The sequence below is a fragment of the Phyllostomus discolor genome, chromosome 8 (genome assembly GCF_004126475.2).
Source record: "Phyllostomus discolor isolate MPI-MPIP mPhyDis1 chromosome 8, mPhyDis1.pri.v3, whole genome shotgun sequence".
Taxonomy (NCBI): domain Eukaryota; kingdom Metazoa; phylum Chordata; class Mammalia; order Chiroptera; family Phyllostomidae; genus Phyllostomus; species Phyllostomus discolor.
The window spans coordinates 46,743,990-46,813,733 of NC_040910.2; the positions used below are offsets into that span (position 1 = coordinate 46,743,990).

The 69,744-nt window shown below is 47.7% G+C and overlaps 5 protein-coding genes and 1 long non-coding RNA gene across 7 annotated transcripts in view; 3 read left to right on the plus strand and 3 right to left on the minus strand.

The window, feature by feature from the left end:
- The first annotated feature begins 5,398 nt into the window (after positions 1-5,398).
- On the plus strand, positions 5,399-12,071 carry CASP14 (caspase 14). Its single transcript, XM_028519091.2, has 7 exons — positions 5,399-5,570; positions 7,112-7,183; positions 8,509-8,658; positions 8,753-8,978; positions 9,137-9,253; positions 9,430-9,533; positions 9,996-12,071. Exons 2-7 carry the CDS (start codon positions 7,157-7,159, stop codon positions 10,098-10,100), a joined length of 729 nt encoding a protein of 242 aa, XP_028374892.1. The 5' UTR covers positions 5,399-5,570; positions 7,112-7,156; the 3' UTR covers positions 10,101-12,071.
- A 19,911-nt stretch (positions 12,072-31,982) lies between these two features.
- Positions 31,983-34,443, plus strand: LOC114503717 (olfactory receptor 1I1). Its single transcript, XM_028521353.2, is given in 1 exon segment — positions 31,983-34,443. A coding segment is annotated over 1 exon segment (942 nt). The 5' UTR covers positions 31,983-31,992; the 3' UTR covers positions 32,935-34,443.
- Positions 34,444-41,435: 6,992 nt separating this feature from the next.
- Positions 41,436-48,378, plus strand: SYDE1 (synapse defective Rho GTPase homolog 1). Its single transcript, XM_028519309.2, has 8 exons — positions 41,436-41,599; positions 43,087-43,428; positions 43,542-44,186; positions 44,351-44,565; positions 45,220-45,346; positions 45,571-45,731; positions 46,464-46,689; positions 47,024-48,378. The coding sequence occupies exons 1-8, from the start codon at positions 41,512-41,514 to the stop codon at positions 47,425-47,427; spliced, it is 2,208 nt and encodes a 735-aa protein (XP_028375110.1). The 5' UTR covers positions 41,436-41,511; the 3' UTR covers positions 47,428-48,378.
- LOC118502013 lies at positions 44,823-46,630 on the minus strand. The gene is made up of 3 exons (XR_004904690.1): positions 46,542-46,630; positions 45,901-45,985; positions 44,823-45,839 (listed from the first exon to the last, which is right to left on the minus strand). It is a non-coding gene; the product is annotated as an uncharacterized LOC118502013 (long non-coding RNA).
- A 2-nt stretch (positions 48,379-48,380) lies between the features above and the next one.
- Positions 48,381-60,412, minus strand: ILVBL (ilvB acetolactate synthase like). 2 transcript variants are annotated; one of them, XM_036032462.1, is made up of 17 exons: positions 60,218-60,268; positions 60,047-60,118; positions 59,578-59,722; positions 57,923-58,124; positions 57,672-57,799; positions 57,443-57,581; positions 57,242-57,353; positions 52,732-52,831; positions 52,499-52,596; positions 52,247-52,383; positions 51,141-51,275; positions 49,758-49,872; positions 49,500-49,669; positions 49,354-49,424; positions 49,203-49,274; positions 48,932-49,037; positions 48,381-48,815 (listed from the first exon to the last, which is right to left on the minus strand). In XM_036032462.1, the coding sequence occupies exons 3-17, from the start codon at positions 59,710-59,712 to the stop codon at positions 48,637-48,639; spliced, it is 1,899 nt and encodes a 632-aa protein (XP_035888355.1). In that variant the 5' UTR covers positions 59,713-59,722; positions 60,047-60,118; positions 60,218-60,268; the 3' UTR covers positions 48,381-48,636. The 2 variants fall into 2 exon arrangements, with proteins under 2 accessions (XP_035888355.1, XP_028375114.1); XM_028519313.2 differs by having other exon boundaries at positions 60,047-60,412.
- A 9,173-nt stretch (positions 60,413-69,585) lies between these two features.
- Positions 69,586-69,744, minus strand: part of LOC114503718 (olfactory receptor 10T2-like) — a gene marked incomplete at its 5' end in the record, with an annotated part of 1,557 nt that continues 1,398 nt past the window's right edge. Inside the window, one exon of the mRNA XM_028521354.2 lies at positions 69,586-69,744. This exon is cut by the window's right edge and continues 1,398 nt beyond it.

Genomic DNA, 69,744 nt, shown 5'->3' on the forward strand with positions numbered 1-69,744 from the left:
TTTTCCTGGTACTTCTTTGAGTTTTTAGCACTGAAACCCCACATCCCAGAAAATCCGTAAGTCCTGGACATACCAGGATGGCTGATCTCCCTACAACCCAACCATACTCAAACTCCCTAGTGGCTTCAAGCCCCTTCATGATCCCACCCCTTCATGGACTCACATCTCACCACCACCATCCCTATGAACCAAAAAGTCACCAGTTCAATTCTTGGTCAGGGAACATATCTGGATTGTATGTGCCTTGACCAGGATGATTCCATTACTCCCAGAGAGGAGTGTGCAAGAGGCAACCAATCAATGTTTCTCTCACACATTGATGTTTCTGTCCCTCTCTTTCTACCCCCCTTCCCCTCTCTTTAAAACTAAATAAATAAAATCTTTTTTAAAAAAATGCCAGCTCCTCTTGGAAGCCAATCTGCCACCTTATAATCTCTGGCATACATTCATCCATGGAGTCTTCTCCCCCAGTTGTCTTTCTCCAGTGCACTAATTATCAGATAACTCTTATTAATATAATTAATCAATTTAACTAGTTAGTCCAGCCAGGAATAACACATCCTCCTCTCACACACTGTGTAAATACATGTCTCGTTAAAGGAGCCAGGACCTTCTGAAGTCTTGTCTGAAGAGAAACTGATAGAGTCACCTTTGCCACATTCCATTTCAGGAGATGATTAGACATCCCAACTCATTCATCTGCTCAGCTCTTCCTTCCTGCACGCCTACTATGTGCCTGACTCTAAAGAAATACTCAAACATGACCTCCACCCCCAGGGACTGGGCTGCCTGGACCCCCTTGCTTTCCTGAAGAAAGAATGCCTCAGGAAATACTTTCCTGAATCCTGGGCACATGAGGCTGGGCCCTCCTCTCACAGACTCCCTGTGAGACACTCAGTGGTATGCTGCAGCCAGCTCTTCCCAACTCCGCATTCAGTGGCACTGTGCTGGTAACTTGAAATCAGCCAGAAAAGTACTTACACCATGGAAATTGGCAAACACTACAAATCAGGACTTTTTGTTTGTTTGTTCAGAGAAAGCCACTTGTTAAACATTTTCCAGCACACCATTGCGAACACCCATATTCCCAATACCTTCCTCTCAGATTCAGTTGTCTTAGCTGACCAGACACTGTGAGAGTATGAAATTTCAAGAAGGAAGAATGTGGCAGAAGCATAGTTTAGCTGAAGTGTTGGGCATCGTAGGACTGAGTGTTGGGTCCAATTGAATTAGGTCTTTCTCTGTTTTTTTCTCTTTCAGTGGACAATGTGTGCTTTTCACACCATCACAGAACCAAGCAACATCATGTCTCCCAAACTCGGTAGATGATTCCAATGCTCCAACAGTTGTGCTGTTCTGTCATCTCCTGGAATAGCCAGACCTTACCTGGGTCATTGAGAAGAAACATGAGAGGGAATGGTTTCCTACATCTTTGCATACCAAACCCAACAGCCCCCAAAGCCCACCTGTGCACAGAAGATTCATGGGTGGGACATGATCTGTAATTAACACTTGTTACAGTGCTAGAGTTAATGAGGCACTTTGCAAGATCTGTGAGTGCTGTTGGTGACAGCAGAGAGGGAGGAGAAGGAAGAGAACGAGGAGATGACGTGAGTTTGTAATCTTCACAAATACCAAGGCTACCTCAGGTTTATTCAGCAATGTTGACCTAGCAACAGACACAGTGCTCAATAAATATTTGTTTAATAAAGTGATTGAAGGAGAAGAAAAACTAGAAAGAGGAAGAGAGATGGAAAAGAAGAAAATAAAACATTCTTTTATATGCCAAGAAGTGGCATTGCTGGGTGCTTTATGTACAGGATGCCTCTCTGAATCTCCCCAGCAGCCCTAATAGGTCTTCATTTCTCATGTGAGGAAACTGATGCTTCATGGAAATATCTTGTATTATTGATGATGCAGAGATACCAGATACTCTCTCATATATTGTTTGAAATGGAAAGCAAATTGCTAAAGGCTTGTGGCAATTAGTTGGCAAGTCAGAATTTACCAAAATTTTTTACGCCTGTCATTTGAACCAATAATTCTACTCCTAAAAGCCTCTCCTCTGAAAAAAGGCTCAATCTTGTGCCTAAAGAGAAACATACAAGGTTGCCTATAGCAGCAATACTTTTCATGGCAGAAAAACTGAAAACACGTGAAATGCCCATCAGCAGGGACATGACTGTGTATCCATTCTATGGAATATTTCAGCTCCTAAGACTAATGATAGAGCATTGGAATGGTTAAAATGAAAAAGATGGAAAATACCAAATGTCTGCATAGATTTGGTGTCCCCCTGCACTGCTGGTGGGAGGGTAAAAGTGGCAAAAACCCCTTTGGAAAATGGTTTGGCAATAGCTACTAAAGCTATACATATGCATTCCCGACTACCCAGCAATTCCCAACAGAATATGTGTGCCCAACAGAAATGTGTACATATATCAATCAAAAGGTATGTACTAGAATATGTATATTTCTGTGGCTAGAAAAAAAAACTAGAAACAACCCAAATGCCCATCAGTGATAGATTGGATAAATAAGTTGTGCTATATTCACACAATGGAATGCTACAAAGCATGTGTCCTCAAGGGGAGCAATATTTTACCTCCATGTGGGGCAGAAATTGGTTTTGGGGAGTAAAAACTATACATATATACCTATAATAAGTAGATGAAGTAGATACCAATGAATGGGTGGATGACTGATAGATAGATAGATAGATAGATAGATAGATAGATAGATAGACAGACAGACAGGTAGATGAGACCATGGATAGATGTAGTCTCACAGCATATCTGTGGTATTAAATTTCACAATGGATAATTAAAATGGCTTCTTAGAGGTGATAATGAAAAAATGATTAAGAGACACTGTTCTTAATAAGATGAAATACCTACAGACACATGCAAAAAATTGAATCTCACAAACATAATGTTGAATGAACAAAGCAAGATAAAAAAAGAACTATTGTGCGATTTCATTTATATGAAGTACCAAAATCAAGAAAAGTTAATCTATAGTATTGTATATCAACACTGTGTGGGGAAGGCAGGGGTGGGGTAGTGACAGCAAAGGGAGCAGGAGAGGAAATCCAGGGGCAGGGACTGGGTCACATTCTTTCCTCATCAGGTTCTGGTTGCATGGGTGTGTTAAGTCTGTGGAAATTCATCAAGCTTCATACTTATGAATTGTGGGGTTTTTCCTGCATGTAGTTATTCTTTGATAAAAAGCTTTTTGAGAAAATAAAAATGAGTTTGTTCCATATATACCAACATAGGTCACTCAGACATATAATTAAGTGAACAATGCAAGTGACAGAAAAACTCAGTAGAATGAGCCAACATACATAACAAACAGCTACAAATGTGTAAGTTAATGCAGAGATGGGTGCCTGAGCCATCCTGAAACAGAAGAAAAACTTGGGAGAATGAGAATGTCAGATTTTTTTTTAAATGTTTGTTATTGTGGTAAAATAGACATAACATAAAATTAACCATTTTGCTGAATCCATTTCAGTATTGTTTGAATATTTCCTTCCTATATATAAGCCCAAGAAAAATTAAAACATACATTCACATAGAGATGTGTGTACTTAACGGAAGTGTCCAACCCGTGGCCTGTAGGCCACATGTGGCCCAAGATGGCTATGAATGCAGCTCAACACAAAATCGTAAATTTACTTAAAACTTTTTTTTTGCTCATCTGTTTTTGTTAGTGTTTGTATATTTAATGTGTGGCCCAGGACAGCTCTTCTTCCAGTGTTGTCCAGAGTCGGCAAAAGGTGGGACACCTCTGGATAGCAACATCATTCATAATAGCCAAATTTGGAAACAATCCAAATATCTACTTATGGATGGATGAATAAACAAAATTAGGTATGCCTATACAGTGGAATGTTATTCAACCATAAAGAAATGGCATACTGCCCTGGCTGGCGTAGCTCAGTGGATTGAGCGCAGGCTGCAAACCAAAGCATCACAGGTTCGATTCCCAGTCAGGGCACATGCCTGGGTTGCAGGCCATGACCCCCAGCAACAGCACATTGAGGCTTCTCTCTCTCTCTCTCTCTCTCTCTCTCTTTCTCCCTCTCTTCCCTCTCTAAAAATAAATAAATAAAATCTTTAAAAAAATAAATGGCATACTGATATAGGCTACAACATGCATGAACCTTAAAAACATTATACTTAATGAAGCCAAACACTTAATACCACAATTATACGATTCCATTCATGTGAAATGTCTATAAAAGGGAAACCTATAGAAATAGAATACAGATTAGTGGTTACCAGGTGCTAAGAGATTTGGAGGGGTTTGGGGGGCAATAACTAGAGAGCATGGGTTTCTTTTGGGGGGTGTTGTTTTGGAGGGGGGGTTGGGTTTTTTTTTTTCAAACACCTACCCTAACTAAAGTGTCAGTAAGGGGGAAGCCTTAAAGATTCGATGTTTTAAATGTTTTTTTATTTATTTATTTTTAGAGAGAGGGAAAGGGAGGGAGAAAAACATTGATGTGTGAGAGAATGAGAGAAACATCAGGCAGTTGCCTCTTGCATTCCCCCAACCGGTGATCCAGCCCTGCAACCCAGGCATGTACCCTGATGGGGAATAGAACCAGTGACTGTTTGATTCACAGGCCAGTGCTCAATCCTCTGAGCCACACCAGCCAGTGCAGAGTGTTTTTGAAGTGATGACAGTTTCTAAAATTGTAGGGATGGTTACACAATTATGAACATAGTAAAAACCATTGAATTGTGCACCTGAAATAGGTGGGTTGTATGACATGTGAATTATATCTCTTTGAAGTTGTTACAACAAAATGAAGTGAAGTGCAAAAAGACTGACAAAGGCTAGAGGAGGAAAGTCTTCAGGAAGAGAAGAGAGGAGCTGAATCAGCTGTGAGGCATCAGTTGAGGCAGCCGGACAGGGCTCTCTGGGGCTTAGCCCTCCTGGGTCTGAAAGCCAACTGTGCCAATTGCTGGTTGAGTGACCTTGGGCAGTCATTTTACCTCTATGAGTCTCGGTTTTCTTTTCTGAAAAATGAGAGCAAACAGTGATGATCTCTTGGGGATGTTGAATACTCAATGAGATAATAAACAAGTGAAGTTGGCATTATCTGCACAGTTGAACATGGAAGAGATGGAGGTGGGTGTAATGATGGAATAATGGATTGATGATGGCCAGCCCAGCTGGGCCTGGGGATGCTTCATGTGGAGCTGGTGCAAAAGCTCTAGTTGGTGGGGATACTCTGCTTCATCCTCCTCAGCCAGGGAGTGTTGGCTAAGCTTTGCCATCACCCATTCCGTGGGTGTTTGGCTTCATTTCTTCATCAAGGGTGTGTCCTCCTGTCATGAGGCTTCTTGAGTGACTGGAGATTTAGGGGCAATAAAGGCCCAGACAGCTGTGCTGCCCAGTTCATACAGGACCCTAGGGGAAAACCTGGGAAGATTCTGCACTGCCAGCCACTTCTCCGAGGTCATCCTGTGAGCCAGACTCCTCTTTGGTGCCCAGCTCTGTTGGCAGCTAGGAGAGTTGGAAGTCGGCCTGGCTTTAAGGAGCAGCTACTTCTACAGAGAGTAAGTGATTTGACACATGCTGCTCTCGCTCTCTCTCTCTCTCTCTCTCTCTCTCTCTCTCCCTCTCACTGAATGAATGCATATTCTGGCCAGTTTTACACCCATCCTTTCTTTTATTTGTTTACTTGTTTGCTCAACAAATTCTCACCAACACCTCCTCTGTACCTATTTGCACACTGGTGACTCTGACAGAGACAGAGATAAAGGATTTAGTCTTTAAGTTCTAAAGAACTAAGCTTCCAGCTCAGCCACAAGAATAAGAATCAAAAGCACTGCTGTAATGCAAGCCTAAACAGGCAGAGCTGTGGGAATCTGGGGAAGGGAGAGGCAACTTCCAGGGGGCCTAACAGGGATCATTATACCTAACTTGCTTGCTGTGGCTGTAAAGCATTAGTGCTCTTTCAAACCTCTTTCAGATGGGAAAGTTGAGTCTCAGAGAGGAGAATGAGATGCTTAAGGTCCCACAGCTGGGAAGAAGCCAAGGCAGGACTTGGTTCTGGTTCATCTGGCTCCCGAATCCATGTTCCTTCTATCTGCCTACTTTCTCTCTCTCACACTATTTGGCTTCGCTTTCCTTCCAGCACTGACTCCAGCATGTGTGTGTGTGCACATGCACGTGTTTGTGTATATGTGTAAGACAGAAAGAGTGAAAGAGATTTCATGTTCATTTCTGTCATACACTAGAGCTACCTGAGGGCCACGAGCATGTCTGTCTTATATAGCTATTCTCAGCATGTAGCTCATAACAGACACTCAGAAGGTATTTGCTGGAGAGATAGATATATGGGTGATTGGTTGGATAAGTAGATGGATGGATGGATGGATGGAAGGATGTATGGATGGATCAATTGATGGATGAATCAGTGGATGGATTGATGAGTGGATAGATAAATAGAGAGATCAGTGGGTGGTGGGGAAAGGCATAGAAGACACAATGCCACCCAAATTGGCAGAAAGAGGTCTTGACTGGTAAAGAAGTGTAAGAAAAGGCAACAAGGTGGGAAAACACCAAGAATACAGCAAAAGTCATTCTGTTCAGCCAGAGAGTAGAACAGGACTCAGATAAGAATGAAGAGCTTAAAGGTTCAGGCTCAAAGCAGAAGGGGGAGTGTTTCAAAACAGTATTCTCCACTTGGATGATCTTCTCATTTTAAACCCAACCCTGAAGCATCTCTTTGTTGATGCCTCTTCAACCAGTCAGCTCCTGGGTGGGAAAGGGGAATACCTGGGGCTGCTCACCCTGCTTATCAGTCCAGTAATGAGTTCAGTCTGTCACAGGCTGGCGAGTGGGAAAGGGAGAGGGAAGTTTCCAGATGGGTGGCCCTGTGGGGATGGGCTAGCAAGAGTTCTGGAGAATCCAGGGGTGGAAAACATCACTGGAGTGTCACACTAGAGAGGACATACTTCATGGACTGTCATCTGTTGACCATGCAATAAGTTCTCACCACTGAGGTCCCATTCAGTCTCAAAAATCCAGATGTACAAGCTAGTCTGTACCCTGAGACAGAAGAGCTTCAATCTCTCTTCTCTTGAACCCTCAGGGTCAGCCAAGGCTGTGGAGAACTGGACCCAGAATCAGAGGAGCCATGAGCAACCCTCAGCCTTTGGAGGAGGTGGGCTGGGTGCAGGTTGGGGGAGAGGTGTGGGAGCCTCTGACAGGAGGGAGCCTCTGAGGAGTGGGAGCCTCTGAGGGGAGGGAAAGTGAGGAGCTTAATGTTTCAGAGACAGAGGAGGGGATTAAAAAAATATGACCTGCCCCAGCTGGCATAGCTCAGTGGATTGAGCGCGGGCTGTGAACCAAAGTGTCACAGGTTCAATTCCCAGTCAGGGTACATGCCTGGGTTGCAGGCCACAACCCCCAGCAACCACACATTGATGTTTCTCTCTCTATCTCCCTCCCTTCCCTCTCCAACAATAAATAAATAAAATATTAAAATATATATATATGACCTGAATTCAGAGCTAGAAGGCACTTTGATCATTCAAATGGAGAAAAAAGACTCAGATAGAACCTGAGTCCAGGGTAAGGAGCTGAACTCTATCTCTCTCAAAGTATCCGGCTTCTCTTCTGAAAAGAAATTTTGACCCAAACATCCTTCTTCCTCAGATGGGATAAGGTGGGATCTCAGCATTAGCTTCAGAAATTCTGGGACCTCTGCAAGTGAGAAAGTCATACTTAGAATACTCATGGGAAGGATGGAAAGACAAAGCCACCAAGTATAACAACTGAAGGGGACCTTCAAAGATTGTATTTATTTATTTTTTTAGAGAGAGCAGAAGACAGGGAGAAAGACAGGAAGAGAAACATCAATGTGTGGTTGTCTCTCATGTGTCCCCTACTGGGGACCTGGCCCAAAACCCAGGCATGTGCCCTGACTGGAATCAAACCTGTAACCCTTTGGTTCACAGCCCAGCACTCAGTCCAATGAGCCACACCAGCCATGGCTGGAGGGGACCTTCAAAATTTTGTACACACACACTTACTGCCTATATTTGGAAACTGAGGCTCAGATAGGAGGAGTGACTTGCCCAAGTTCATACAGGACTAAAACAGAGCTGGACCCCTGGAAGGAAACTAAATTTGTGGTGGTGAGCACACAATATAGTACACAGATACAGAATTATAATGTTGTACACCTGAAATTTTATCATGTTATTAACAAATGTTACCTCAATATGTTTAATAAAAAATAAAGGCTCCCCAGTCAAATTAGAATTTCACATCAATAAAAAAATAACCTTATAGCATAAATATATCCCATGCAATCTTTGGGACATACTTATACTAAAAATGTTATTTATTCACCTCAAACTTGAGTATAACTAGGTATCCAGTGTTTTACCCAGAAACCCTAAGCCCAGGCCTCTTTGGACCACATCTCCTGCTTCTCCTTGACCTCCCTACCCCTTTGATGATTTTTGTCATCTCCTGGTCCAGGAGGAATATGACATGTCTGGCGCCCGCCTAGCCTTGACACTGTGTGTCACCAAAGCCCGTGAAGGTTCAGAAGAAGACCTAGTCGCCCTGGAACGCATGTTCCAGCAGCTGGGATTTGAGAGTACCATAAAGAGAGACCCCACTGCCCAGGTATGGTGCAGCCACTCAGGCTAACAGAGGAAGGGCTGGATCAGAAGATGGGCTCCAGGGATGCACCTGAGTCCGGCTATTCCTCTTGCTCTAGCAATTCCAGGAAGAAATGGAAAAATTCCAGCAGGCCATTGATGCCCGGAAAGACTTTGTCAGCTGTGCTTTCGTGGTGCTTATGGCACATGGGCGAGAAGGTTACCTCAAAGGGATGGATGAGCAGATGGTCGAGCTGGAGGATCTCTTTGAGGTTCTGAATAACAAGAATTGCCAGGCCCTGCGAGCCAAGCCTAAGGTGTACATCATGCAGGCCTGTCGAGGAGGTGGGCACAGAGCCAAGAACACAGAGCTGTGGTCCTGCTCCAGCCCTATCCCAAAGCTAGAACCCCAGCTGAGTCTTGGGTTGCTACTCTGTCTTATGACCTCCTCCTTTCCCCAGCTTTCTCTCTGACTTCAACTTTATCTCTTCTTGGTGTTTCAGAACGAAGAGACTCCGGTGAAACAGTAGGTGGAGACAATATTGAGATGATCACAAAAGACAGTCTCCAAACCATCCCAACATATACAGACACCCTTCATGTCTACTCCACAGTGGAGGGTATGAGCTCCCATCTGAACCAGGGTGGCCTCTGTTCACTCCCCTTACCCACAGCTTCTGATCCCTGAGATGTTCCTCCAGGACCCACCCTCTTCCAGGCCCTCTTGCACTCCACACACCCCCTCCTTCCCACCTCCATTGGAGCTCCCTTGAGCCCATTTCTCTGCAATCCCCAGGGTACATTTCCTACAGACATGACGAAGAAGGCTCCTACTTCATCCAGACACTGGTTGATGTGTTCACGAATAGGAAAGGACCCATCCTGGAGCTTCTGACAGAGGTAAGCTGGGACAAGGTACCTGGAACCCCCACCCAGACAGAGCAGGGAGCAAGCAGAGCTAGCTGAGTCTCTTTCAGACTTTCTGCATTTCCCCCTTCCCTGCTCCCAGCCCAAAATCCAACCCAGGGTCCAACACTAGGAACCCATCTCCTAGCAATGACTTTCCCTTTGCAGAGAACTCCAAAGCCCACAATATGTGAGATAATTTAGATAAAATAGAGATAAATTCCTGTAAATAAAACAAAACTTTCTGTATGTTTTTATGGTGGATTAGAAAAAACACCTAACAAGAATGTCACCAATGATTCCATAGAGATGATGGCATGAGAATGACATGATAAAGGTCACCCATCTGAGGATAGGGATACCCACCTGCTTTCTTCTCTAAACTTCCCCCCATAAGCCCATTACACCAATTCCCCCAGGGGCCAAGCCCCAAGCTGACCACACCTGTTGCTGCAGGTAACCCGGCGGATGGCTGAAGCAGAGCTGGTTCAGGAAGGGAGAGCGAGGAAAGTGAACCCCCAAGTTGAAAGCACCCTTCGGAAACGGCTCTATCTGCAGTAGAAGTAGAAAGGGCAGAGAGGGGCTTCCTTTCAGGCGCTCTCTCTGCCCCTCCGATATTTAAAGGCAGCTCTCCCTACTCCCTCAAAATCTTCCCTTCCCAAAACTGAACGGTACTCAGTCCTTCTTTCATCACATATCTTATACAGTCCTCCTTCCAGCTATCCCTGTCCTGCATAAAGCAATCCAGCTAAAACTGAGCACAAGGCACGATGGTAGCAATAACATCACCTCGCTCAGGCTGGACTCTTTACCTCTACTAATGCAAACTAAGGAGGTAACTTATCCCACTTTCTGCTCCTATGCTTATCAGAAACCCTCTTCTATCTTTTATGCATCACGCCCATACAAATGTAACTAGATAAAGCTCAAGATTTTTCACTAATAAACCACTCACCACCTCCCATCTCTATCAAACCTTTGCTGGCTCCTAAATCACACCCAGACTTATAATGTCTTCCTGAACCCACAACCATTCCTATCTCCCAGAGATTCCCTCCTAATTCCTAAAAATTCAGTAAGGTAAGAATCATCCTCTCTCTAAGACCCTTCTTCCTTGGCTAGTAAGATGGTGCCTTGACACTGTTCATCTCCTAGTTCATGGGTTCTCTCTGGCTAATTGAGATGCCACCTCTTCTTCGGGATCTCTCCCTCCTAATCAACACTGCCCCCACCACCACCACCAGGCCCTGGACTCTGCCCTCTCTCCAGAAACTCCACCTATTCCTCCATCATTCTACGGTTTCAACTTTCACCACTCTGAATCAGACCATGTTGGAACTATGGAAGATACCCTAGTGTCACCCTGTTGTTTTGTAGACAACATGATAGAGGCTCAGAGAGGTTATATGGCTTGTCAAATGCCACACAGTAAGTCAAGGGCAAGATCAAGGTCTAGCTTCCAACCCAGCCCCCTTCCCAGTGCCTTGATCCATCAGAACATTTTTCTAATTAGAGTGACCACCTGATAAAAAGTCCTCCTACCTTGGAGATGGGTGCTCCCTAGAAGACTTCTAGAAATCCTTGAGGAGCTGGTGGGGAGTGCCGGAGGGGAAATGCAGACAACTGTAATTGAGCAATGAAATAATTTAAAAAAAAAAAAGAGGTCCTTGATAACCAGCATTCAAGGTTACTTCCATGGAATTCCAGCACTGGGTTGGAAGCCAGATCAAACCCACTGCCTTCCAAGTCTGAGATGCATGTCTCTGTATCTGCAGCATGTCTCTGTATCTGGACCTTTCTCATGGAAACAACCCATAGCCATATCTGCCATCACTGAAAACTCATGATTAAAGATGAGTCTCTTCCTCCTGGTCCATCCTCCAACTGTTTCCTGTCACCCTCAACCTTAAACCCCAGATTCAGACATCTGCCATTTTCTTTAACACCCTTCTTCTTGCAACCTTCCTACGCCACCATGCCCAGCCCAGCCTGACTTTGAAACAGTTCTCATATCTGTCTTCTCTTCCCCAACATGTCACTCCTTAGGTGCAGGTACCACCCTCACATGTTTGCACCTTTGCACCAGCTTCCTTCATTGCCTCATCACTTGACCATCTCCCCCCTCCTCTGCCTCCATACCATATACAATTCTTGAACTTCCTGGAATGCCCAAGAAGACACAATGGCACCCCATTATTTAGAGAACAAGGCTAAGATCCACATCCTGATTTCTCACACTTTCATAATTCCACCTCCAGCCAGCAATCAGCTCAATTCATCCCTCACCTCCCCCGTCATGAATTCACTCTTCCAACAAGACTAACATCCTCTTACTCATCCCTCCCTCTAAGCCTTTGCTATCACCATTTCCCCAAACTGGCATACCCCCTCTCTCGCTTCATCTTCTTTCTGCTACCTCCCATCCATACTTACTCCAGAAAGTCATTCCTGGTAGTTGGTTCTACTATCTTACCTAGGATGAGACACTGACAATTACAATTTCTTGAGGGCAGGGAACAAACTTTGATTATCATAATGTGCTTTCAATAAACAGTTGTCAAGCTAAAAGTATGTGTTGGAATCTTTGCTGTAAATTTAAACCATGAAGCTAATGTGAAATAGGATTTGGTTTCTTTCTCCCAATGCCCAGCTGCCTCCCAGGTGTGCCTATCATGAACAGAGAATCAGGACCTCATCCTGTCTCTCTCATAAAAGCAGATGTGTTAGGAATTTGTAAAGTTACAAGTCACACTTGCATACCAAGTAGCTATATTTTACAAGATCATCCCATCCCCAGAATATTCCCAAGGAGGTACCCATATACAGTACTGTTGCTTTTCAGAACCATAAGGGACCTGAGAGATCAGCTAGTTTCAGGATCACCTCTCTCTATCCAGGTGCCCATTGCAGGCACAACTAATCAATGACACCTTCTTTCCTATTTAACTGGGGTGTAGCTTCAAAGTCTTTCTCCTCACAGCACCCCAGGAAGCATAGGTCACAGATACATCATCCCTGATTCCATTGAACCCCATCATGAGGGAGCCACTTGTCTAGAGTCACCAAGTTCTTAAGGAATAGACCCAGGGCTCCTCACCTATGGTGCAGTAATAACCATAACAGCAGTCGGAACTTTATCTATAGGAACAGAAGAGCAAGTGGCCAAGGAGGGGTGAGCACACAGGACCAAGTAGATCTGGGGTGATACATATTCTGAGCACTGTAGACCCACCCATGTACAAACCTGTGCTTCCAAAACCCATCAATTTTAGAGTGTCCAAATGCAGGAGTCAGCATATTATGACCCACTCACCCAACACAGCCTCAGCCTGTTTTCATAAATAAAGCTTTATTGGCCCACACACTCATTTATTTACATATTGTCAATGGCTTCTTATATTCTACAACAGACAACATATGGCCCGGAAAGCTGAAAATAGACTATCTTGCCTTTTACAGAAAAATGTACCAACTCCTGCCCTAATATTTTTCCAACAAATGTTCATTTTGTTTAAGTCAGCCAGAGTATCTCACCACCAAGAGCCATATCCAATTCAACAGGCAACACAGTACTGAAATCCATGACTAAATTCTTCAAGACTCCTCAGTAAGGGCTTCTCTTAATCATTTAGTAAGGATTTAAAATTTTATCCTGAAAGTTCATTTTTAGGTATCAGGGGCACATCCAGAACCAGTATGATTGATGCAGAAGTACTTCCTTAAGAAAATACACTCACAACTGTCAACAATTGAACCAAAAAAAAAAATAAACAAACAACTAGAACAGGAACAGAATCACAGAAATGGAGATCACATGGAGGGTTATAAGCATGGAGCGGGCAGGGGGAGCATCAGGAAAAAGGTACAGGGAACAAGAAGCATAATTGATACATACAAAATAGACAGGGGGAGGTTAAGAGTAGTATAGGAAATGGAGAAGCCAAAGAACTTATATGTACAAATCATGGACATCAACTGGGGGATGAGGGGAATACTGGAGGGAGGAGTGGTACAGGGTGGAGGGGAATAAAGGGGAGAAAAAATGGAACAACTGTAATAGCATAATCAATAAAATATACTTTTAAAAAAGAGAAAGAAAAATACAAAAAGGCCAGCATAGAGTCAGTGCGGCACCATGAGCACATTGCCAGGTCTCTCCTGAGACCTTGGAGAGGCCCAGGAATGGGGGCCCTGCAGTTCACAGTGTTCACTTCATAGCATCTGTTCTCCAAGTCATTCTCCAACTACAGCAGGTGTTATTTTGAAATGAAAATCTGGCCCTGGCTGGTGTAGCTCAGTGAATTGAGTGCTGGCCTGCAAACCAAGAGGTCACTGGTTCGACTCCCAGTCAGGGCATATGCCTGGGTTGAGGGCCAGGTCCCCGGTGGGGTGCATGCAGGAAGCATGCATGCTTCCCCCCTCTCTTTAAAAATAAACGAATAAAATCTTTTTAAAATTTTAAAATATTAAATAAATACAAGGAAAATTTGGAGTCTTCTGGCCAAGATGGAGATGTAGATAAACATGCTTTGCCTCTACATAAAACTACAACAAAAATTACAACTAAACTACAAAACAAATTCCACCCACGATTTGTCAAAAAACTAAGCTGTATGGAAGTCCAACAACCAAGGATTTAAAGAAGTTGCATTCGTCCAGACAGGTAGGAAGGGCAGAGATGCAGAGGCACAGAGAGGCACAGAAAGGTGCAGAGAAGTGGTGAAACATGCTAGTCCCACATTCAAGTGTGGTGGATAAAAATTGGAAGGGATACTTCAGAAACTAACAACCCCAGCCCCAGACCAGATCACCTAGTCCAGGGTTCCAGCATCAGGAAGATAAGTACCCATAACTTCTGGCTGCAAAACCATTGGGGGTTGGGATGGTAGAAGAAATTGCAGGATTCTCAAGGGACTTCTCTCACAGGGCCCACAATAGACGTAGAACTCATGCAGATCCACCCCCTCTGGGATTCAGCACCAAGGCAATAGCTGGAAGGGCACAAGTGGTATACAGGGAGAAGGTGGAGTGATTGTCAGAGGGGCAAGTGCCAGGGAGACAGCTTCCTCTCAGGCAGTCTCCAGAGGCTGTTTCCAGAGGCCAAGCAGAGTCATGGTTCACTCTGTGAACCCTCCCCCACACAGAACCACAAAGTGCTGAAACAGGTTGCCCCACCCTGGCAATGACCTAAGGCTCCACCCTACACAATTTACAAGTACACTTTTCTACAACAGGCCACACTACTAAGACAAGGAGTCAAAGCAGCTCCACCTAATACACAGAAACAAACACAGCGAGGCTACCAAATTGAGAAGACAAAGAAAGATGGCCCAAATGAGAGAACAGAACAAAACTCCAGGGAAACTAAATTAAATAGAGATAAACAACTAATCAGATGAAGAGTTCAAAACACTGGTTATCAGGATGCTCAAAGAAATCATTGAGTTCTGGCTGGTGTGGCTCAGTGGATTGAGTGCCAGCCTTGGAACCAAGGGGTCACTGGTTCAATTCCCAGTCAGGGCACATGCCTGGGTTTTGGGGCAGGTCCACAGTTGGGAATGTGTTAGAGGCAACCACACACTGGTGTTTCTCTCCCTCTCTTTCTCTCTCCTTTCCCATTTCTCTAAAAATAAATAAAAACTTAAAAAAAAGAATGAAAGAAAGAATCGGGTGCTGCAACAATGTAAATAACACCCAGGCAGAAATAAAGGCTACATTAAGTGAAATAAAGAAAAATCCATAGGAAACCAACAGTGGAGGGAATGAAGCTGAGATTCAAATTAACTATTTGAACCATAGGGAGAAAAAAAGCATTCAATCATAACAGCAAGAAGAAAAAGAATTTTAAAAAAAAGAGAATAGAATAAGGAGCCTCTGGGACATCTCCAAACATACCAACATCTAAATCATAGAGGTGCCAGAAGGAGAAGAGGAAGAGCAAGAAATTGAAAACTTATTTGAAAAAAAATCATGAAAGAAAACTTCTCTAATTTGGTGAAGGAAATAGACATACAAGTCCAGGAAGCACAACAGAGAGTCCTGAACAAGTTGTACCCAAAGACGACCACACCAAGACACATCATAATCAAAATGCCAAAGGTTAAAGATAAAGAGAGAATATTAAAAGCAGCAAGAGGAAAGCAAAGAGTTACCTACAAAGGAGTCCACATAAGACTATTAGCTGATTTCTCAAAAGATACTTTACAGGCTAGAAGGGACTGGCAAGAATTATTCAAAGTGGTAAAAAGCAAGGATCTACATCCTAGAGTACTCTATCCAGCAAAACTATCATTTATAATTGAAGGGCAGATAAAGTGCTTCCCAAATAAGGTAAAATTGAAGGAGTTCATCATCACCAAGCCATTATCATATAAAATGTTAAAGAAAACTATATAAGAAAAAGAAAATCAAAATTGTGAACATTAAAATGGCAACAAATGCACAACTATCAACTACTGAACCTAAAAAACTAAGCAAGCAAACAAAACAGGAAAAGAATCATAGATATGGAGGCCATTGGAGGGTTATCAATTGGGAGGGGGAGAACGGAGAAAAGGTACAGGGAATACAAAGCATAAATGATGGGCACAAAATAGACCAGGGGGTGTTAGAACAGTATAGGAAATAAAGAAGCCAAAGAACTACCATGAGAAGCTATGTACGACCCATGGACATGAATGAAGGGAGAGGACTGCTGGAGGGAATGGGGGTACCAGGTGGAGGGGAGCAAAGGGGGGCAAACTGGGGCAACTATAACAGTATAATCAATAAAATATATTAAACAATAAAAATAAAATAAAATAAAATAAAAGTGTGGGCCTAGACAGGTGGCTTAGTTGGTTGGAGCATCATCCTGTGCACCAGAAGTTTGCTGGTACAGGATGCAGCCAATCTTTTTTTCTCTCTCACATCAATGTCTCTCTCTCTCGCTCTCTCTCTCACTCTCTCTCCCCCTCTCTCCCTTTGTCGTTCTCTAAAATCAATAAGCATATCCTTGGAACAGGATTTTTTTAAGTGATAAAATGAAAGTCTGACCTGCTGCATATCTTAAAATCTTTCACTGTTCCTTAGATAAGAAAAAAAAGTCTTAACTTGGCCTCAGCCCCCACATTCTCATCTCTACCCTGTCACCCTTATAGATGAAAATGTCTTAGAAATAGATGGTGATCTTGGTGCAAATCGCAAATATCATTCATTCCACTGAATTGTACACTTCAAAATTTTTAACATGGTAAATTTTACGTTGTACATATTTTATCACAGTTTTTTAAGTTACTAATGCAACATACCAAACAACAATGAATGTTCTATGCATTAACCAGGTGAAGGAGGTCAACCTCACCAGAAATGTCACGTGCATTTCTTGTGTCCCCTGATATAATGCAATTAAGTGTGAGGTCATTAAATATGATATAGCTGATCCACCTTTGAAGTGTCCTTTCCAAACCAGTATTTTTAAAGCCTTATTGAGATAAAATTTATATACAATGCAGTTTATCCATTTATAGCATATAATTCATTGGTTTTGGTATATGACATTATTAACTTTTTTAAATAATCATGAGAAAAATATCAGACAAACCCAGTCTGGTTGACAGCTAATGGTGGCTGGCCAGCCCTCCACAAGACTGTCAAGGTCATGAAAAGAAGAAAAGTGTGGAAGAAATTATCCTGAAATGAACGTGACTGGGGGGGGGGGGGGGGGCAGGGGGACATACCTGAGGTTGGAGGCTAGAACAGAAAGAAGGCAATAACAGAAAAACTGGTAAAAGCTAAAGTCTAAAATTTAGTTTTTAAAAAATAAATGCATGGGGTGATTTCTTCCCAAGATTCCATAACCCCATTATAACAAAGAAGAAACATCAAACAAACCTAAATTAGGGGACACTCTAATATGGAACTAGCACTCTTTAAAACTGTCAAGGTCATGATAAACAAGGACAGGAAAGAGGAACTGTCAGAGATAAGAGGAGAAAAAATTACATATATATTACTAGATGCAACATGTTATATCCTGCATTGGATCCTGGAACAGAAAAAGAAACATTTGTGGGTAAATTTGATGGGAGACTTAAGAGTTGGAAAATTTTAGTTTCAGGTAATAGCTAGTAAGCTTAGTAATCAATGTATGTAAAGTGCTGTTGTTCCAGGACTGAAGGCGTGACCCACCTTGACTCCAGGAAACCATAAACAGTTCCACCTTTGTGCCTCAGGAGCACTGCAAGCAATCAAGATGGTATGTGAGGCACTGTACTCCAGGGTGAGACAGTCTACCGCCCAGAACACAGATGGAAGAATGCTGCAGCTTTTATCTGATTGACTTTTTCCCTGAATTCCAAACCCTTTACCTATACTTTTCTTCTCCTCATAAAAAGGGTCAGTTTAAAATGGAATTTAAGACACAGACTGTCTTAAATTCCATTTTGTATTTTGGGTACAAACCTGCCGTCTTCTCAGATCCCTGGCCATCTGCATAAAACGCCCATAAAGATCTGATCCCTGTCTCTGCTCATTGGGTCTGGTAGTGACAAGCAACCCAAATGCTGGCTTTTCCAGTTTCAAATTGGTGAACTCTGAAGTCTAGAGTTTAGCTAAGTAGCATTGCGTCAATAAGAGTTTTAACAAAGATACCCTGGTTAAGTAAGAACATCACAGGAATAGAACAAGAACTCTGTATTATTTTCACAACTTTCTGTAAATCTAACAGTATTCCAAAATAAAGAGTCTATTTAAAACAAACAAATCTAATAACTGGGATCGTCTTTGTTTCCCTGACTCAGCTCTGATCAGTATAGGTGTATTCCTCATTGACTTTAAAATAGGGGAAGTAGATCTACAGTATCTGATCTGTAAGTGAACTTGTCAGGTTTAATCTGTTGCTGTTAGAATACAATGTAATTTCTTAAGCATAATAAAAGATTGGCAAATCAATGTTAATTCTTTTTAGCATTTCAACATTTTTTCCAGCTTTGTTAAAATATATTTAATGTATAGCACTGTATGAATTTAAGGTGTGTAATATAATAATTTGACTTACATATATTGTGAAATGATTATCACAATAAGGTTAGTTTACATTCACCATCTTATATGCATACCAAAAAAAGAAAAAAATGGTTTTTTTTCCTTGTGATGAGAATTCTTAAGATCTACTGTCTTAGAAACTTTCAAATATCCCCAACGACACTTTTCACTATGGTCACTGTGCTGTACAGTACATCCCTAGTACTTCCTTATCTTATAACTGAAAGTTTGTACCTCTTGACCACCTTCCTCCAATTCCCTCTCCCCCAACACCCCACCTCACGTAACCACAAATCTGATCTCTTTGAATTCAGTTTAGTTTTGGTTTTGTTTTGCTTTTGCTTTGTTTTGTGTTTTGTTTTGGATTTCACTTGTAAGTGAAATCATGTTAAATTTTGACATTATATTTAACCTGAGAAGTTAGATGTGTTTCCCCTAGTGCTTGGGGTTAGAATACTATTGTGTCAAAATGAAGTATCATTCAACCACTCTGCTCATCGTGGATGGATTTACCTCTTTAAGGCAACACAGCTATTCCTTTGGACAGGATGAGAAGGGAGGATTGGAAGAGAACAGGGAACAGATATTGAGCATTTCTTGTCTACACCCAACATTTTCCTACTCTGTAGAAGAGGGTGAAACCAGCATTGGTGGGAAGACTGAATGAATGATCCACCCATCCAAACCACAGGATTAAAGAATGTTTGCACACCCAGAAGACACACCCCTGGTTGTTCTCATGGACTGTGCATGAATCCAAATGGGATTTGTATATTACAGTTTCCCAGACTTTGGCCTTTTGCACACTACCTTCTTCATCTATATCTACATATCCTTATATTATTATTTCATTGATATTTTTCTTTAAAGCAATTCTATTTTTATTTAAAAGGAAACTATTATCCATACTATGCAATATTATTTGGCATTAAGAAGAAATGAAAGCCAATATGGGATGTAATATGGAAAACATAATGCAAAGTGGAAAAAGCCATGTATTATATGATTCCATTTACATGAAATGTCCAGTACAAGCAAATCATAGGGACAAAAATTGTATTAGTGGTTGGAGGGACGAGAGGGAAGGAGAAGAGCAGAGTGACTGCTTAATAGGTATGGGGTTTCCTTTTGGGGTGATAAACGAGTTCTAAAATTGAATATTGGGGATGGTTGCACAACTCTTTGAACATACCAAAGACCATTAAGTTGTATACTTTCAAAGGGTGAATTTTATGGTATGTAAATTATATATCAGTCAAGTTATTTAAAAATGAAAGTTACCTATTATGATAGTCAGTATCACTTGCCATAAATAGAAAATAAGCATACAGATTAAAACATGCAATACAAATTTTAAATGTTCCTATAGGAACTACCAAATGCCATCTCAATGCACTGCCAACACGTGTTCCACATGCTGCCTCTTGATACCTTGACTGGCATTTTGACTTTGCCTCTACACACATGAAGATAAACATTTCCCTGAGAGCAGGACTGCTGTCAAAGCCAAGTGCATTTTTATTTTTGATAGACGTGCTCACTCATTCATTACAATAAAAGAATTCATCAAGCCCCTACCAAATCTCAAACACTGTTCTCAGTCCTGAAAATAGTGTGATTGACAAAGCCCTTGATCTCACCGCACTTACATTCTGGTGGGAAGACTGTCAGTAAACAAATAAATAACACAACATGATTTTTATCACATGATATTATTTTTGGTAGTGCTATATATAAAAAGAAGGCATTGCTAGGGGTGAAAGAATCATGGGGGAAAGTTGTTTTTTTAGTGTGGTAAAATGCACAGAACATGTGTACCACTGTAACAACTTCCAAGGGCATAATTCAGTGGCATTTAGCTCATTCACAATGTTGTGCAACCACCTCCTATATTTAGTCCCAGAACGTTTTCATCACCCCAAAAGGAAGCCCCCTGCCCTCATGGGTGGTCAGAGAAGTGATATTTGAGCAGAGATCTATCTGAAGGAAGAGTGAGCGGCAACCATGAGAGGATCTAATTACCTCTGCATGTGACCTTCACCTCTGTACTAATATTTTGTTCATACCTTTCTTTAACATTATTATTTTTATTTCTTAAAAATTAACTCTTATCCAAACAATGGAATATTATTTGGCAATTTTTAAAAAAGAACAACCATGGCTGGTGTGGCTCAGCTGGAGCACCATCTCGTACACCAAAAGGTTGTGGATTCTATCCCCAGTCAGGACACATGTAAGAGGCAGCCAATCAATGTTTCTCTCTCATATCAATGTTTGTCTCTCTCTCTCTCCCTTCCCTTCTCTCTAAAAATCAATGAACATATCCTCAAATGAGAATTTTTAAAAAAGAAGAACAGAGTGCTGATTCATGCCATAGTGTGGAAGGGCTTGAAAACACTATGCTCTTAAATGAGAGACCACTCTTTGTGGCCTTGTGGGGGAAACAGGGACACACAGGCAAAAATGTTGAGGAGGTGGATTGGAGCTTAACGTCAGGAAGAACGTCCGCACTGTAAACTCCTCCTGCTTCTCTCATTCATGTGAAACCAGCTCTGAATTTCAAGATATCACCCCTCTCCACCTCCACCCCTGAGGGTATTTAAGTAGAGCTCACCCACTACCATCCCCAAACGACAGTCCCCAAAAGAGGTTATACAAATCTCAGGGAAGCCCTTGACTTAAGAAAGTCAAAGAAATGTTAATTCCACCGAGATTGAAGGGAGCTGTTGGTGAAACTCCATTGATGGCGGCAGCAGTACAAGTTGTTACAGCCTTTGGAAAGCTCTGGCTTTGTCAAGAGCTCAACTCAAAATACCTTACCAAGGTCATTCCATACAGCAATAAAAAGAGATGGAATGCCACGAAGCAGAGCAACTGGAATGAATCTCACAAACACAGTACTAGGTCAAAGGCACCAGAAAAAAGTAATCAGACTGTATGACTGGGTTTAAATAAAGTTCAAGAAAAAGCACAACTAATCTATGGTGCTAGAATCAGAAAAGTGGTTACTTTCACCCCAAAAGGAAGTGGTTACTTTGGGGAGAAGAAGTAGAGAAAGAATGTGGGAGTCATAACAGGATTTTGGGGTGCTGGGGAGACAGAGAGAGAACATATATAGTTTTATATATAGTTTCTTTTTAATTTTTATTTGTTGATTTGAGAGAAAGAAACATCGATTTATTGTTCCACTCATTTATGCATTTATTGGTTGATTTTTGTATGTGCCCTGACCAGGGATCAAACTGGCAACCTTGGCATATCAGGATGATGTTCTAACCAACTGACCTACCTGGCCAGGGCTATATATAGTTTCTTATAAACATACAAGAATTTATATACATATATATTCTATTATATATAGAATAGTTTCTTTTACAGTTAAACATACCCTTTACATAAGACCCAGCATTCGTACTCCTAAAGATGTGAAAATGTATGTCCACACAAAAGCCTTCATGTGGATGTCCATTGCAGCTTTATTTGTAAGAACCAAAACTGAAAACAACCTTTAATGAATGGCAGAATAAATACATATGGTTCATCCATACCATGGATGCTGCTCAGCCATAAAAAAGAATGAACTTTTGATACAAGCAACATTACTCATTTGGGTCTCATGAATATAATGCTGAGTGAAAAAAGCCAAACATTGTCAGAAAGCTAGAATACTGTTTTGATTACATTACTATAACATTGTGCAAGTGACAAAACTATAGTGTGAAATAACGTGTGTACAAAGTATTTACTTTAGCAAAGACTGGAAACATCCAGCAACAGGAACCTGATTACACAAATTATGGCACCATCAACAGATAATTCATTACATAGATTATGGTATTATCTGGTCAACAAAAAATAAGGAGCTTTAAAAATATTAAGGATATGAAAACATCACCAAGCTACATTAAGTGAGAAATGCAAGGTGTAGACCGTATTACAGCATGCCACTTTTATGCACAAAAAAAAGGGGGAATTAAATGTGTTGTGTGTGTGAGTGTTTGTAGAGACTCTGGAAGTTTACATAAGAAACCATTAATAGGGATTAACCATTGAGGCTAATTCACCTCATATATAAAGAGCTCCTAGAAATTTATTCTGTTTACAAAAATCAACAAATTAAAAGAGAAATGAGCAAAGGACTGCTAAGAACCAAAAAGGTGGGGAGAGACATTTCATTATTTCATGACATGACTCCTTTTTATCCAAAGTCACTATTACACATTTAAAAACTTAAATTTTTTAAGACATCAAAAAGCTAAGGAACCCTGACCAGTGTGGCTCAGTTGGTTGGGCATGATCCTGAAAAGCAAAGTTTAATTCGCAGTCAGGGTACATGCCTGGGTTGCAGGTTCAATCTCCAGTAGAGGGTGTGTGAGAGGACACTGATAGATATTTCTGTCTCACGTCAATGTTTCTTTCCCTTTCTTGCTTCCTACCTCCCTCTCTCTCTAAATATAAATAACAAAAAAATTTTTTAAAAAGCTGATAGAGAAACTTCTGGCCAAGATGGAGGTGCAGATAGACATACTGTGCCTCCTTGCACAACCAAAATAAGGACCACAACAATTTAGAAACAAACAAAAAAAAAAAAACAACCAGTACTGACAGAAAATTGAACTGTATGGAAGTCTGACAACCAAAGAGTTAAAATAGACACATTCATCCAGACTGGTAGGAGGGGCGGAGTCAGGCTGCTGAGCAGAGAGGGGTCACGGCAAAGAAAAAAGCAGTGGCTGGTGGACCCCAGGCTCAGGGTGGTACTGGGAGAACCCAGCGAGGTGGCGGATTGTGGATGGGAGCGGCGCACAGGGCGGCTGGCAGACTGGGTGGTCCCACATTTGTGTGCAGATAAACCAGGCAAAACTGGGGAGCCAGACAGACTGCACAACCCAGGGCTTCAGCGCAGGGAAGTAAAGCCTCAAAATACCAATTGAAAACACCTGTGGGGGTTGGGGTGCTGGGAGAGACTCCAAGCCTCACAGGAGAGTTTGTTGGAGGGACCCACACAGTCCTGGAATGTACACAGGCCCACCCACATGGGAATCAGCACCAGAAGTGCCCAGTTTGCTTGGGGTAAGCAGCAGAGGGGACTGAAATCCAGCAGAGAGAGGAGCAAATGCCATTATTTCCTCTCGGACCCCTCCTCCATATACAGCATCACAATGCAGCAATGTGGGTTGCCCTGCCAGGGTAAATAATTAAGGCTCTGCCCCTTGCTACGTAACAGGCACATCAAGACAAAAAAAAATGGCTCAAATGAAAGAACAGATCAAAGCTCCAGAACAAATACAACTAAGTGACAAAGAGCAGCCAACTTATCAGATGCAGAGTTCAAAACACTGGTGATCAGGATGATCACAGAATTGGTTGAATTTGGTCACAAATTAGATGAAAAAGTGAAGGCTATGCTAAGTGAAATAAAGGAAAATGTACAAGGAACCAATAGTGATGGAAAGGAAACCAGGACTCAAATCAAGGGTGTGGGCCAGAAGGAAGAAAGAAACATTAAGCCAGAACAGAATAAAGAAACAAGAATTCAAAAAAATGAGGAGAGGCTTAGGAACCTCCAGGACATCTTTAAACGTTCCAACATCCAAATTATAGGGGTATCAGAAGGAGAAGAGGAAGAGCAACAAGAAAAGGGGACAGTTACCTACAAAGGAGTTCCCATCAGACTGTCAGCTGATTTCTCAAAAGAGACCTTGCAGGCAAAAGGGGGCTGGAAAGAAATATTCCAAGTCATGAAAGGCAAGGACCTACATCCAAGATTGCTCTATACAGCAAAGCTCTCATTTAGAATGGAAGGGCAGATACAGCACTTCTCAGATAAGGTACAGTTAAAGGAGTTCATCATCACCAAGCCTTTATTTTATGAAATGTTAAAGGGACTTACCTAAGAAAAAGAAGATAAAAGACATGTACAGTAAAATGACAGCAAATTCACAATTATTAACAACCACACCTAAAACAAAAACAAGACAAACTAAGCAAACAACTAGAACAGGAACAGAACCACAAAAATGAAAATCATATGGAGAGTTATCAACAGAGGAGTGGGAGGAGGAGAGAGGGGGAAAAGGTACAGAGAATAAGTGGCATAGATGGTAGGTAGAAAATAGACAGGAGGAGGGCAAGAATGGAATGGGAAATGTAGAAGCTACAGAACTCATAAGTATGATACAAGGACATGAACTAAAGGAGAGTAACATGAGTGGGAGAGGGTGTGCAGGGTAGAAAGGAGTGAAGAGGGGAAAGGGGACAACTGTAATAGCATAATCAATAAAATATATTTATAAAAATCCAGACATTAATTGAGAACAATTAGCATTATGTCACGCAGGAGATAGCTGACATACTCAAAATATCCAAATCAATAAAATTATTGGTGAAAATGAAAAAAAAAGTTGATAGAGGAGAAGGTAAACATAGATGAATTCTAGAAGATACAGAGGCTTTCTTGGGAGACAGAAAGGAAAATCACAACATGGGACCCCAACAGCAAAGAACAAAGTCCATCAAAACATGTGGGCAAAGTAGAAGAAAGAGTCTCTCATTCCCACCCACAGTGGGTTTGGTAGGATTACAATGGATTGCTAAAAGACTGAGCCCTTTTGTGTGGCTGACAGGAAGGCAATTTTATTGAGGACATGGTTCAAAACCCCAGTGCCGGACAAATATATGGGGACAGAAGATGATTTGACTTTGGGCAGTGGGCACACAATGAAATATGCAGATTTTGTATCACAGAAATGTACACTTGAAACTCATATGATCTTATTAACCAATGTCACTGCAATAAATTTAATTTTTAATAAAATAAAAAATAATGTATTGTATATTTAAAATTTGCTAAGAGTAGAGCTCAAGTGTTCTCACCATTTAAGAAGGTAACTAACTATATGAGGTACGAAAGTTATGTTAATTAGCTTGATTGCAATAATCATTTCATAATGTATACATATATCAAAACATCACATTGTATATAGAAGACTGTTCTGTGTGGCATGGGCCCAGCTCCCACTCGGAAGGCCAGTGGAAAGTGAGGTCCGATGCACAGGACCCACACCCACGGATAGGTTCTCCCATGGGGAATCAGGTCTGTATTGTACCCAGACTTCCATGAGACCTGCTTTTGCTAAATCTCCTTCACCCTGAATTGAGACAGCAAATGCTTACTGTAACTTCCTAAAGTCTGTACTAAACCTCCCTAGCATGGAATGTAACCAGTTCAACCACTTTGCCCTTGGTCTACAACATCCTTCTCTTTGAAGTAATTAACATCATTCTTTCATTTGTTTTCTGTAAAAGGTAACCACCTAAAGGGAACCTGTGCATAGTAAATGAGAACCCTCCTCAATGTAATGTGCCCAGAAAAGCAATAAAATCTTGTCAAGGCAAGTTTTGGGGCACTCTCCTCTTGAGAGAGTGGCCGTGCTGTCCCTTTTCCTCCTCAGGATTTTGTCTCGTGTGAATTTGTCTCATGTCTCATCCACAATGTCGTGGACACTGCTTGCCAGTGACCAAATCAACTGTACACCCCAAATGCCTACAGTTTTTGTCAAATATACCTCAATCAATCTGGGAGGAAAAAAACTCCATGCATAGTGCCTGACCTAGGGCAGATGACCAAGAAGTGCTTGATAAATTCATTCATTCGACATGCACTTATTGATCATTTATCACTTTCCAGGAGACTTCCTCAGTGAACCCAACAGTATCAATTCCCATTCCTCATGGATTTTCCATTATGATGGAACAAATAAAAGAATGTCCCCAATTCAGGCATCCGAATGCCATTGGGCCTCCACATCACCCTGCCTGGGATCAATCAGCCAGGCCATCATCTCAGTCTGAGCTAGGACGGAACAGCAGGTGGTGTCCTCACGGGAGTGAGCCCCTAGTGGTGTCTCCATCTCCTCATCCACTCCATCATCGCAAAGCGCACATACGCTGGAGAACACAGGAGGAGAAACAAAATAATTAACATCCCCTTCTTAACAAGGAGCCATGGGATTAGAGATCCCAAGAGACCCCAGACAGTAAATATCTGGCTGCATCTCTGACCCCCACTCACCTGCCCCAGGCTGGGGTAGCGGGGACACCTGATTTTCCCTCATAGACATCGGATTTGCCCCAGCCATCAGAGCTGAGTGGGCTTGGGGCTGACCTGGGGGGTCCTCCGGCAGCCTGTGGAGGAGGCTCACCAAGATCATCCTGTGGATGGCACCATCTTGGTAAGTCTAGGAGGGAGGGAGCAGGGGAGGGAGCCGGGCGGGATGGGGAAGAGGACTCCTTTTCCTTCCTGGATGACCTGAGAGCTGGAGAGAAGCGACAGAGGTCAATCCTACCCCAGCTGAGTGGGCAAAGGCACAGAGGGCAGGCCTTCTGTGGGAGGCCTTGTGTCTGTGGCTGGGGGACACCCGCACAAATGGAGGAGACGCTGAGCATCCAACCCGCTTCCTCCAGTGCGACGGTTCTCCCAAGGTGGCCCCAGCCAGCATCAGCAACCCAGCAGCTTCCCAGAAGTGCTGATTCTCAGGCCCCTCCCCAGACACACTGAGGTGGGGGTCCAGCCACCTGTGACTTAGGCGCGTGCTCAAGGCTGACGACCACTGCTCTGCGCAGCCACGGACTGCGCATCCACAACCGAAGACTGTTCGCAGCAGCACAGGCAGCGCAGAGAAACCTCAGCATCACCTGACAAAAACCTCCAACCCAACTCCAAAAATTCTTGAAAAATAGTGTAAAGCTTTGCTGGTAGTCTCTTGCGGTTGCCAAGGAGGTTGTGCTGCTCACCTTCCTGGAAGCCCCCACCGGGGCTCTTCTTTCACCTCTGAGGGTCTGACTCGCTCAGACAGCTGCCTCCCTCCCTTATCCTCCCAACACCTTAGGGTCACCTAGAGAACCTTTTTTTAATCCTTGCCAGAGAACATACCTATTGATTTTAGAGAGGGGGGAAGGGAGGGAGAGAGAGAGGGAGAGAAACATCAGTGTGAGAGAGAGAAACATCGAAGGGTTGCCTCCTGTACACACACCTGACCACAGACAGGACCTACAACCCAGGCATGTGCCCTGACCAGGAATCAAACTCAAGACCTCTGGTTTTACAGGGCGACACTCCAACCCACAAAGCCACCCCAGCCAGAGCTAGGTCACCTTTTTTTATACAGACCTATCTATATACTATGCTCTCCCATTTACAGCCTGATTCTACTTCAGCAAACCTTAAATCTCTCTGGAGAGCAATGCTCCTTGTAAGGTACAGAAATAAGAATGTTAAATGCTTATAATCACATTGCTTTTCCCTAGCACATGTTGAGCTAGCAGAGCATTTAGCTCCTAAATGGCTCTGCTCATAAAGGGGTGTGAGTGGCTGCACTCAGAAAGGCAGTGGAGTATGAGAGAGTGAAAATAAATCTCAGTTCAAATGAGAGCTCAAGCACTTGCAAGCCGAGTGCCTGGCAGCCCTTTCAGCCCTCCTTCTCATTGCCAGTGGAGGCCAACACCATCTCCCTCTCAGAATGGTTGTGAGACCTACACATGAGGAACTGTGTCTCTTTAAAAGGCTCAACAGCCCTGGCCAGGTGGCTCAGTTGGTAGGAGCATCATCCCGTACACCAAAAGGTTGCTGGTTTGATTCCCAGTCAGGGCACATACCTAGGTTATAGATTCCATCCTCAGTTGGGGAATGTACGGGAGGCAATGAGTACAGATTTCTCTCATATTCTCTCCCTCTCCCTCTCTCTCTCTCTCTCTCTCTCTCTCTCTCTCTCTCTCTCTCTCTCTCTCTCTCTCTCTCTCTCTCTCTCTCTTTCCCGCTTCCTCTCTAAGGCTCAACGTATCACAGACATTTCCACTGAAATCCTCTGAAGTGTTCCTATCAGGATTGGTTTTAAGACACGGGGCCTAACCAGGTAAGAAATGAGCTAAGCAAAGGAAAGGTCTCTCTTTGCTGGAAAGAGACAACATTGGGGTTTTGCTAGAGCTTGGTGAGCCGCGCCCTGCTGGGTTGTTTTTTCTAGATCATCAGCGTATCATAAGAGACATGGATGGTGCCTCCACTAACTCAGTCTCCTTAACTGTTCATTTAACTGAAAGGACGGATAAGCACACGTAGAAATGGAGACTTAGAAATTCAAAGGCAACCAGGCTTCACTGGTCTTGTGTGGATGAAGTAAAGATCTGCTTTCTCTGGGCTTTTGACACAAAGCTGCTTCTAAACCCCAAACTGCTGAAGTGAAAGCAGAGAGCTCAAAAGTCGCCTCTGACATTTGATTAAAATGGCCTCCGATGATCTCCAAATTCTTCTCTAAATTGGTGGGGAAATACAACCAGGGTCATAGTAACTTAAAATGGGCAAATGAGAATATTATAAGAGCATGCCTATGTATTTGCATTTCATTAAGTCTTGCTCTCCAGTATTCATTGCTTTAGTTGCTATTTTCATATTCGTTTATATCAGAATGTTATTTTATTTTTTAAAGATTTTTATTTATTTTTAGAGAGAGGAATAGGGTGGGAGAGAAATATTGATATATGGTTGCCTCTTGTACACCCCCTACTGGGGACCTGGCCTGCAACCCAGGCATGTGCCCTGACTGGGAATTGAACTGGCAACCCTTTGGTTCACAGGCCGGCACTCAATCCACTGAGCCACACCAGCCAGGGCCCAGAAGGTTATTTTATAAACTCTCTTTTCCTGTCATCAAATCATCTACAGGAATAGGAACAGGGCAAACTTGCTTTCTATGAACTAGACATTTGATCACACCTTTGTCAATTCTTATGAAAACAGATTAGTTTTGAACAGCCCAGGCTGTATGTGAGTTTTCATCTTGAACAAACGTTTTCAATGGCTGTTCAACATGACGTAACAAGGTACATTTTACTGAGGGTACAAGGCTGATGCAGTTGATGGTGACAGTCTGTCTGGCACGTGAGCAGATGCAAACGCTCCTGTCCTGCAGAGCTACCGCTGACAGCAGACACATGTCCAAAACCCCATTGGCTTTAAAGCTCCTGTGTTATTTTTTACTACAAAAGCCCACTTTAAATCTTGCAGTGAACTAGCTTACTGGGCTCATCCATGGCTTCTCTTCCCCCTACAAATGCACTGACGCTGCCGCAGAATGCTCACGGCCAGAGAGCCGCGTGCGAAGGAAGTCACTGCAGCATTTCTGTTCTCGACCGCTGAGCTGAATCGTGTTGGGTGCCCCCCAGCCTGATCATGCTGGTTGTAGTTGCTGTTACCATCACATCGTTTTTAAAAATCCTCACCCAAGGATATGTTTATTGATTTGAGAGAGAGAAAGGAAGGGAGAGAAAATGAGAGGGAGAGAGAAACATCAATTGGTTGCCTCTCATATGTGCCCCAACGGGGATTCAACCCACAACCTTGTGGTGCACTGGACAACACTCCAGCCAACTGAGTCACCGGGCCAGGGCTGCAATGGCATTGTTTAATTAAATGTTATCTGAATGAAGGAAATACAAGAAAAAATAAAGGAGAAAAGGAGGGAGAGAGGGAAGAAGAGAGAGGGAACTGTGGTTTTATGAAATCCAAGTTGAATGCTTTAGAAACACTTAATAAAAAGGCATCACTTAAACAGTTGCTGTCCAGTTAGACATAAAAACAATTCAGGTGTAAAATTGTAAAAACCTGAAGGATCCTGCGTGCTGAGTGCTCTGTGAGGACCCCTCCTTTCTTGTTCCACACGAATGAGACAAACGAGCACAGCCAGCAGCCTGTGCGCTTCGCTTAGGCAAGAAAGTCAAGACGGGCCCCGCCATCAGCACATTCCTGGTGCGAACACAACAACGGGGCCCAGACTAAACCTGACCAACTCCCAGACTGCAGGTGGTCACAGGGGACAGTCTGCACACAAAAACTTCTAACTGCAAGCAAGTCATGGAGGGCAGTTGTGTCCTAGGCCTGAAGCTGCCTTGACAAAGGTCCATGTTTACCTTAACTAAGCGTGTCTATCATCTTTCGCATCTAAGATAACCTGCCTTTCGAATGTCTGAGTAATCCCCCTTCCCAGACTCGGCACAACCACCCACGCCAGAGCAGGAGGCCACTGAGCCCTCAGTCACCTTGTTCCCCAAACACCATCTCCATGTGCTGCGCATGGTAATCATCCTGTTCCCACCATGGGAAAAAGTGTGTCTCTTCATTTTCCTGTCTATCCAACTGCAGAGACTTCCCTGCTTGGCTTCCTCTCACCCCCTTCACCTACCACCGGTGGATTTCATGGAACCCTCCTTACGTCTCCTGCTTTGATCTTAAGGCATAAAATAAGCTGCAAAATCTCCATTCTCCAGAGCATTGTCTCAATCCATTGAGATTTTGCCTCCTGGCAATTGTCATCAGTGTGGCTCAGATAAACTCATAAAAATTCTCTGCAGGTTTAGATGTTTCTTACATCGACACTACTCAGAAAAAAAGTTGTGGTCCTCGTCAAAACCTGGTGAATAAACTTACATGTGACTTCAGCTAGAATCTAAAAGGCATGCCAGTCAGAGAAAGACAGACACCGTATGACCTCACTATAACATGGAATCTGATAAAATAAACTGATGAACAGAACAGAAGCAGAGGTGTGGACACATGGAACAGACTGACAGCTGTCAGAGGGGAGGTGAGGAGTGGGGACTGGATGAAAAAGGGTGAATGATTAGCCAAAAAATACATATAGACACAGACAAGTGTGGTGGGCAGGGCGGGGCAGTGGGGGAAAGGGGCCATTTGTAATAGTGTCAACAATAAAAATAAAGTAAAAAATGTACAAGGTATGTTTCTGCACACCTACCTTCCCACTACTGCAGGGTTTTTCAGCACTGGTCCTCATCACCACAAATGCGAGGGGTCTGCTGTCGTGAACATGTGGGGGGGTCCCCTAATCTGGGGGGTCCTTCAGAATCAGAGAAGGAGTGTTATTGGTCTATATATCCCTAATCGCTACCCAAATTTGATGCTAAAATTACATCTTGTTGATGGAAAGGTGAAAGGGAAGGAGGAGAGAAGACAGAAAAAGATAAGGGGAAAGGCAGAAAAGGAAGAAATACAGTCAGGGTTTCCTTTTAAACTGTGTTGGGTTTCAGTTTTGGTTTGGTTCTACTTTATTTGGTTTTTGCAAATCTTTGCTCCACTGAAGAGGCATAGAGGTGTTTATGAGCAATATGCAAGTTGTCTCCGAACAACTAAGCTAAGCCTCTGAGATACAGACTCTCAGGCACGCAGGGCTTTGTTCAGGGAAGCAGAGATCCACTGACAGTGACAAAACACAGAGAGATTTGCTGGAAGGACTCCATGGACTTTCACGGAGTCCTACGGACCTCTGTGCAGAACCGGGACTCTCGGCCTCATATCGCTTCCCTTTCCCCCCTCCCTCAACCCCTTCTTGTTTTTCACAGTGGACGCAGGCTGCTCATGGAAGCAGAAAACCAAACCGCTGTCTCTGAATTCCTCCTCCTGGGACTGTCAGAAAACCCAGAGAATCACACCCTCCTCTTTGGGCTGTTCCTCTGCATGTACCTGATCACTGTGTTGGGAAACCTGCTCATCATCCTGGCCATCGTCTCAGACTCCTGCCTCCACACGCCCATGTACTTCTTCCTCTCCAACCTGTCCCTCATCGATGCCTTTTTCTCATCCACCACCGTCCCCAAGATGCTGGCAAACCTCTGGTCCCAGAGCCGAGCCATCCCTTTTGCCGGCTGCCTCGCCCAGATGTATGCCTTCCACCTGTTTGGGACCATGGACAGCTTCCCCCTGGCCGTGATGGCCATTGACTGATTTGTGGCCATCGTCTATCCTCTGCGATACTCCGTCATCATGAGCCCCCGTGTCTGTGGGCTGCTGGTGGGTGGGCCGTGGCTGATCACCAATCTCCAGTCACTTGTACACACCTGCCTCATGGCTCAACTGACCTTCTGCACAGGCTCCGAAATCCCCCACTTCTTCTGCGACCTCATGCCCCTGCTGAAGCTCTCCTGCTCGGACACTCGCACCAACGAACTGGTGATCTTTGTTTTCGGCTTCCTCATGGGCATCAGCCCACTCTCCTGCATCCTCCTCTCTTACACCTGCATTTCCCAGGCAGTGTTCAAGATCCCTTCTGCTCAGGGCAAGTGGAAAGCCTTCTGCACTTGTGGCTCGCACCTCACTGTGGTGTCACTCTTCTATGGCACCATCTTCGCCGTGTACTTGCAGCCCGCCTCTCTCGCCTCCTCCCAGAAGGACAAGGCGGCTGCCCTGATGTGCGGGGTGGTCATCCCCATGCTGAACCCCTTTATCTACAGCCTAAGGAACAAGGACATGAAGGCAGCCCTGAGGAAGCTCCTCGGCAGACCCACCGCCTCTCAGCCCTAGGGCAGAGCAGGGACTGAGCACCTGCTGTGTTCCAGCAGCCCAGTTGGGTGCCAGGGAGAACGAGATGCATACCGTCCCTGACCTCAAGGTGTTCAGAGTCCGATGGGGGATAGAGCCATGTAAATAAGTCATTACAACCTGACAGATATGTCACAAAGAGATGAATGAAGAGCTACGGGAACCCAAAGGGAGAGGCACATATTTCCCTTGATTTGTCTTGCCTGTGAAGATCAGAGCAGCAGGGAAGATTCCAGTTAGCCCTCTCTGGGGTACCAGATTTACAGGATTGCTGTGTGGCTTATACTAGTCAAACAAAAGTTCAGCTACTCTCAGGTCCATGTTGATAAAGATCAAGTGTATTAGCTGCAAAGCCTTGCTTCCTTAGTGACTTGAGGAAGGAATTTGACAGTATCTGATGAGATTAGTTCTCTTTCGATTGTCTTCAGCAGCCACCAGGTGTCACTGGCAGCCTCTTGGCCATGACTTTGGGTGGGGATCGTTGTCATCAACAGGCCTTCTGTGCACTTCCCCTTCCCCTTCCCCTTCTTTGGATCATAGCAGACCCTGACACTCACGGGGAGCGTGACTCCATGGGCTGGCACTGGACGCCAGCATCTTCATAAGCTCTCCAGGTAACTCATGTGGGGAGTCCATAGGCCACAGTTTGAGGACACAGGTGTGGACTAGCTCCAGAGCCCATGTGTTTCCTGTGATGTAAATCACCTGACTCCAAACCAATATTATTCCACAGGCATGAGCAGCAAGTAGATGGGGCGACCTAGAACACTCGGAGAGTTTGTTGTGAGTTGTGTCCTCCAAAAAAGATATGTCAAAAAAGCCTAACCCCCAGGACCTCAGGGTGTGGTCACGGGCCCTGAGCCAGTATGACTGGTGTGCTCATAAGAAGGGAGAATTCGGACACACACACAGAGCGAGAACACCGAGTGGCAATGAAGGCGGAGATTGAGGTCAAGCTGCAACAGTTGGCGGCAGACCAGCAGAGGCCAGGGGAGAGGCTCGGAGCAGACCCTCCCTCAGAGCCCCGAGAAAGAGCCAACCCTGCCAACCACTCTGATCTCAGACTCCAGCCCTCCAGACTGCGAGAGAATACATTTCTGTTGTGTAAGTCACCCAGCTAGTGGTACTTTGTTATTCAGCCCTAGTCGATGCACACAGTTAGTTTAGGAAGGGCCGGCATCATGCAAAATCCATGCTCAGATACATCCTCTGAAGTTCATGACTTACCGAATTTGCTGGTTCAGGGAGTCTGGGCTTCAACTGGACAGAAAGGTGAAGGATTTGAACGCACCGGCTTGTTTTCTGGCTCTCAGTGTGGTGACAGTAACACACCGGCACAGGGAGGAGCCTTGTAGGTACATTGTCTCATTAAATCTGCAGCAGCACCACAGGGCAGGTGATCTAACTGCTTGCTTTACAGATGACAAAACTGGGGCCTGAAAGGGGAAGCTGCTGCTAAGTGGTGTCCAGGGTTGGCCCAGAGAACCCACCGCGGAGTCCCAGGTCTTCGTGGCACATGACATTGCTGGAATTCGGTGGCCAGACCAGGGGCCTGCGAACTGAGGGCCGGTGAGCCAGATCCCATTTGCAGCCTGTTTTGGAACAGCCTGCGAGCTGAGAATGGTTTTTATATTTTTAAATGGTTAGGAAAAATTAAAAGAAGAACTATATACTAGTTCTTCTTAAAGAATTAGTATATACTAGTATATCTTTTTAATTTTAAAAAATTAAATGAACTACTATATACTAGTAATCCTGTGACAGATTACTAGTATACAAAATTCTAGTTTTAGCACTCGTAAATAAAGTTTTGTGGGAACACGGCCAAGCTCATTTGTTGACATGTCATCTGGGGCCAACTGCTCTCAGGCCACAGGCCGCGTCAAACAGTCTCTGCAGAGACCCTACAGCCAGCAAAGTCTAAAATATTTACTGTCTGGCCCTTGCCTGAGTTGGTTGACACATTTGCTATAGAAAAAGTAAAGCCTGATACTCATGTAGGTCGTGAACCAGAAGCATCGACGTCAAGGGGAGTTCGCTAAAAATGAAGGCTCAGAGGCTCTCACAGACACTCACCGCGCGGTGCTTTTACCAACAACCCCAGGGGAGCTACAAGAGCCTTCAAGTTGGAGGATCACAGGGATAGATGAGGAGTGAGGAGGAGGTGCAGAGATTCGGGACCCAAAGAGGCCATCAGTTCAGAGATTTGAAAAAATATATATCTGAGAGGATTTTTCCTGGTCTTGCCATGTTCCTGGAGAGAACGGTGCCAGTCCATGCCAAGCGCTCAAGAATTACGGCTACAGTTTGAGGAAATGACCACCAGGTGGCGATAGTGCCATTTTATTGTACCAAAACGGATCTAAAGCTCTTTTCAGAAACTTTTATCCTAGCTGTGAACTGGCCCAGTTCCACCTCAGGTGATTACACCCCAGGTGTAATCCGCCCCTGAGAGGGAACAGCATGCGCGGAGCTCCCATGGTGGGGGGAAGCCTGGGTCGTCCAGAGAAACAAGCAACAGTGAGAGGGAAGTGGACAGGGCAGGGGGCTGCAGAGGGGCGTCAGCCCTCACCACCCGATTGGTCCACAGGGTAGAGGCGGCAACGATAAGGGTAAAGCAGGGACATGGGGAGGGCCTGTGCAACAGAACCAACTGGCTAGTGAGCCATACCATGGGTTAGGGGTCAGAAAACCTTTTCCGTAGAGGGCCAGAGGATAGCTATCGTCAGCTTTATGAGTCATACCGTTTCTACCACAGTAACTCAGCTCTGCAGTCCATGGAGAAGCCACCATAAACAATACACCAAGGAACAGGCATGGCTGAGCACCCATGAAACTTTACAGACACTGGATCTTGAACTTTATACCATTTTACATGTAATAAATATAGTCCTTTTCTTTTACTCTTCCATTGAGAAAATGGATTGATGTCATCAAAAAGATTCAGAAATATTTGCAGCTAATATCTACCTTCTATGTGTTTTTCTCTCCCAAAATGTAGTGATAAAATATGACATGCAGCTTTTTTTAAGAAAGTAAAAAATACTGTAGAAATAGATCTTCTGAAGGTGGTGCCACAGGACCTTTGCATACACTGACCCCCTTCCTCACTCCCTCCCACAGTTAATGCCACCTTGGCTTTGAGATTTCGGTGCAAACCCCACTTCCTCAGGGAAGCCTCTCCTCACCGTGTCCCTGCCCCAGCAACATCACATGCCCTAACACAATCCCTATCCCCTCATTCTCCTCTCATCAGTGGTTTTATACTCATTTGTGTGACTCTCTGGTGAATGTCTATTTTTTCCACTTGACTGAGAGCTGGGGGCTGAGGCCATGTTCTCGTTCATCTTGCCCAGCTGTGTGCCCTCACACCTAGCACAGCGGCCACTCAAAATACATGTGTTCAGTGAATGAATAAATGAACAAATTAACAAATGGATCGATGGGTGGTTGGATGAGTTGGGAAGCAGCATAATGGAAAGACTGTAGGATGTGGATGAGGTGACTGAGGTAGGCTGGGTTGAAACAGATGTGTCAAGGTTAAGTTGCTGTGGTATGTGATGTAAATCCTTTCTCCACTCTCCAACCTTCAGTAAAGCCTGTCGCACACCCAAGAGCCTTAGTGAACTCAAGGAGAGAAGCAGGAGGAACATCGCGCTCACAGTAGAACTATTTTCACAGAAGGGGAGCTCCTACTCCCAAGTGTATGTTTGCCAGGGACTTGGGGGTCACCACCCTCTCTGTGAACCTGCACAGTGGGAGGTCCCCAAGACCACCAACAGGTTCAGTGATTTGCTAGGACTCAGAACTCAGTGAAGCTGTTATGCTCACGGTTTGTCACAGAAAAAAAAGAACACATTAAAATCAGCAAAGATGAAAACACCTGGGATGGGGTCCAGGGGGAACCAGGCACAAGCTTCCAATGGTCCCCCCAGGCAGAGCTGGGTGGGCGGTGCTTCATTCCCCCAGCAACATGTGAGACAATACCTGTGTGGTGCCGCTGGCCAGGGAAGCTCACCTGAGTCTTCGTGCCCAGGGCTCCCACTGGGACGTGGCCACCACACCGCTTCCCAAGGGTCACCACAATAAAACACCACAGAACTGGGGGCTTAAACAACAGACATATATTTTCTCAGTTTTGGAGGCTGAAAGTTCCTTCTGAGTCCTCCCGCTGTATCTTCACATCTCCCTCCTATTTGTGTGGGCATGTGAGGGAGCCCTACTCCCCTGGGCTTGTAAGGACACCAGTCAGATGGGGCTGGGGCCCACTGGAAAGACCTCATTTTGATGTGATCACCTATTTAAAGACCTCTATCTCCAGATACACTTACATTCTGTGTTGGGGGGGGGGGGGTTAGGACTTCGACATATGAAGTTGAGGGTGGGGGACACAACTCAGCCCCTAACAGTCACACACACATGGCTGACCACCCACGTGGCTCACCTTACTTCCTCAGTCTCTGGGCCACCCAGAGGGCAAATGGATACAGTGTGGCCAAGGCACCCTCTGAAATTCACACTGCTAGCATAACTCTCTTTATACTCTTTGTATACTTTGTATACATAGCTCTTTGTACACGCTCCCCAGGTGTACAAAGAGGGCTTAGAGGCCAGCCCTCAAGAGCCAGTAGGGGCCAGACCTTTCTTTGGAATGTGCAGGAGAGCCCAGAGACCCAGGGTGGAGGAGGGAGAAACTGGGAAATGACCTGGGGTCCCTGCCTCCCTGCCCACCTGAGGCTACTTGTTTCCAACAGACTGGCCATGCTAGCACCCCAGTCCCTGCAAGCGAGGTCCCAGGGCAGCTGTTGGCACGGCTGCAGGTGGCCAGCAGCGGGATGTATCCTGGGGCCTGGCCTGCAGGAGAGCCCAGCAGGCCTGCAGCTGATGAAAGGAAAGGAAAGCATAGCGAGGGTGACTGGTAACCGCCTGCAGCTCAGCTTCAGCTCCATCAGCCCCCTGGCCAGGCTTTTCCAAGGGGCACAAGGAGGCTCTGGCTAAGATAGCCCCCCCTGCTTCCCGCCTCCCCAGCAACACCACACCCTGCTTCAGGGGGCTGCCTTGGGGGTGACTGGACCACCCTCACTCCCTCCAGCTCCCCAGTGCTGCCCTGAGGACATCTCTGGGAACCCCCCTCTTCCTGGGCGCTTCTGAGGGCTGGCTCCCAGCTGCAGCACTCACCTCTTCACCCTGGAAGATGCCAGGGGCAGGGACAACAGGGTATGATGACACAGGTGGCAGCTAGGACTTGCTCCCATAACCTTCTCCACCTTCCATTCCCCAGGAGTGAAGGACCCTGGGAGGCGGGACAAGGAACTTAGCCCCCCAAACACAGGCCCCACCCTGCAGCCGTGAAAACAGGGGAGCTAGTCTCCCTTTGGGCCTGGGAAGGGAACTGAAGCCTAGAGAGAATGTCGCCATGCTCTGACTCTGAGACAAAGATTCAAGTGCAAGTAGTGTATTTGGGAAGTGACCCAGGAAAAGCTGGAGTGGGGGTGGGGAGGTGCGACTGGAAAGGGAATGAAGTTGATCAAGAGTGTGTTGATATCCAAGTTCTCACGGTGGGCAGCTGGACCTCTGGGGGTCAGCTGGAACATGCTCCTCAGTCACCCGCACGAGGGGGTGAGGGAGCTGGTGCACTTGCCCACCACGCCCCATCGCCTGCCACAGAGAGGCAGAGCCCCGCTCAGACTCGGCCAGCCCCTCCACCTGCATGTCTTCTTCCAACAAATCCCGAGTGCACTGGGGGCTGATTTGTTTACCCCTCAGGGACCATAAGCACAGCACAGCCCGCCTGCAGCTGGTGAGAACATTTGCAGGAAAGAAAACACACACACACAGGCTCCAAAATCCAAACAGCAACCACCAGAATCCAGATGAATAACAGTGCAAATGTCACAAAGTGGGGAAATTTAGCACTCAGAACCATTGCATTGTATACAGTTTGTAGATCATTTATTCTCACTTATAAAAAATGTTCACCCTTACCTGGCCTGACCAGGTGGCTCAGTTGGTTGGAGTGTTGTCTCATGCACCAAAAGCTGTGGGTTTGATCCCCAGTCAGGGCATATACAAGAATCAACCAATGAATGTGTGAATATGTGGAGCAACAAAGTGATATTCCCTTCTCTCCTTCTCTTTCTCTCTCTCCCTTTTTCTCTAAAACTAAATAAATAAATAATTTTTCACCGGCCTGCAAACTAAAGGGTTGCTGGTTGGATTCCCAGTCAGGGTACATACCTGGGTTGCCTGCCCAGTCCCTGGTAGGGGGCATGTGAAATGCAACCACACATTGATGTTCCTGTCCCTCTCTTTCTCCCTCCCTACCCTCTCTAAAAATAAATAAATAAATAAAATCTTTTAAAATAAATAAATGATTTCTGATTGCTGAGAAAGAATATAGCCAACTGTGAACTCTATGAGCTACATCTAGCCAAATAAATGTAACAGAAAAAGTACAGCAAACTTCCCAAAACGTGTACCTTGAAAAGTGATAAATATTGATATGGCATGTGGCTGCTTTTCAATCATTTGATGTGACATGGGTGGGGCCAGAGGCTGCTCTCACCTCCACATCAGTCTTCAGTTCCCCTGAGGCTCCGGGGTACCCCACTGGGATCCTCTGCCTTGGACTTATGAAGAGGTTTTGTTCTGAACCCCAACTTCTCTCCCCACTACCAGCAGCTGCCTCAAAAACACCTGGGCAGGGGTCTGTTGGGATGCACCCCACCCATCTCCAGCCTGACTCCTCCCAAACACACACGTCCAAGGAAAAGAGACAGAGCCCCCTAGGCTTGTGGGGCACCACCAAACATACCAACATACACACAAGGGGACTCCAGAAAGGGAGAAGAGAAAGGGACAGACGGAATAACTGAAGAAATAATGGTCAAGAAACTTCCCAACATTAATGACAGCTGTAATCCGCACGTCTAAGAAGCTCCAAGAACTCAACGAGGATAAGCACCAAAATCTACATTAAGGCATATAAGCAAACACACCTTCTCTGTCCAGGCCTCCTGGCCACCCTGCCTGTCCAAGACTCCATCACCTGGCACTTGACCTCCTACCTAAACAGTCAGTGTGGACAAGACAGACAAGCATCAGGTGGAGACTCAGTCTCGACAGGATGCAGATAAACTAAGATAAACTAGAACAAACTACTACTGGTACTATTAAGTTCAAGCTGTGACAAGTATTCAAAGAAATACAGAGAGGTAATCATAACTAGATGGTGGTGTGCTGCCAGAAAAGGCCTCCCAAGGAGGTGCCACTGGAACTCAAGGATGAGGAAGGGGCAGCTTCAGAAGAACCAAGGCTTCTGAGGCAGGGGAAACTGCATGTGCAAAGGGCCTGGGGCAGGAGCAGTTTGATGTGAAGGAGTCCGAAAGACGAGGCTGAGGCGAGCGCCAAGGACACCAAAAGTTTTGCTGGGGCTGGATTTTGTTTGCAGGAATCTGGACTTCATCCCAGGTGTGGTGAGCAGTCACAAGACGACTGTTCAGCAGGGGTGTGCCACAATCTGACTCCAGCTTTTTAAGTCCACTCTGGGCGCTCAGCAGGGAATGGAATGTAGGGGTGAGGAGGGTTAAATTTCCCAAGACCACCACAAGGATCTCCCGTCCCACATCCTCTTGCACAAGGTCATCTTGACACATCTCCTGCAGAGAGGTGGGTCTATGCCCCCCGCCCCGGGAATCTGGTGCCTGAAGTGACACAGTGTGATATTTGAGGGTGGGTGGATCAGGAAAGGTAATGCAGCTTCTGCCCTGTTCACTTTTGGAGCAGTGGGCGGCTCTGTGAGAAGCCCGCCTCCCTCTTGGGTAGGCGCATAGGTGCCCGCGCCCGCAGCTGGCGGCAGTTGCGGGCCTGTGAGTGCGGTGCCTCCAGATGCTTCGAACCCCTAGCGATTGTGTCACCTCTAAACCTCGGGGACTTTTCAACTGAGGGACAGGGACGATCAGTGTCGGCTCTGCCCTGCCCCAGCTCCTGATGCGCGGCATCCGTGAGCATCAGGCAACAGCTGTTCAAGGCCACTGCATTTGGGCGTGATTTGTTAAATAGCGGTAGTAACTGGAATTGGGGAGGAGGAAGGCACGGGGGTGGCATCCAGGAGACCAAGGAAGAGGGGTGCCTTTGGAAGGGGTGATGCCAGGGCTTACAACAGGTTAGAGCAGCGGGTGGGGGCAGGAGAAGGGATACGTGCAGGATCTGTTTTGGAGGTACAGCCAAGAGAACCAGTGATCATTAAAGAAGAGCGGGAAAGAGGGAAGACGAGGTCCGCGAGCTGCGCCATGATACATCCCTACTGGAGTTGGAGCCAGGAAGGCAGCCCAGAGCCCCCCTTCCCTACCCTACCGTCCAAGCGACTACAACTCCCAGCATCGCTCGCTCAGGCCGCGGGAAGGGAAAAAAAAGTTTGGGCCAAGCATTCCCGGAATGCGCTTCCTGCTGGCTTTGGGCGCGGGGCGGCCGGGCGGGGCAGGGTGGCCGGGCGGGGCGGCCGGGCGGGGGGCGGCGCAGCCGGACCCAGGGCGCACTCGGCCCGGCCGGGGCCCCAGCATGGCCGAACCGCTGCTCCGGAAAACCTTCTCCCGTCTGCGGGGCCGGGAGAAACTTCCCCGGAAAAAGTCGGACGCGAAGGAGCGCGGTGAGCGGGACAGGGGGCCGAAGGAGAGGGTGCCAAGCCCCGCCCGGTCTGGAGGGGGTCCCGGGGCCCAAGGCGAGTCTGCTGGAGGGGCAGAGGGAGCCCTCGGAGCCCTCTGCGGGCTGGAGTGGGGGATCTGGGACGAGAAGGGGTCCTGGAAGGAAGGGGCTGTGGGGAGAGGGGCGCGGACCGTTACTTGCGCGTAGCCCGGGATGCCAGCGCTGCGGACTCCTTGGGAGGCCCTGGAGGGGGCCTCGCCCCTGACAGGAAATGGGGCCAAAACGGAGAGCCTGGAGAGTGGAGGGAGGAGGGGATGGGAAGCTGGGACACTGGAGCCCAGTCACAGCAGGGGTCACCCAGAGCCCTGGAGACCGAGGATAGACGGGCGAAGATGGGCGCACTTCTGCAGGAGGCAGAGACCTGGCGCATTCATCACAGTAGGCAGCCCCATTCCCCTCTCACCTATTACCCAACGACTGCAGTCGCATCCACCTTAAGCGGCCCCAGGAAACTGTCCCCTTGATACAGGTGGGGAAACTGAGTCACCGAGCGACTGGGTCATTTGCCCAGGGTTAGTTAAGTGACTTCAACAGCTCTTTGGACTATGCTCCTAATAGAGACCTGGGAAAGAGTCCTGGGTGCTGGAAATCAGAGGTGAGGGAGAAGGGAGTCTGCCTGCGAGCAAGATGAGACCTTAAAGAAATGAGAGCTTCGTAGGGCAGGAAGTCCGGGGAAGGAAGGAGTTAAAGGAGAGAGGCCAGATGACTCCTGGATCTGACCTTCCCTCAGGCCCTTCCCAAAGATCCCCAGAGCAGAGAGCTGGGACTGGGTGCCCACGCACAAACACACACAGGAAACAGCCTGGGCTGTCGGAGAGGGGAGGCGCCAAGGTGGTGACCACGGGGTTCTGGTCTGGGCTGAGAGGTGGCCCGCTCCCCCGTCGGGGTGGAATGTGGAGGACAGGCGTGGTGGGGGCACAGGGGGAGGACACGCTGCAGGAAGGGAAATCCTTGTGCTCACTGTAGTGCCGGCTCCTGTCTTCCGAGCAAGCAAGCCGGAATCCACCGGGCGCTGTGTGCTTGACCAAACACGGGGGTCCAGGAAGTGCTCCCCAGGCCCAGCTCCCTGAAGCCCCCCTGGAGAGAGCATCGAATCCCCCCATGTCACAGGACAACACTGAGGGTCAGAGATGGGAAGGGACTTGCCCCAAGCCACCCAAGGAGAAGGGACAGGGTCAGGGCACCATGGCAGGGTTCCGGAGGAGGGTGGAGAATCAGAGCAGGGAACACAGAGCCCCACCACAGGACCCCTGAGGCTGGAGGCAGAGGGATGGTAGGGACGGCGGGACTGAGATGGAGTGGACTCTAAGCTGGTAACCAATCCCATTACAAACAAACATCCCAACCCCTGCTGGGGGAAGAGCCTGGGCTGGGGCTTCTCTTTTGTGGGAGTGGGCTGGGTCTGGGTCTCACTCCCTCGCTCTCTGTCAGGCCACCCAGTCCATCACCCGGAGCCCAGCCCTCCAGAGCCAGAGCCCCAGGCCCTCGAAGGGCCCCAGGCCGGAGCAGAGGGCCCCCCCAGCCCTGAGGCATCTCGAAGTCCCTCTCGGGGAGCCTACCTGCAGAGCCTGGAGCCCAGCAGTCGAAGATGGGTGCTGGGCGGGGCCAAGCCAGCAGAGGAGGCTGCTTTGGGGCCTGGGGCACCTGGCAGCGGGGAGCCTGCAGGAGAGATCTGGTACAACCCCATCCCTGAGGAGGACCCCAGACCCCTGGCACCTGAGCCCCCAGGACCACAGCCAGGCTTGGCTGAGCCAGAGGGCCTGGCCCCACAAGGTGAGCACAAGCCTCACCCACCCCTCATCTCAACCCTCCACCCTGGCTCCCCAAGATGACCACAGGCCTCAGCCCCATTCCATGCTGAACCCTGAGGTCTGCTGTTCCCACAGATGTGGCCCCTGCCAACTCCCCAGCCAAAGCTTCTCGAACCAAGTCCCCAGGCCCTGCCAGGCGCCTCTCCATGAAAATGAAGAAGCTGCCAGAGCTACGGCGCCGCCTGAGCCTGCGGAGCACGCGGGCTGGCCGAGAGCGCGAAAGGGCCGCCCCCGCTGGCTCCGTCATCAGTCGTTACCACCTGGACAGCAGCGTAGGCACCCCCGGGCAGGCAGAAGTGGCGGGGGGTGCTCGGGGCCTGCGCGCCGGGTACCTCAGTGATGGTGACTCACCAGAGCGTCCAGCGGGGCCCCCGTCGCCCACCGCCTTCCAGCCCTATGAGGTGGGCCCATCAGCCCGGGCGCCCCCTGCCGCACTCTGGGGCCGCCTCAGCCTACATCTGTATGGGCTGGGGGGTCTGCGGCCGGCACCTGGGGCCACCCCGAGAGACCTCTGCTGCCTGCTGCAGGTGGATGGGGTGGCCAGGGCCCGCACCGGGCCGCTGCGCGGAGGGCCAGACTTCCTGCGGTTGGACCACACCTTCCACCTGGAACTCGAGGCTGCCCAACTACTGCGAGCCATTGTGCTGGTGTGGGATCCCTGTGTGCGGCGGCACCGGCCCTGTGCCCAGGGCACTGTGCTGCTTCCCACAGTTTTCCGAGGTAGGATGCATGGCCCGGGGGGAGAAGCGGTAGGGTAAGGGATTCAGCCCTCCTCCAGAGTGCCCAGGGTGCCAAGCTCAGGGTGGGGGTGTGGCTTGAAGTAGGAGGCCAGGGCACAGGAGCCAGTGGGGGCAGACCCCACTCAAGTCCCCTTGTGTCTTCAGGGTGCCAGGCCCAGCAGCTGGCCGTGCGCCTGGAGCCCCAGGGGCTGCTATATGCCAAGCTGACCCTGTCCGAGCAGCAGGAAGTACCCAACAGAGCTGAGCCCCGTGTCTTTGGGCTGCCCCTGCGTCTGCTGGTGGAGCGGGAGCAGCCCCCAGGCCAGGTGCCCCTCATCATTCAGAAGTGTGTTGGGCAGATCGAGCGCCGAGGGCTGCGGGTGAGCCTCTCGCCCCACACCCCAGCTAGTCCCCAGACCTCAGATCCACTCCCCAGGACACAGAGGCCAGGCCTTGCCGCCATCCCTACCCTATCTGAAATACTCTGGGCTCCAGTTCCAGCCTAGACAAGGTCAGGAGGCTCTCCTAGACCACAGCACCTTGCCTGGCACCTACGGGTCATCCACCCACTTAGTGACATGGGGTCCCAATCCTCTGGAGCTCAGAGTCTCATGGCAGAAAAGACGTGACTCCAATAATAACTCACAAATGTAAGATTATGGCTGGGACAAGAGTGAAGAAGCTGGGAGAACTTAAAGTAGGACTTCACCTGCTGGTTGGGGTAGTCAGGGAAGGCATCCTAAAGGAGGTAACAAGTGAGCTGAGGAGGAGTCAGAAGTTCCTAAATCAAAGGATGTGGGTATCAAGACAAGTGATCCAAGCAGAGGGTTTACAGGTCCAGGTTGTCCAGACAGCCAGGTGGGGACCCTATGACAAGTGTCAGAGGAGCAGGAAGGCAGCCATTGAGGCTACAGCTAGCCCCCGAACTCGTAGCCAACTGCCACCCTGAGCCAGAACTCCAGTCCCCTCCCCACTGGGCCCTGATCAGTCTGTGGCCCCAGTGAGAAGCCATTCCCCTCTGCTCCCACACCTAGGTAGTGGGGCTCTACCGTCTGTGCGGCTCGGCAGCTGTGAAGAAAGAGCTTCGGGACGCCTTTGAGCGGGACAGTGCAGCTGTCTGCCTCTCCGAGGACCTGTACCCCGATATCAATGTCATCACTGGTCAGCACGCCTCTTCCCCACCAGCACCCCATCCCTGCCTGCTCTTCATTCAACCCTCACTTCATGGCAGTCCCTGTTGCCCCTCTGGGACCTCACCTCTTCTGTCGGGTCTTGTTTTCACCTTCCTGCACCTGTCCTCCTCTTTCCCCATCCCCATCCCCAGCCAACCCCTCCAGCCTCAGAAGTCAGGGTTGCCCTGACCAGAATGGGCCCTGTGTCCACAGGCATCCTCAAGGATTATCTTCGGGAGTTGCCCACCCCACTCATCACTCAGCCCCTCTATCAAGTGGTGCTGGAGGCCATGGCCCGAGGGCCCCCGAGCAGGGATCCCCCCAGCACTGAGGGTACCCGTGGGCTCCTCAGTTGCCTGCCGGATGTGGAGAGGGTGAGTTGGGCCCCGGGTAAGAGTGGGACAGGGAGTGGGCTGAATAGAACAGTTCACCCATGTCTGGGCTGGTGATAGCCATGAGTTTGTGGCATCAGAAGGTAGATGCTATTAGTATCCCCACTAAATAAATGTGGAAACCGAGACCCAAAGCAGTTGAGTGCATTACCCAAGTTGCACAGCCAGATTATATCAAAAACACAGGCTCTAGCACTGGCCGGTGTGGTTGTGGCTCAGTTAGTTGGAGCATCATCCTATAAGTGAAAGGTCGCAGGTTCAATTCCCTGTCAGGGAACATACACACGTCGTGGGTTCGGTCCCCAGTTGGGGCACCTACAGGAGGCAGCTGAATCAATAAGCATGTCCTCAGGTGAGGATAAAAACAAAACAAAACACAGATTCTGAACACAGGTCTGTCAACATACCACAAGGAAGGTTCCTGGCTATGGGATCCTGGACAAGACCAGACCTTCTCTGTGCCTCAATACCCTCATCTATAAAATGGGATTAATACCAACCCTTCCTAAAATACAAAGGAGTGGGTTCAAGTCCAAGCTTTGCCATTCCAAAGCTGTTACCTTTGGTCTCCCCTCCAGCAAAATGGGATCATAATACTAACACCTAATGGTTAAGTCTTAGCTCCGTCATCTCCCAGCTATGAGACCTTGAACCTCAGTTTCCCCATTTTGACACGCTTAAGTCTCCCTCACGTCTTCCCAACTCTTTTCTCAGGCCACACTGACGCTTCTCCTGGACCATTTGCGCCTGGTCTCCTCCTTCCACGCCCACAACCGAATGACCGCGCAGAACCTGGCAGTGTGCTTCGGGCCCGTGCTGCTGCCGGCCCGCCAGGACCCTGGCAGGTCCCGTATCCGCAGCTCTGGCCCGGGCCTTACCAACACCGTAGACTTCAAGCGTCACATCGAAGTTCTGCACTACCTGCTGCAGGCGTGGCCAGGTGAGTCCGACCCCTGGCCTGCACCGCCAGTCCGAGCCAGGCCGCCGAGGGAATGCTTTCTCTGGTAACCAATCAGAGTCTCGGGTTTCAAACAAGCTACGCCCCTTCATCAGAGTAAACAGTTCAGATCCAGCCAATCCTTGCTTTATGCTGCCTCTTAACATGCCAATCAGGTTGCCTAAAGCAACCAGCTCAGCCAATGAAGTTGTGATAGGTCGGAGTTTCTGCCTTTCGACAAACCAGTCAGGGGCCTGGTTACCTAAGTAGCCAATCACAGGCTTGGCTGCCCGTGGCGGTGCGTAATTTCATCATAAGCCCCTCTCTCCCTTAACAGATCCCTGCAGGTCTCCAGAGGCTCCGGGCTTTGCCCCGTACCTGCGGCCCAAACCACAGCCGCCGCTGCACTTGCCGCTGGCAGCCCCCGAAGTAGTGACTCGTCCCCGCGGCCGGGGCGGTCCCGAGAGCCCCCCAAGCAACCGCTACGCTGGAGACTGGAGCGTTTGCGGGAGGGACTTTTTGCCCTGTGGGCGGGACTTTCTGTCTGGGCCGGACTACGATCACGTGACGGGCAGCGACAGTGAAGAAGAGGATGAGGAGGCTGGTGAGCCCACCGGCACCGCCGACTTTGAGGATGATTTCGAGGCGCCTTTCAACCCGCACCTGAACCTCAAAGACTTTGACGCCCTCATCCTAGACCTGGAGAGAGAACTTTCTAAGCAAATCAATGTGTGCCTCTAAGCCGGGCGGGGCAGGACCCCTGTTGCTAAGGGCCCAGCTTCTGATAAGGAGGTCCTGAACTACAGAAACAGACCAGACCAGTCTGTCAGGCATAGCTCCTGATTGCTGGGGAGTTGCCTAGTGACCAGCCAGCCAGATGTTGAGACTCATTTCTCGTTTCCAGTGCTAAATTATTTGGGTACTGGTTGCAAAGGCCAGGGACTGGATATTTTGGGACGAGCTGTTTTGACTATCTTCTCTAAGTACCAAGGGCTTCTCCCGCTTGCTGGGCTGGCCTCTCTTGCCTCCCCTTTACTGGGGAAACACCAGTTAATGTGAGCATCACCCTGGGATGGTCAGAGACCCCCACTCCCAGTCAATTCTTTTGCTGCTGGCAACCAAATCAGTATTAGCTTTGAGCACTGCACTCTGTCTCTCCCTCCCTTGGAGGGTCCAAGGACTATGAGGAGGCTCTGTTTCGGGCAGGGTCAAGAACAGCCCCTACCAGACTCCAGCTGGATAGGGACAGCCTGGGGCTTGTAGAAAAACAGCTGTTCCCCCACTCTTTCCCAGGGAAAACCCCCACAATTGCCTCAAAGCAGCTGGCCCCTTACTTCCCCAATTCTTCCTCAATCCTTAAAGAAATTGAGCACTTATGAGACCTCCCTCTTGGAGGGGCCCCACCTGAAGCGTCAGGCTGGGGGCACTTTGGTACGGACCATATTTATTGCCTCCGTGCATGTGTCTGTGTGTGAGGATGAGTGTGGATGGGCATCTTTGCAGTAGGCATGTGGGGCTCTTTCAGGGACCATGGGGGGAGGGGGCAGGGCGGCTCATAATGCTAAGCACCCTGAAATCTCCAGCACTGGTGCCTCAGTGGGTCCCAGAGTTCCAGTGGGAGAGTAAGGTCCCCTCCTGTCTCCTCCCTCTCCCCCTCACATCTTTGTGAACAATAAATCAATATGCACAGGTTCTGGGATGAGTACTTGGGCCCAGATGGTTTATTTAGTGTGTAAGAAAAGAGAAAAAGGGCACAATTGGGCCCACCAAGAAAAGCCCCAGGGTTCTCCAGAGCTTTCAGGGAGGCTCAGCCCTGACCCCTCCGGCCCCTGCCTGTCTTCAGGCAGGGTTGTAGGGTCACTAGGCCTCACAGGGTAGGCCCAGAACAGGCAAAGACGAGACTCCAGACCAGCTTGGCAGTCCAAGGGTGGGAAGGCACCCAACAAGGCCCTACACAGCAATGGAGCCATCGCGGAAGTCCGTCCTCCCAATGAGAATGTTGACTACGACCGGGTGGCCATCTTGGCACTTCTGCTGGGCATCACGAAGCACCTTGACCACCTGATCCTCATTCTCCCGTGACAGCAGCAAGCCCTGAGCCCCCAGGCCCATGGCTGCTTTGTGATAATCTAAAAGGGGAGGTCAAGTCAGATGGTGGCAGGGACCCAGCCGACCATGCAGCCAGCCCAAGGGAGAAACACACCCAGCAAGGCTGGAAATAGCCCCCCCAAGCCAGCCCCCTTACCAGTGTAGGCCAAGCCACAGGCCACATTGCTGCCCAAACACGGCACCTGCTCCCTGGAAATCTGGGTCCAGCCAGCATCATTCCCTATCAAGGCCATCACTGGGATCTGCAGGGAGAAGATAAGGCCAGGCTACAACATTCAGCCCCCAGGCTTGGCCAGCTAGATGACAGAGAGATAGGTCCCCCACCAGACAGAAGCAACTCCCTCCCCAGCCCAGCCCTAATGACATCTCCCAGAACCCCCAGCCTTTCCCTGGGGCAGCCCGGTTACCTTGTGTCTGACAAAGGTGTCAAATTCGATGAGGCTGTACCCAAAAGCTCCATCCCCAAACAGGCACCAGACCTGAGGTAGGACAGAAATGGTTGGGGTAGTTCATGGCCCAGAAAGCAGCAAGCCTCCTGCCTCCAGTGCCCTGACTCACCTCAGCATCTGGCAGGCATAATTTGGCCCCAAGTGCAAATCCTGCACCAACCCCCAGAGTCCCGAAGGCCCCTAGGAAACGAAGAGAAGGTAGGTATGAAGGGGCCTGGATGGCACAAAATTCCCCAGGGGTAGGCCCTTCCTTACCAGGATCGAGCCAGCGCAGTGGGCCACGGGGCTGTACCATGTGGGCAGCAGTACCCACAAAGTCCCCGCCATCCACCACCAGAATTGAGTTGTCAGGCAAAGTTTCCTCCACCAACTGCAGCACTCGCACCGGGTTCAGGTGCTGGGCTACAGGCATCATCGCCTTCTCCCTGCATTGGAGCAGTACAGGTCAGCAGGGTCAGCAGCGGACCCTGCTGGGAACCCACCACCCTCTATGGCCACTCCACCAGCCCCCACCGAATGGACTGCTCCTTCTGTCGGTCAGCTTGCTGAAGCTCCTCTGCCCAGTCTGAGGCCCATGTCTGGCCCTGAAGGCCCTCCACCAGCTTCAACATGAAGGAACCCACGTCTCCTGGAGAAAGAAGAGGGCACAGCTGTAGAGAGCTGGCTTCCTCCTGCCTTTCCAGCACCAGAGGCTCAAAGACAGCAGGAAGTCAACAGCAGCACTGGAGCAGGAGGCATGGAGGTGGACCAGGAATGCTCATTGGGCAAAATGGGCAAAACGCACCCCAGAGCCTCTGGAACCAGGTTAAGGCAGCAGGGATGAAAGGGAGGGCAAGGCTGGAGAAACAAGATGCACAAAGCAGATTAGCAACCCAAGCCAACCTCATCACCAGCCTCCCCATCATCTGCCTCCCCATCATACCCCAGACCATACAATCCTAGCAACTCTTCCCCTGAAAGATATCACTAAAACCACCTCCATCTGCCAAGCACATCTCTACAACCCAGGCATGAGAGTACTTGTGAACAAATACACAAGCTGGTGATGATGTACTTTTCATCATCTCCATTCAGAAATAATATCCTGCCCCTGGATGGTAGGGCTCAGTGGATTGAGTGCCAGCCTGCAAACCAAAAGGTTGCAGGTTCGATTCCCAGTCAGGGCACATGCCTGGGTTATGGGCCAGGTCCCCAGTTGGAGGTGTGCAAGAGGCAACCAATGGATGTTTCTCTCCTCTTCCTCCTTCCCTTCCCCTCTCTCACTGAAAGTAAATTTTAAAAATCTTAAAAAAAAAAAAAAGAAGTAATATTCTGGAGGATCAGAGCAGTTGAGCTTCTCCTCCCCATCCATCTCCAATCCAGGCCTTGTCATTTCTTAAATAACCCAACCCTGTTTAAAAGACCCCTTCACACCGCCTGGCCCCCTCCTACTGGCTGCCCACCCAGCTGCTACAGTGGGCCTTCCCAAACACAAATAAAATGGTGCCATTTCTCTGCTTGATGAGAGTTCCTGTCACCTACACTGCAGGGAAGTCCACGTCCTTGGAATGACAGGCAAGTCAAAGCAGAGCACAGAAAGGCCATGGAGGAAGACTGGACAGGGGCAGCAGGGATATGACAGGATGACAGAGGCCTCAGGGGCCAAGGAGTGAGCTCTCTGTCCTAACAGCAGCAGGCAGCATGCGCTGGTTTGCAGCCAGGGAACATGATCACACACACATTCCCAGGACTTCCCTCCAGTGCACACCCACCATTTGTTCATTCAGAAGCACCCATCAGTCTGAGAGCCAAAAATACATCTCTGGCTGACTGGGTTCCCCCTAGGGTAGAGTCCAGACCTAGAACCCAGCTCAAGCCAGGAGGAGGAGGACATATGCAGGGGCACTAGGGGCTCACCTTGCACAGCCTCCTGGGGCTTCCAGAACATGTCTGAGTTGATCAACATCTCTCTCCGGTTACGGTTGACAATGATGATCTTGCTGCTGTGGCTGAGGACACGGCCGTAGGATAGGCGGAAGTCACAGACAATTCCTGGGGCAGGGGATAGGGGAATAGTGGATGGAGCGCCACTGTCCTGGGGGTGCCCACTACCTAACTTAATCCACTGAGGCAGACTGTATTCAAAAGGGTACCTGTTCTTCACCTCTCCCTGGACCAGTGCCCCCTGCAGTGACTTTGTACCTCCCCAGCCTTTGAACTCGGGCTGGCCTCAGGATGTGCTCTGGCCAGCAGAATGTGTCAGAAATGCTTGCATGCATTTCTGAGACCAGGCTTCAATAAGCCTTGCAGCTTCCACTCTCTCTCTTAAATAACCTTGCTCCCTCAGCCCTACATGTTTCTCATCCTCCACCAATTAAACCAGCCCAGGCCAACCTGCTGGGTAATGAGGAACATGGAGGAGGAGGTAGGGAAGAATGAGAACTCAGAATCCTAGCTGAAGCCATGCTAGCCCAGCTAGAGCCCCAGCCAACCCCCAGGTATCTGAGCCAGTCCAGCCTGGATCAGCACAGCTGCCCTCCTGCCTCCCTGACATGAATGAATGAGCCCCGCCAAAACCAGAAAAACTACCACCTTACCTGTAGGTAGGTCTTGAGAAATAATTGCATTTTGAGGCACTGAGTGTAGGAATGGTTATTACACAGCAATAGCTAACTGATACAAGTACTATGTGTCTGAAAGTCTTCAAGGCACTTTATATGAAAATGTGTATGCCACAGGTGTATGTACTGTATAAAGTATAAACGCTGTATAACACATTCAGATGTAACTGCTGTGCAAAGTTCGATAGGGGCCCACTATCTGTGTCCTCCTTTGTGCAAAACCGGGTCATATCATGCAACTACAACCTGGCAAGAGTTCACCTGAATTTCAAATTCAGGGTTGTTCCAAACCCTTGAAAGGGGAAGGGGTGAGACCGGCAAGTACCAGACTAGCAGGGTTACAGGGTAAGGAGGGTCCTGGACATAGGGAAAGGGAAGGGTGGGGAGGAAGCCAAGGCCCACCTGCCAGGAGAACAACGTCTGCCTTCTTCAGGGCAGCACTGCGGTTCTGGCGGACGTGTAGAGGGTGGTTTCGGCCCAGCAGCCCCCGTGCCATCCCGCCCAGGAAGCAGGGGACACCCAGGGTCTCCATGGCATCCCTGCAGGTCCAGGTAAACAGAGGTGAGAGTGACCAAAGGCCTGCCCATCCCCATAGGTCACCAAGGGACCAGGGACCAGGAATGTGATAGTTAAGGAAGGGCTAAGGCTTCTCACCGAAGCTTGTCAGCGGGTGTCGGGGGCAGTAGGGCCTGGCTCCCCAACAGCACGAGGGGCCTTTTGGCCCGGCTCAAGATCTCCACACAGCGCTGAACCTGGGGCAAGAGGTAGAGCTCAAAGAGCTGACCCTGAGTCACCATCAGCCCCCAAGATCAAGGCCCCAATACTGACTAAAGGACATGCCATCCTGCTAGGTGGGGATCCCCAGCCAGGGAAGAGAGGCAGTTTACCTGCTGGGGAGGTGCCTGGGGAATGTCCAGAGGCAGGGGCCCCTCAGGTTGAGGCTCCCAGGCCCCTGCAAAGAGATTGGCCAGGTGATTCTCTAAGTACCTGCAAAAAGGAGAGGAAGGGGTGGTTACCAGGATTCCTTACTGGGTTTAAGGAACTGAAGCTGAATGGGAGAGCTGAAGGAAGAAAGGGGCCAGAAGGGAAGTGGGAGGGACACAGGGGTGGTCGAGCAATGGCCCAGGGACACAAAATCCCCAGTTACCAAGTCTCTTGTAGCCTGTTTCCCTCAGAAGCTTCTGATGACCACTCAAACCTGACACAGACCCTCAGAAACAAGTGACAGGCATGAGTCCCAGGATCAGGGCCATAGCTGTAGGGTCAGGTGGAGGTGGCTCTGCTGCTTCCTAGCTGTGTGACTTTCAGTGAGTGACTTAACCTTTCTGAGCATCCTGCTCTGTAAAATGTAAAAAGGAACCTTCCTCCCCAAGGTTCAGTGATCTATTCATTCAGGATAGAAAGCACTTAGCACAAGCATCAGTGATGTCAGTGGAAGCTACTGACATCATCGGTATGCTTTCCTCTTTCTCTGGCTTCCGACATTCACTTCTCTGTCTCCTTACTTGCTGGGTCACAGGGTCCCAACTCTTGGTGAGCCCTGTGCAGGCTCTGGAGATACACATAAATCCTGCTCAGCTCTGCCCTCAAGAATATCCAATCTGGCCAAAAACAGACACGTGGGTGTTGGCAGGAAGCAATCAGAACCAGAAGCTTCTGTTTCTCTTTGGAGGAGTCAAGACTGCAGAGAATGAGAAGATGGCCAAAAAAGAAACCAATGGGACCCCAACATGGAAAGAAATGGCACAGCACTTCTGATCACGATGGTGACATAAATAAACCTGGTTACTTGCTTTCTCACACAACCTCATCAAAATTACAACTAAACTACAGAACAGCCATCATTTAGAACTGCCTGAAATCTGACTGAATGGAAGCCCTACCACCACGGAATTAAAGAAGCAGCCACACTGAAACTGGTAGGAGGGGCAGAGAAACAAAACGGGCTGGTTCCACACCCACATGTGGCAGATAAAAATTGGGAGGGATATCTCAGCTACAGAAGCCCCCCTGAGGAGAGAGGGGTCCCAGCCCAGGGTTTCAGTGCCAGGAAGAGAAGTCTCCATAACTTCTGGCTGTAAAATCCAGCAGGGATTATGGCTGAGGGAGACAAGGGCTTCTGGAACCCCAGGAAGTACCTCTTAAAGGGCCCACACACAACTTACTCAGACTCACTCCCTCTGAGCTCCTGCACTGGGGCAGCAACTTAATAGACACCAGAGATATATGGGGAGGAACTAAATTGTCTGGTATCAGGGAAGAGCTAGAGGGGCAGCTTTCTCCCACACAGAAGTGCTGGCAGAGGCCATCGTTGCTTTGATGAGCCCTCCACACACAGAGCCAGCAGGCTGGTGCCATATCTGAGACTCCATCAACCTCGCTCACACGGTTTGCCCCACCTTGGGATTCCCTGAAGTGTGGCCTCACCCAACTTTCAAGCCTTTCCAATGTTTCCAGGGGCTTTTCCATACAAATGGTCTGTCTTGGCTCATGCTTCAGATTTTCCTAAAATCTCTCAAACAAGCAGCATCTGGCCTCAGCAAGCCCTGTAAGCACTTAGTGAGCCCTTCTCACTAAGTGGCCCCAGGCCTAGCACTAGTGGCAGTCAGCCTTGTTTCAAAGCTTGGCCTCACATGAGCACCTCTGAGCCCAGCACAAGTAGCAGCCATCTGCATATTGCTCTGTAGCTCATGCCAGGTGGCCCCGGGGAAGAACACAGGTGGCAACTGACATTGGCCTGCACCTCCTGCCTGGGGCTTCTGGGATATCTCCAAATGTACCAACATCCGAATCAGGGATGCCAAAAGTAGAAGAGAGAGCAAGAAATTGAAAGTCTATTTGAAAAAATAATGACAGGAAAATTCCCTAACTTGGTGAGGGAAATAGACATACAAGTCCGGGAAGTACAAAGAGCCCCAAACAAGATGAACCCAAAGAGGCTCACACCACGACACATCATAATTAGAATACAAAAGGTTAAAAACAAAGAGATAACCAAAAGCAGCAAAAGAAAAGCAGTTGGGCACCTAACAGGCAGTTCCCATAAGACTGTCAACTGATTTCTCAACAGAAACCTTGCATGGCAGAAGGGACTGCAGGAAATATTCAGGGTGATGAAAAGCAAGAACCTACAACCAAGATCACTCGACCTATTAAAGCCAGCATTTAGAATTGAAGAACAGAGAAAGAACCTCCCCGACGAGAGAAAGCTAAAGGAGTTCATCATCACCAAACCAGTATTATATGTAATGTTAAAGGGATGTCTTTAAGAAGAAAAAAAAAAAAATGAACAATAAAATGGTAAAAAAAAAAACCCACATTATCAACAATTGAATCTAAAAAACAAAATAAAAAAACAAGACAGAAACAGACTCATAGATACAGAGGACATTTTGACAAGTGCCAGATGGGAGGGGGGCTGAGGAATGGGTGAAAAAGGTGAAGGAACTGAGAGGTACAAATTGGTTGTTACAGAACAGTCAGGGACTACACAGCAGAGCACGGGGAATGCAGTCAGTATTATCCTAAAAATTATGTATGGTGTCAGATGGGTGCAAGACTTACCAGATGACCACAGTAAGTTATGTAATGTCTAATCACTGGGGTATACACCTGAAACTAACATAATAATGTATGTCAACTGTAATTGAAAACTTTTTAAAAAATTAATTTTAAAAAAAGGCAAGAGAAGAGCCGGATGTGCAAGAGGCTGAGGAGGGAAGCCTAAGAGAGAGAAGGATGGGAAGGCCAGGGAGCAAAGAGGCTGTCACAGCTACAGACCAGAAGCACTCAAGAACTCTGCCTCCCAGGTGTAGGAAACAACCACTTCCTATGTGTTACGACCCCAAACCCCCGTCTCTTTTTCTGGTTCCCTAACCATGTTGAAGGAAGGATAGGAGACACCTTGCCTTACAGCTGACATGACACTGGACCAAGCCCTGTTCTTATTTCAAGTATAATGGTTAATTTTTTTATGCTTCAGCATTTGCACTATGAAAACAATATCCTTTTATTCTTCACAGACCCTTCATCTGGAGAGAGAAAAGCAGGCAACATTCATCCATTTCGCACATGAGGAAGCTGAAGTCAAGAAAGGTTTAATCATGTTGCATGAAAGTCAAATCAGTATGCGGTACACCTTCAATGTATACAGGGCTGTCTCTCAATTTTATCTCAATAAAAAATGGGGGGTGGGGAGGTTTAATCATTTGCTCAACTTAACACAGCTGGTTAGCGACAGTCCTGAAATTTGAACCCTTATCCCTGGACTTTCGTTTCATTCACTGGAGATGGCACGTCGCTCTGTGCGAATCACTGAAGGCTGCTTCAGGCTGACTCCTCATGTGCACTAACAAGCTGGATTACCGAATGCCTAAAATACCTAAACTCAAAGTGTTGCTATAAAAGACACTGAGTAAAACCACTACTCCCTAAGCTGCCCCTCAAGGCACACCTCCCATGCCCTAGGGTCAGGACCTGTCTGTCTTGTTCGCTGATGTTGCCCATGCCCATCCTGGTACCCAGCATATAACAGCATTTGCTAACCATATGAAAAAGGATTGGAAGAATGAGGAGCAAGAATAGGCAAAGGGAAGGGACGTGGAAGGGAGGGGTAGAAAGAGAAGAATTGACTCTACCTCCTCCTCTTTCAGCCAGGCCCACCTCCACTATGACATACCTCCACTCAAACTGTGACCCCTTCCTATCTGCTGAACTGGAGGAAGCGCCCCTCAAACTCCTTAGCTCTTCTAAGAAAACCTTCAGGCTTGTCTCAGGCTAGTTCCACTACCCTGCTCTTTCTAGATCCTGGCCACTTGCCACTCAAAGCCCCGGAGTGAGCTGTGCCCACGTCACAGGCCTGCAGGGACCCACTGTCCTTTCTCCAGGAACTCATATGTGATCCGTCCTTATCTCTGCATCCCACAGCCACTACCCAGACCCAGGCCAGCATCACCTCTCATCCCAGGACCACCACACCTTCTCCTGGCTTCCCAACTTCCACCTAACCAACCACAGTCCATTCACCAACAGCAGCCAGAGGGACCAAATAAAAACCATCGGGGTATCCCACGCCTCTGATTAAGGTCCTGCAATGATCCTCAATGGATCTCAGATTGAAAATAAAACTGCAGGCACTCCCATTGGGCCATGCTCTAAACTCAGTGCCTGCCCTTCTCTTCACACACCTGCTGCCACCACACAGGCCCTTGCTTCCCCAGCCAAGTTGTTTGTGCCTCAGGACATTTGTATACGCTATACCCTCCACCTGGAATGCTCTTCCGAGGACTGGTTCCTCTCAACTGATGGGCAAATCAATGAATGGGTCAAAGGAGGGATAAATGCTGGCAGGAGGTTGCAGGAGAAGAAGGGAGGGCACGGTGGGAGTGGAGTACGCACCAAGAGACCACTCGGCCCATAAGGCCCTTGGGCGGCTTGGCTGGCACCATCTCCTTCTGGACCATGAAGTAGGGGTACAGCACATCTATGGGCAGCTCCACAAACACTGGGCCTACAGGGGCAGGGAGAACACTGAGCCTGCCAGTCTCCCCAGCCCCCAGGACCTAGGACCTTACCACTACCCAGCCCTCCACCACCTACCCGGGGTACCCGACTGAGCAACAGCCATTGCAGTCCTCAGAGTGGGCATGATGTCCCGCACCCTACGCACAGAAGCACAGAACTTGCAGAGTGGCTGGAACAAGGACATCTGATCAATGGCCTGGAGAGCGCCCCGGTTCTGGTGGAGACAGGGGTTTAGGGGAGTTACCATGTAAGGGAGCCCTTCGAGCCCCCCTGGAGCCCCCACCACCTCCTGAGGGTGGAGCACCTGCAGCAGAGTACTGGCAGCCCCACCCAGAAGCAGGACGGGGGACTGGGCTATCTGGGCATTCTTCACCGCCGTCACTGTGTTGGTGAGGCCAGGGCCTGCCGTCACTGCCGCCACACCCACCGTCCCTGGAACACAGACTCCGTCACTCTCTGCACCCACGCCCATCTTCCTGGCCACCCCCCAAAAAACTCTGCCCCTGAAAGACCCTCCCCCATCTCAGCCCCAAGCCCTCTCTGCTCTGCCCTCACCAGTCAAGCGGGCCACAGCATCAGCAGCAAACACGGCTGTGACTTCATGGCGTGTGTCCACCACACGGATGCCCAGCTTCTCACAGGCCACCAACACTGGGGAAATATGCCCACCGACCAGTGTGAAAAGGAACCTCACACCGTGGGCCCTCAGCACGGCAGCCACGCTCTCCCCGCCATGCCGGATGTTCTCCTTGTCCACCTGAACCCACAAAGGGGAAGAACAGGACTGTCAAGGACCAGGGCAAGGGTGCCAGAGCAGGTGGAAAGAGAGGCGAGGAAGGAGGGAAGGAGCAGGGTCAGAGGGTGGGGGACAACACATCATCTTACCAGATCCTCACATCACTACAGCTGACCCTTGAATAACACAGGGCGCAGGGGTATTGACCTCCTGCACAGTCAAAAATTCACAGATAACTTTTTTTGACTCCCCCAAAACTTAATTACATATAGCCTGTTAACCAGAAGCCTTATCAATAATATAAACAGTTAACTAACACGTATTTTGTAGGTTATATGTAATATATCCTATAGTCTTACAATAAAGTAAGCTAGGAGAAAAATGATGTTATTAAAAAAATCATAAGGACAATACATTTACTGTATTTTTTTTAATCAGCACATAAATGGACCCACATTAGTCAAGGGTCAACTGTATCCCCTCTTACAACTAAGGGGACAAACAGTTGCCCAAGCTAGAGTCAAAGTCCCATAAAACCCACACTGTTAAGCACCCTGCTCTGTTACACTGTCTCCCTGAGGATGGCAGGGCCATCAGGGAGAGAGGGGAGGGTGGCTCTGCAACACCCAGGGAAGGCTGGCCAACAGCACAAGGCACAGGTCATCAGCTCTGACTCCGGAACTGCCTGCCCTCCAGTATCAGGGCCTGGGAGCCAGACTGTTGACTCCAGCCTTCCAGGGTCCCTCCCACTTACTGGGCCAGGCCCAGTTGACAGGCTGCCAGCCACCAAGTGCCTGGCAGTGGGAGCAGCCTCCCAGCCCCAGCTTCCACACAGCACTGAACACCAGAGGCCTTTGCCTTAAAGCTTCACAAGTCCTCAAGGCCAGTGGCACTGCTTCTGTCTAGACGAGGAAGTACTGGGAAGGGGTCAAGGCTGCTGCTCCAGGCTAGGAGAGGAAAGATTGGGGAAAAGGTAAATTTCTGAGAGAGAAGCCAAGTAGTTCAGAGCCAGGTCTGCAGGGTCAGCTCTTCCCCAAAGAGGTCATCTGAAGTGAGCGACCACACAACCTCTCTGAGCCTCGGTTTTCTCTGAGGAAAATGCAGAAAGAAACATGGGCATCTATTCAGGGACTTGTTGGATATATGAGATAATCCCTCTGAAGCAATGAGCTCAGCAGAGAACAACTGTCGCAGCCACATCTTCTGGTGCTTGCCTCTGTAGCAGCAGCAATGACCCCAGCACTTTCAAGAAGCACTGCTCTGTGAAGAGGACTCGTGCCCTCTAGGGAAGGAGGGTGCTGAATGTCCTGACAGCTGTAACTTCCCCATTATCTCTTTCAAAGCAAAGTCCAGGGCCTATATGCTTGGCAATGGGGGCAAGGCCCTGGAAAGAATCTCCCGGCAGTCCCTCACATGGGGAGGTCAGTCCTCCTCTGGCTGCCCCCCAGCTCGCCTCCCATCGGTGCCCCCGCACCTTGTGCATCAACCGATTAAAGAGCCCCAGGCGGTGCGCGGCGCCCAGCACAGCAGCTACTAGCGTCCCACAGACCAGTAGTACGAAGGAGGGGAAGAAGCTCCCCGCAGGGGCGGCGGCCGCGAAGGTCTCCATAAGGTGACACCTAAAGGAGAAAGGGGAGTTACAGGGCCTGGACACAAACTACCCAGAAGAAAGCACTCCCGCTCTCCCACACGGGTTCCAAGCCACGCCTCTTTCCTGGAGTTTCTGCACAGCCAAGCCCCTTACACAGCTAAACTCAGGCCGGAGCCACACCCCTCAGGGTTCAAGGCCAAGCCTCCCGAGAGTCAGGCCACACCCCTCGGGATCCAGAGCGGAACCCCTCGCAAAGCTAGGTCCCACGCTTACATCGCCGCCACCACCCAAACTTGGGGACTACAGGTCGAAGCGACCACCAGGGCTTCAAAATAGTTATTTCCCCACTTACTTACTACTCAATGGATCGCCTCTCTTTTACGTCAAGGTGCCGAATCTCAGTCCCAGTGGAGAGGCCACCGGTCTACGTCACTAAGAACGATGAGGCCACGCCCTCTGGTTGGCGAGTGCTACCCTCTTCTTCAGCCAGGTCCCTCAGCAAGAGCCAGAGCTCAAGTCTGACCCTGACCCCTGGCCGCGAGTCGAGGTAGGTCGCGCCAGGCTGTTTCTCCAACTCCCCAGGTACTTCAACCTTCATCTACAAGAAAATGCGCTGATTCCAGAGGAATCCGGCGCCCTGTGCGTCACGTGACCTGGGCGCAGGGCCTTGCTCCTCCCCGGGACTGCAGCGCCTTGTGGTCCTGCCAGTCGCGCGTGCGCAGAGCCAAAGTCAGGCTCCAGGACACAAGTACCTCCTTTTCTCCTCTTTCGTAGACTCGCAGTGCAAGCCGCACACCCGTCTCACAGGAGGCCACGCCCATAGGCGTCTGCCATTTGCTAAGACCCTCTCGGGCCCACCTTCCGCAGCCTTCCATTGGCTCACGTTGCAGGCCCTTGTTCCGGGCCTTCCAAATCGAGTCCACTTTTCCCGCCATTGGTGTTGTATACCCCTTCAGGTTGGCTGCGTGTGGAAGGTCACGAACCAGCTGCCGGAGTCCACCATCTGGGGCCAGGTCCCAAACAAGTTTCGCCCCCTTTCTAACACCAGGTCCCGCCTCCTCGCCTACCGTAACCCCGCAAAGGCAGAGGCTCCGCTCCCTCACCCGTAGGTCCACCTCCGCCGTTGGTCCCACCCCACCTTTCGGGATTTCTCTGTCCCAGTGCTGGGGAGTGGACGTTCCAAAGCCTAGAAGTACCTGCTTAGAGCCCACGTTCCACTGTATTCCAGCCATCTGGCCTCGGCCACATGATCTCCCCATCAGTAAAGGGGGAGTAATTCTGGCATTACTCTGACAAATCCTACCTTTAAAAAAAAAATTATTTACTTATTTTTAAAGATAGAGGAAGGGAGGGAGAAAGAGGGAGAGAAACATGATGTGCAAGAGATAGATACATAGATCATTTACCTCTCGCACTCCCCTAACTGGGGACCTGGCCTGCAGCCCAGGAATGTGCCTTACTGGGAATCCAACGGCAACCTTTCGGTTTGCAGGTTCGCAGGCCGGCACCCAATCCACTGAGCCACACCAGCCAGGGCAAATCCTGCCATGTTTACACTGGCTCCCCATCCCTTGTCAATTTTGGGGATTTCCCTGCGAAGATTACACTCCATTGTTAATTTTAGCTTCTACTGAATCATTCCTAGGTTTTAATTTCACCCATTTGAAAAAAACGACCACCACAAAAAAAAAAGACCAAAAACAAAAAAAAAAACCTCCTTTGGCCCCACATTCTCTACCGGTTGCTGTCCCTTTGCTCCTCTTTTTAGCAACACTCCTCCAATGAATTATCTGAACCTGCTGTCCCCGTGAGCCCTCCTCCTTCCCTTCTTGAACACACTCTAAAACGTCCTCTTCTCTTCCACTCTGAGAGCTGTTTTGGATTATACCAACAGCCTCCAAACTGGTCCCCTCTCCCTTCTGCCTCTCACCCACCAGTGCAACTGCACTCTTCTGCCTATAATAGGATAAAATGCAAACTTCCTAGAAGGGGCTTCTGGACCCAATCAAACTCCTAGAGCCAATAATGAAATAGTGATTATTATTATTTTTTGTCAAGCACATCTTTTGTGCAAGAGGCTGTTTCATGCATTTTTTATATATAACTCATTTAATCCTCACAACATCCATGTAAGGGAGATGTATTATCATTATCCCATTTTACAGAAGAGAAAACTGAAATATAGCAAGATTAAGGAACTCGCCCAAGGTCACACAGCTTGCAGGCGAAAGAGGCAGAAAGTGAATTCAGGCAGTGCAGCCGACACCCCAGAGTGAAAGCACCTCAAGAATGGGTACTGTGTTTCACCTACATGGCTTCCCCATGCCTCCAAGTATAGTGTTTGGGGCCCACTCAGGTCCCCTTGTGCTTATATCAGATTTTATCCTAAGTGAGATGGGGAGCCAGAGAGGGTTTTGAACAGACTAAGTTACACAAAACATGCACACATGTTTATAGGGGCCTTATTTGTAATGGCCAAAAACTAGAAAAACCAAAATGTCCATGCATAGGTGAATGGTTAAACAATCTGCAGTTCATCCTCACCGTGGAACATCGCTCAGCAATAAAGCTTGTAGGTTCAGAACAAGTCACGGCAAGTTGTGTCTCTGTGGTAGGAGGATTGTTCTGAGCTGACAGCAACCAAGACCCTGCAGGCTCAAGAGAAATTTCTGCCTCTACTCCCCTTTAACTACTTTAGAAGAATTTGAATTAGAGGCCTTGCCCACAATAAGAGGTTATCAGAAATAACCTTTTTTGACCTGCCTATAGGGCAAAGTTCTAATGACTGAACATATGCTCTTTATCATCCTGCAGTGACCTTCCTCCCCTCTGAAGCCACAGAATGTTGTAAGTGCCTTAGTGCAGAATGTCACATGTGCCTCATTTTCCCTTTCTGTCTTTGAACTTCTCGGGTATGTGTGTTCTCTGACTTTCATGTGTGCAGGGTTCCCACCAATATCTATGTAATTCATTTGGCCATTTTCTCTTGTTCATCTGTCTCATGACTATTTGGTTATTAGACCTGCTGAAAGAACCTTGAGGGTAGAGGAAAGTTTCTTTCTCCCCCACAAAGAACAAACTACTGAAATACAGAACAACTTGGATGAATGGCAAAATATTTACGCTCGGATAACAGATGTGTGCTTGCCAGAGTCAGGGCCTGAAGGGGATGCGGGTGAAGGTGGTCAAAGGCTCCAAACTTACAGTTGTAAGATAAATAAATCCTAGAGATGTGATGTACAGTATGGAGACCATAGTTAATAATACTGTTTGTATATTGGAAAGTCGCTAAGATCCTACTAAGATGCAGGATCTCTCATCCAAGAGAACTTTTAAGTTGCAAAAAACTTTTGTAACTATGGGGGGTGATGGATGTTAACTAAACATTGTGGTAAGTGTTTTACAATATAAGCATTATCAAAATATTATATTATACACCTTAAATTTATACAGTGTGGTATGTGGTATGTCGATTACATCTCAATAAAGCTAGAGGGGAAGTATTCTCTATCCACAAGCTCAAGAAAAATTATGCTGAATGAAAGGATCCAGTCTCAAAAGGTTATATACAATATGATACCATTTATATGACATTCTCCAAGTAACAAAACTACAGTGAGAGAGTATAGACCAGTGGTTGCTGGAAGTATGGGAAATGAATTGATGTGATAACCACCACATCCATGGCCCTGAAAAGGAAGGGGTGAGTGCTCCTTTGAGCCCTACACCCTTTCCTAAGCCTGGGATGTAGATGCAATGGCTGGAGCTAAAAGAGTTACTTTGAACTCAGAGATGGAAGCCATGATTTAACTAAAGCAGGGCCGCTTTACCAGCCTTGAACCACCCACCTCTAGACTGTTCCATGAGGAAAACATAACATCTATCCAGTTCCAGCTATTGTGTTTCAGCGTCTCTTTGTTATAGTAGCTCATACTGCACGATAACTGTATAAAAGTTAATACCAGAAGTTGATTCTGTGGTAATAAGTGCCAAAAATGGTGTTCTGTGATAATAAAAGCCTAAACAATGAGGCATTGACTTAACAACCAGGTCACGAAGACACGGCTACAAGGTGGAAAGCTGGTGATCTCCATTATGTCCCGGCAAACGGGGAGGTAAAACCACGATGTCTTCCACGGTGGGTGAGTGCCTACCGAGTCTGCAAGTAGCTGGGAGAAGGGAGGCTATTTGCATGTTTGGTACTTTTTTTAAAGATTTATTCATTTTCAGCGAGAGGGCAAGGGAGGGAAAAAGAGAAGGAGAGAAACATGGATATGTGAGATAAACATAGATCAGTTGTTTCCCTCACACCCCCAACTGGGGATCTGGCCCACAACCCAGTCTTGTGGCCTGACTGGGAATTGAACCAGTGGCATTTCAGTTCACAGGCCAGTGCACAATCCACTGAGCCACATCGGCCAGGGTGTGTTTGTATTTCTTACCACTGTTAAAAAAAAGAGGAAGAGAGGTATCCTGGGCAAGCAGAGTTGGAAGGGACCATAATCATGTTAAGGGAGTCTCTCTCCTTGCAGGCTACAATTTACTGAGTAAATTGACTGAGTCTGGTGATTTGGGGCTCACGGGATAGCAGTGATACAGAGGTGGCTCTGAGGAGGCAATTATAACAAGAGATTGTGCCTTTGTCAACAGCCTCAAGAAAACACCAAGGTCCAAGATAGAGGCCAGGAAATCAATGAGGGCAGCATTCAAGCTTGAGGACTGGGTCACATGGATGAGCCTTGAAGACATGATGCTAAGTGAAAGAAGGCAGTCACAAAAAGGCAAATACCAAATGTTTCCACTCATATGAGGTACTTAATGCATTCAAAATCATAAAGACAGGCAGGCAGTATACTGACGATTGCCAGTGACTAGGGGGAGGGGAATGGGAAGTTAGGGTTTAAATCGGGACAGTTTCAGTTTTACAAGGTACCGGCAGGTAAGTTCTGGAAATAGGTGGTAGTGATGGCTGCTCAACCATAGGAATGTATTTTTTTTCTTTTTTTTTAATCGATTTGAGAGAGAAGGGGACAAAGAGGAATGCTGATTTGTTGTTCCACTTATTTATGCATTTGCTGGTTGTCTCTTCTGTGCCCTGACCAGGGATCAAACCCACAACCTTAGCCTATCAGAAAGATGCTCCAACCAACTGAGCTACCCAGCCAGGGCATGTGAATGTATTTAATGGCACTGAATGTACACTTAAACTAGTTAAAATGGTCAATTTTGAGTAATGCCACTGTGAACATAGGTGCACCACAGTGCCTTGAGGCCCTGCTTTCAATTCTTTTGGATGTGTGTCCAGAAGTTGAATTGCTAGGTCATAAGGTAGTTCTGTTTTTTTTATTGTTTGAGGAGCCCCCATGCTGGTTTCCACAGCAGCTGCACCATTGCACGTTCCCGCTGGGGGTGCACATGGGTTCTAGTTTCTCCCATCCTCATCAACACTTGTTATTTTCTGGGGGGGTTTCTACTAACTATCCTGACAGAAGTGACAGCATAACTTTTATTTCATCATTTTTGCCAACAGCCATTCTTTCCTTAATGTTGCAAGTGCTTCCCCGAGGAAAGAGAGTGAAAGCCCTATCCTGACACAGACGCACACGTCAAATTCTGTTTTTGCAAAGAGGTGAGGCGGCCCAGGCACACTAGGGGAACACAACAACCCGTGTTTCCCAACACACTACTCATGTACTGTTTCTGACTGCCTGGTTTCTAGATCAACCACCCAACTCCCACAAAATGGTATCAGCAGGAAATGAGCGGAGACGGTCTCAGTGGAGGCCACTGGGACAGAGGACAGTGAGGAGCCTCCCAGAGGACAAAGCTGGATATGGGAAGAAAATGAGCCACCTTCACTCCCTATAACTTTTTCAATCTTGCCCCTCAGTCTTTGGCTTCTGGATAGTAGCAATGGGAGGGGTGGGAAGAAAAAGTGTTTCAGCTTGAGGGGTGGGCTTTGGGCTGCAAGTATCAAAAAACCCAAATGCAAGTGGGTTTCAACGATACCCATAAATAAAGTTGACAATTTATTTTTTTACATACCAAGAAATATCATGATGTACAGAGTTTTTTCATCTTTTCTGCTCTGCCATTCTTGGATGTTGAGTCACAAGGTAGCTGCAGAAGCTCCAGATATCACCTTTTCACTCAGACTCAAATAGAGGCAAGAAAAGAAATTATCACCCTAGCTGGGGTGGCTCAGTGGATTGGGCGCCAGCTTGTGACTCAAAGGGTCACTGGCTCAATTCCCAGTCAGGACACATACCTGGGTTGCAGGCCAGTCCCCAGTGGGGGATGCATGAGAGGCAGCCACGCATTGGTGTTTCTCTCCCTCTCTCTTCCTCCCTTCTCACTCTAAAAATAAATAAATAAAATCTTTTTTAAGTAAAATATATATATAATGTCTCTTCTCACAGCTTCTTTAATGCAAAGAAACTGCAGAATCCCCCTTTGCTGATTTTGCTCCCACTCATAGTGGGCAGAACTGAGTCATGTGCCCTTTAATATCACTCTCTAGCAAGAGAATGGAGTGATTATGTTTGGCTTGTAATAATCAAAATTCTTATCTCTGGGGCTAGCAAAAGTCCAACTCCTGAGATCTCCCAGAGACCTAACCTAAACCAGGGTTCTGTTAGCAAGAAGTAAGAGAGAAAATGGATGCTGAGTGAGCCAGCCTACACGGTAGGCTCTTCCTCGAGTTCACACCAGGGAGGAGAAGGCCCTCGATGTGCCTCCTCCCCCCCACACACATCCCTTGTTAGTTATCTATTAGTTAGCTATTAGTTATGTATCGCTGCATAACAGATTACCCCACACTCAGTGACTTAAAAGCACGTGTGTTTATTATCTCAAAGTTTCTGTGTGGTAGGAATCTAAACACGGCTTAACTGGGACCCCTGCTTCATACTATCTTATTTTGTCCAGGGCTCAGTTCTTATCTGAAAGCTCAAATGGAGAAAACTCTTTTCCTAATTCTCTTCTTTGTTTGTAGGCTGGAGTCAGTTCCTCAAGAGCTGCTGGACTAAGAGCTCCAGTTCCTCCCCGTTGGCTGGAGGCCACTCGAACACGGAACTTGCTCCGTCAAAGCCGGCAGGGGGGAGAGGTGCAAGACAGAAGTCAGAGGCCTTGTGGCTTGATCATGAAAGTAACATCCGCTCAATATTTCCATATTTTGTTGGTCAGAATCAAGTCACTCGAAGGGAGGAAAGTACATGAGGTCATGGGCACCGACAGGTAGGATCTCTGGAGACCATCTTAAAGGCCCACTCCTCCCTCTGCCCACTCTTTTAGATTTCAGGGTACCAGTGCCTGACCACTTGTTTCCCCAGCATCCACCTCCACCCTCTCCTCTCTCTTCCTGGTACAGAAAGGCTTTCCCCGTCCCTTCCTGAAGGAGGCATCACTCTCTTTTGGTCACAGGACAACAATAGCAGAATAATTCCCTATTTAATGGGGAAAAGGAGAGGATTTCAACAAGCATATCTGTTTGGGTTTTTCAGACTTTTAGCCCTTTGAGAGTCACATCATCATATGCACGCCGAGCTATGCCAAATGAATGGCAGAGTTAGAAAGCAAAGAAGCAAGGGGCGGCATCTCCAAGGCGAAGCACAGAGGTCCGCGTGAGAAGGCAGCATTGCCACAGAGGGTGGTAGGTTTCCCTAACCTGATCAGAGTTGGGTAGAGAGGGAGAGTTCTCAGATTTTTCTCTCTCCTTTTTTTAAAGAGATTCTACTTGTAAGTTTTTCAGCCAGGATCTAACAGGAAATGAGTGACACACTCCTAATGGAAAACACAGGGACAGATTCTTAAAGGGGCTGTTCATAAAGGTGAGAGCAGAGTGAGGGGCTGGTGAAGCAGCCCAGAGCTAGCAAAACTGGAGAACTATTAACACTTACGGTGCCTGAAGGTACACAGGACAGCCACCCAGAGAAAGCAGCTATGTGGAAGGAACCGTGGTCTCTGCCTGAGAGAGCAGCCACTCATGGCAACCAGGTAGGCAGCGATCTGGGAAAGTACAACCCTGACCTTCTCTCCTCCTGTCCTCCGCCTCCTGCCTGTTCCCACCATTGGCCAAACCCAACCGAAAGCCAGAGGGCAGAGAACTGTCAGCCTGGTCCATACAGGTTGGCCTGCTGAGACGAGGAGCAGAGCAGAGAAGGGGGGGCACGTCAGGACAAGAGGAAGGTACAGCACATTAAACACAGACCATAGTTTCCTGGGAAATGTGGCAGGAGACCCACCAGCAGTGTTTAGCTTGATTTTTTTTTTCTAGTTCCTTGAGGTATAAAGTTATATTATTGATTTGGGACCTTTCTTCTTTTTTAATGTAAGCACTTACCGTTATGAATTTCTCTCTGAGCACTGTTTTTGCTATATCCTGTAAGTTTTGGTATGTTGTGTTTTCATTTGCATTCATCTCAAAGTATTTTCTAATCTAACTCGTAATTTCTTATATCCGTTGATTAAAAATGTGTTGTTGCCCTTGCTGGTGTGGCTCAGTTGGTTGGAGCATTGTCCAGTACACCAAAAGGTTGGGGGTTCGATCCCTGGTTAGGGCACATGTCTAGGTTGCAGATTCAATCCCCTGTCAGGGCGCATATGGGAGGCAACCAAGCAATGTTTCTGTCTCATGTAGATACCTCTCTCTCTCTCTCTCTCTCCCTGCCCTTCCTCTCTCTCTAGAATGAATAAACATATACATTCAAAAAAATTGTTTTGTTTACTTCTGGCTGATGTGGTTTAGTGGACTGAGCACCAGCCAGCAAACCAAAGGGTCAACAGTTCGATTCCAGTTGGGGCACATGCCTGGGCTACAGGCCAGGTCCCTGGCTAGGGGCGGGCAAGATGCAACCAATCAATGTGTCTCACATTGATGTTTCTCCCCCTGTCTTTCTCCCTCCCTTCCCCTCTTTCTTAAAAAAAAAAAAAAAAAAAAAAGTAAATAAATAAAATCTTTTTAAAAATTTTTAAAGAATGTGTTGTTTAATTGCCACATATTTGTGAAGTATCCAGTTTTCCTTCTGTTACTGATTTCTCATGTCATTTCATTGGCGTCAGAGAAGATAGTTTGGCTGATTTCAGTCCATCACCAGGGTTTAATTATACAAAAGTGAACTACGAAACCACAGTGAGATACCATTTGGCATCTAGTAGGATAGCAATAATTTTTTTTAATGGAACATAACAAGAGTTGGCAACCATGTGAAAAAACTGCAATGCTCATACACTGCTGATAGGAACATACAGTGCTATGAAAAGCAGTTTGGTGAATCCTCATGCAGTTAAACAAATAATTACCTTATGATCCAACAATTCCACTCCTAGGTACCGACCCAAACAACTGAAAACAGGGACTCACACAGATGCTTACACGCAAACAGTCATAGCAGCATTGTTCACAGTAGCCAACAGGTGAAAACAACCCAAGTTTCCTAACAGATAAATGGATAAACAGAATGTATGTCCATGCAATGGCAAACTCAGCCATCAAAAAGAATGAGGTTCTGATACATGTTACAACTTGGATGAACCTTCAAAACATAATGCTAAGTGAAATAAGCCAGACACAAAAGGACATATATTAAATTATTTCACTTATATGAAACACCCAGAATGACAAATCCATAGTAATGGAAAGTAGATTAGCAGTTACCAGAGACTGGGAGGAGGGGAAATGGGGAGTCGTTGCTGAATGGGTACAGAGTTTCGGTTTCAGATGGGAAAAAGTCTGGGAAACAGACTATAGAGATGGTTGCACAAGGTTGTAAATGTAATTAATGCCACTGAATGCTACACTAATTTTGATGTATATATATATATTTTTTATCACGATAAAATTTTTTAAATTCTCCCTTCCTTCTTTTTTTCCCATCATTGCAACAAAGAAACATAGGCTCCAGAGGAAAGAGAGGCGGAGGACAATCGTGAAAACAACAGCAGTTGAGCTCGCAATCCCACAGGAAAAAGTAAGGGCAGCCTTGGGTTGGTGGCAAACAGCACCCCTCCAAAAAAAGTCGGAGAAGTTCCGAATAAGACAAAATAAAGGGG

What these genes read in the sequence shown, in the direction of transcription:
- ILVBL (XM_028519313.2), bottom strand. Translation starts at nt 59,712, where the DNA reads ATGGAGACCTTCGCGGCCGCCGCCCCTGCGGGGAGCTTCTTCCCCTCC. An exon ending in ATGGGCCGAGTGGTCTCTTG is followed by an intron (nt 52,832 to 57,241) that starts GTGCGTACTCCA and finishes TCCTTTTTGCAG; the next exon opens with GTACTTAGAGAATCACCTGG. An exon ending in CTGTGGCTTGGCCTACACTG is followed by an intron (nt 48,816 to 48,931) that starts GTAAGGGGGCTG and finishes CTCCCCTTTTAG; the next exon opens with ATTATCACAAAGCAGCCATG.
- CASP14 (XM_028519091.2), top strand. Translation starts at nt 7,157, where the DNA reads ATGAGCAACCCTCAGCCTTTGGAGGAG. An exon ending in ACCCTCAGCCTTTGGAGGAG is followed by an intron (nt 7,184 to 8,508) that starts GTGGGCTGGGTG and finishes CTCCTGGTCCAG; the next exon opens with GAGGAATATGACATGTCTGG. An exon ending in TGTCTACTCCACAGTGGAGG is followed by an intron (nt 9,254 to 9,429) that starts GTATGAGCTCCC and finishes TGCAATCCCCAG; the next exon opens with GGTACATTTCCTACAGACAT.
- SYDE1 (XM_028519309.2), top strand. Translation starts at nt 41,512, where the DNA reads ATGGCCGAACCGCTGCTCCGGAAAACCTTCTCCCGTCTGCGGGGCCGG. An exon ending in GCCTGCCGGATGTGGAGAGG is followed by an intron (nt 45,732 to 46,463) that starts GTGAGTTGGGCC and finishes CTCTTTTCTCAG; the next exon opens with GCCACACTGACGCTTCTCCT. An exon ending in CCTGCTGCAGGCGTGGCCAG is followed by an intron (nt 46,690 to 47,023) that starts GTGAGTCCGACC and finishes CTCCCTTAACAG; the next exon opens with ATCCCTGCAGGTCTCCAGAG.